The following is a 60,948-nucleotide window of genomic DNA, read 5'->3' on the forward strand; positions in this document are numbered from 1 at the left end:
TCGACTGCCCGATTTTCTTCAAACTTTCACTGATCTGCTGATGTGTTCTACTAATGTTACTGCTTTCACTCAATCCACATTACTCTTTGGGTTTGGGTTTCCTTCACTCCCAATGCCCAAACCAAGACTTGCTACATCATGTAGGACAGCATCAGCACACTACTCAGATGCAATGAAACATGCAATGTCTTGTGTCATCCATAATATATGCACACACACACAAAAAAAAAAATCATACTCTCTTATCAACAGAAGAGGTACACTGTACTTTCACTCGTCCACACTTGCGTGTGCGTCCCCCCTTTCTTTATTATCGTTTTCACAATTTTGGAGATGACTGAATTTAATCACCAGCAGCACTCTCTAGCTACTACGCTACTCATCACATTTAATCACTTCTTGTTATAATTTGGTGGTGTAAAGGAGCATAATTAGCAACAGATGCACACAATCTACTGCCATGCCACACTGCATATTGCAACCTGATATAGTGATGGATTCTATTAATGCTTCCTCTTTTATACACTGTGTTATCAACATTGAAATCATCATGAACTACCGAAAAGCATTCGGAGAGCGCAGAACTCCGTCCAAGCCAGCAACTCATATTTCCACCCATAGAAGCATGCGATTTCCTAATATAGAATCATATACAATTTTATCTGTTCCTTGTATTTTTGTCGATACTGCAAGTTTCATTCAAATTCGTTCCCAACTTTTTGAGTTATTTCGCAACAGACACACCAACACTGACAATCACTCCTTATTTGGTGAAGGTAAAACTTTTGCCGCGAATGCCGCCTCCTGCCTGATCCCTTAAAACAAAGTTATAGATCTAAGCCCCTAGTTCATCTTGAAATAAACAGAAGGAAAGGACATTTCGTAAAAATTCGATGCCGGATCGACACACGACAGCCAACTAATTTTCTTCGTTATCTCAACTGTAAATAGCGTTACAGCATGAAGGCCCACATTATTACCAGTTATACCATCCGCCCAGCCCAGCCCGCCCGAAGGGTGCGGCGATCGTACTGGTTGGTAGCACAAGCACAGTGCAGTGGTGGTGGCTCCATCCCGACACCACCACCCGGCACCAGACACCACACCACAGTCCACACCATCAGACGCAGACGGATAATTATTACATCACTTCTACCTTAGCCATTCATGATTTCGTGACTGAAATACACCATATGAGGGACCCACCTTGAATCCTCGCTGCAAAATGTCTAAAAAGATAATACTTACGCCAAACAGACCGATGTCTGCGCCGTGTTCACAGCGTTTAGCCACAGCGCCGCCCCGATATCATTCACGTATTATCTACACAGTACAATACGTGCCGCAATATACGTACTGTGATGTATGTCCTTTGTATTAGGTCATCCGGTGCACGCACACCCGGACCCGCGGTCGAATCGTAATCGCCGTATGATGTTGCGATTTTATTACAGTCTGCAAAATGATGATCGCGTTGACACTCGATACTTGTAGACAGGATTAAAGACGCGCAAGATCTGTCACATTCAAAGAGGTTAACCTCTTTGGTCACATTACGGATGCGGATAAGCGAGCATTTAGAGCTGCGATATCGGCATTGTTTTCTTATTTTTCGTGAGGTCGAATGGTATGTCGATCGACCTAGGACAATGTGACAATAATTATTGTCATTGTCACTGCCATACTAATATTATGCAAGGGAGTATTTCGCGTTACTTTTCATCCATTGCATTGACATTGGAAGAAATCATAATTTAACTTTGAAACATTTACTTGTGTGAAGATTTTCACTTGTTCTCATCTTCACTCCCCCCCCCCCCTCCTCCACTCTTATCTTGGCTTTATCTCCTTTTTCTTCTTCCTCTCTCCCCTTATTCATTGTTTGACCACCCCTATTCTTTCTCCCTTATGTTCTTTTTCTGTATGTCTCTGTCTGTTTCTTACAAATCATTTATTTTACAATCTGCTGTAGATAATTCAGATAAGAGCTACATTTCTCCGAGACCCGGCCATCACGGATCAATAATTTTGTATTATTATTACCGGTACCAACTTTTTATGTCAGTCTTAGGACACGGTGCTTTCCATGATACAGTGACATGAACTTGATAATTATGTGTCACGTGTCATCTGTGTATGCCCTATCAACACTCTCCACCTTTTAGTAGGTATCAGTCCTTTATTTGAGATCATTTTCATTTAAATGAGAATTAATCCCAATTACTGCATGTGGACTGAGTGAATGTGTATAGAGCACATCAGTGAAGCATATGTGAAGAAACTTGGACAATGAGTCCAAAATATATGAATATCTTTGGTTTCAGTACAACAATAGCTGGACAAGAAGACTACAATTTGTGCTGCACACATGGACAATGATATCGATGATAAAGAAAATATGAAGAAAGTTCAACATACAGCATGTCAACAACAAAGAATACAATCGGATTTTCGCCTATAGATAACACCCAATAATGATTGAACTGTCTTAATGCTACTTCAGGGTTTTAAAATATAACATCTTAGCTCTATTCTGAAAAAAAAATCCCATTCAATTTGGTTAAGCGATCACAGAGAAATGTGGATTGTTGTAAAGCATAACATGAGTCTGATTCTTCCATATTTAGCACTTTGATGCTCTTGGAACTGCATATTAATGTGTAAACACAATAGACAGAACTTGGAGGGAAGATATTCCAGCTGGCATGCTCTACAAAAGTCCTCATTTCTCTTTGACCACTGATCGGATGGGGTTTTCTGTAAGATGTGGGTAGTAAGTTGTAGTTTCATACCCTGAAAGTTTGTTTGTATTGATTCACTATTTCTAAAGTAATCATTGCAGAAGATCCCATTGTAACATTTTTGGGGGGACATAGTTTATTTGGTACTTTCATTTGTACAGCATATGAATAGGCACTGGCTTACCTCTTTCAGAAGGCAGAGGGAGTATTATTTTCTACCCTCAGGCTCTGTCAGCAACAAGCGGAAGAAATTAGTATACTTTTCATAAAGCATGGAATTCAATAGTTGAGTAATTTCTCTTTATTTCCCTTTTACTGCTGTCCTGCTGTGATATCAGGAGTTTTCTTCCAATCCAGCGACTGTCATACAGAAACTTAAAAAAAGAAAATTGACACAATTTTTGAACAGATTGTTCTCTTTGCCTCAAACTTCACTGATGTGGTGTTCTACTAATATCCATTACTACAATGTCTTACGTGTGTGTATATATTTGGGCTTCATTCCCCTTTATGTGTCATGCATAGAAGAGTTTTATCGCAAAACGAGACAACTCCATTCTTGTTAAGTTGAGATGTTTATGATTAAAACTGCTAGAAAACAAAGAAAATAAAAATAAAATTCAGGATATTTTTAATCCTAACTTCTAGAATATTCCTTATGTCACAAGAGAGGTATTACTGGCAAGGTTTTTTTATGCTGTATGTGATGATGGACTAACTTTGAATTGTTTGAAAATGGGGCTTAGCTCATTTTGCAATAAAACTTCATAATGATTATATTGAACATCTTTTCAGTTGAAATTCTGGTAGCACAAAATTTGATAGGAACTCTCTATAATCTGCTAGGAACAGCTGGTGACTTGCAAATAATTGTTCAGAATACAACAAGGGACTTGATATGAAATACCTACAAGAACATTTCAGATGTTACCAAAGACAATAATAGAGTGCTGCTTCTCTTATACATGTATCACAATTGCAATTGCATTATTCTTACAAAGATGGGGGCGCTGTGGCATATAGTGGATAAGACTCCCGTCTCCGGTTCGGAGGACCCGAGTTCGATTCTAGCCCAGTGCTTAGTCCTTGGACAAGACGTTTTTACTCATGTCCCTCTCGGCCCAGATGTATAAATGGGTACCTGTAATAATGGCAGGGTCCTCTCGTATAGAGCAGTGGAACACTGATTAGGCTACCCTGGATAAATAAGACATTATTATTATTATTATTATTATTATTATTATTATTATTATTATTATTATTATCATCATCATTGTTATTATCGTTTTTATTATCATTATTATTGTTATTATCATTATTATTATTATTATTATTATTATTATTATCATCATCATCAATCATTATTACTGTTATTATAATTATCATTGTTATTGTCTCTATCGTCACAAGATATCTTTTGGAGATCAATATCGCGTCAAGTTACATCCTGGAACCTTAGACTTCTTTATACTTTTCTGAGGATTCGCGCCGTCCCCAGCAGTGTTGCTTTTTGGAGCGTTTGCACTCGATCGGGCACACCCATATCGTCCAAGACACGTCGCAGCTGCTTCGGCGTTGTCCCCGAGTGCTTCAACGACAATAGGATCACCTTCGTTTTCATATTCCACAGGCGGTGAAGTTCTCTGGCAAGGTCCTTGTACTTTTTTTTTTATCTTTTCCGTCTCCTTCTTGGCTACTCTGCTGTCTCCCGGTGCCGCGACATTGACGATCGTGCACAATAATAATAATAATAATAATAATAATAATAACAATAATAATAATTGTTATTATTATCATTATTATTATTGTTATTATTATTATTGTTGATGTTGTGTTATCATTATCATTATCATCATCATTCTTACAAAGATGTCAAGGCTAGGGAGACATATCTTCCCCCCCCCCCCCCCCACCCCCACAGTAAGGAGCGCTAACATTTTTAGGCTGTAAATCGTGCAATCTGGTGCATACTTTAAAAATGTAATATTCTGGCTTATTCTGACAAATGTATATATATCAAATATATATTTATGCATTTATATATACATTTATGTGACTCTATTGGTGGTTGGAAATCTACATTTGTTTGCTATGTGTGTGCGTGCATGTGTGTGTGTGTGTGTGTATGTATGTTATATATATGATATGTATTTTTTTAAACTTATATTTTCAAAGGAAATGGAACTAATAAAAAGATCACTGAAAAAAAAAAGTGTGTGCATGTTTTCAGATGTGAGGATGTGGGATCCTATGTACTGCATGGGGGGGGGGGGGGGTGAGAGGGCAGGTAGGGAGGGTATATTTTTCAACTACGTGTGGGTCTCTGTGTTTCATGTAATTGTGTGTATTAAGGGTCACGCATCGATTAATCTTTTTTTTTTTAATCAAACATTGCTGATTGTATACTATGTTCATAGATTCAAGGTGAATTTTTGTTGTTGTGAAATTATAGAAATCAATTAAAAATTACTGAAGAAAGAAATGTTTGGGGGGTTTATTTTGTGAGCCATAAAGATGCTTGACAGGAGTGTCAGAATGAGATAGACCCACCAAGATAGGAGTCTGACACCTAAATTAACATGTATGGTAGAGCAATGTCATTTCATGCAGAATTTTTATTTTTATTTTTAATGATTTCATGCTATATATAGAAACATGTGAAGTTTTGTAAAATAGATACATCTCTGCCTCAACTAGTCTGTATAAGCGATTGCCAATACTATCACATAAATGTGACAGCTTACAAGTCTCCAAACTTTCTTGTCTGCATGTTAACTTTTCATGAATCTTGTTTTTTATCATTTGGAACAACTTTATTTGCTCCAAACCAGGGAGGTGAGACAAGGTTGTCACAACTCCCTATCCAAACTGAAGGATCAAGTGGAATTACTCTGTACATCTCCGACATGGTGTAAATAGTAAAGTGGAAATCCACCCCAAAAATAAATAAATTTCAAAAGAAAAAGAAAAATATTCCCTACGGAACGATGCCAACATGACAAAAATCGGATAATCAAAAATGAGGAAGATGTGACACTTTGAAATTTCACATTTTTTCACATTCTTGACCAGTACTTACGAATATTCAAATCAGCAAGTTGATGATGTCATGCTCTTGCAATTTCTTATTCATTTCACATACAGAAATAACAAATAATCTCATATTTCAGCCATATAAATATAAAACCTGCCTCAAAACTACCCCCCCCCCAAAAAAAAAAAAACAACAACAACACTGCTTACTATACGTCTTCAAATGAGAATGTGCTTTACTCGTATCAGCTCAAGGCAACAATTTTTCCAAATGTCGTACATAGCATTACGTGAAAAATAGTGAGGGTATGACATCATCAACTCGCTCATTTAAATATTCATAAGGACTGGGAAAGAAATGCTTTCCAAAAAATTCTGAAATTTCAAAATTTCATATCTTTATCATTTCTCATCCAATTTTTGTCATTTTTGTTCATTCTACAGGGAAAATTTTCTCCTTCCCTTAAAGTTTATTCATTTTTGGAGTGGATTTCCTCTTTAATACTTTTGAGGCATTGTTTTATATATATATATATACACACACACACACCACACCAGTTCATTAAAGGGAGCTTATACATGTAGTACTGGTCGAGATGGGGATTCAGGTTTAACTTTTTGCAAGAAACCACTTATATTAAATATGATAGAGGTTACAATTCTAAGAGGAATTCAACGTTTTATTTGATGAAATTTGTTTTTTATATGTCTGAGATAAACAAAGAGGTCCTAAAAAAGGTGGGTTCCACCTTATGGGCCCATATTAGAACCTCTTGTTTTACTCTGTTTTTGGATATCTCAGCCATTTCAAAACATATTTCATCAAATAAATGTGAATTCCTCTAAGTGTTCGCTCTTTAAAATTTCATATAGATGGTTTACAATTATTTTGCAAATACTTGAATCCAAATCTCAACCAAAACTATTCTAGTTCTAATAGTTCTTGTTAGGTCAAAAAGATAAAAACCCGTAATGTTTTTCAGATATCATTGTGAGAGTATCTGTTATCAATATGATAATGATCCCCTATGAAAACATGTAAATAATTATGTACATATATCAATTCTTCTGTCAATATTGTAAATACAAGTACGTTATATTATAATCTATATCATTGAAAAGACTGGCCTCGACTAGCCTGCACGCTATTGCCAGTTCTTTTTTTGCCAAACTATATCTTAACTATTAATTGTTGTGACTTTGTTGACCATGTTTCTTTATTTGGTACATAAATCTCATTTCATTTCATTTCATTTCACCAGTATTCTTCATCACATACAGCATACATGAAGTGTCTTTTTGTTTGTGTAGGAGTTGTCACTAACCCATTTGTTTGTATTACCTTCTGTTCATGGATTTTGCACAAAAGGCTGACGGATGGACGAACAGACAGACATGATCAGCATGTGTATGGACCGCCAGATTTGGATACACGTGGATACATGAATGGATGGATGGACTGATCTGTTTGTGGACAGACTGATGGATAGATGAACAAAGTGATCAATTGTACAAACATTTTGTAAAAGAAATTGTACATACACATATATGCTTAAAGTTCTGTTGGCCTTGAAATGTATCACCCACTACCAAGCATGCCTCCTTGTGAATGAATGAGGATGTTGCTAAGTTATGTCAGTTATGTATTGTCTAATGGTTCAGGAATGGTGAAACACCCGTGCTAAGTTTGAGCTTGATGTCATCGCTCTCTGGGGGGCGTTTCATCAACGAGTTCGTCGGAGGTTTTCACCGACGAATTTGCTATCAGCCAATCAGACGCAAGGATTTCAGTAGCTTTTCAAATTTGTCGGTGAAAACCTCCGACGAACTCGTTGATGAAACACCCCCCCATCAACGAGTTCGTCGGAGTGATTGAAATGCAGTGATTGAAATGCATGGAAGATGTGACCGTGCACCACAAAACAAACAAAAAGTCGCACACACTGATTTTGTGTGAGGACTGAAAAATGGTGAAACGAGTCAAAATAGCCGATCTTGACTTTTTCATATTTTCTGAAAGAGCAAGTCTTCTTCTACATGATGCTAAAATTGGGGATCATAAAACGGGCAGCAAAGTGTGTTTTTAGCAGTTTTATTTCAACATTTTTTTTTTTTCGGTAGAATAGTGTGATTAGGTGTGTCTTTAGAGTCTCCTTTTCATTTCTTAAAAACCTTGTCCACACTCTTCACTTTCAACTCTAATAACTTTTGGAAGGATGATGCTACTGCTTTGAAAGTAGGCATTGATTATGGACAGAATGTTTTAGCAACAAGGCATGCTCAATTTCAGTTTAATCTGATAATCCCTTCATTGTTGTTGCCCCGGGGGTTTACATCATGATTTTTGTCCCATTCATCACACAGCCAGCACGGCTTGGTAAAGATTATGCGCTTGAATAGACACTGTGCTTGAGAACCTCTTTTCTCAGTTCACGCTCCCCCCCCCCCCCCCCCCCCTCCCGAGTGTTTGCTTTCTTTCCAATATTTAGTTAGGTAAGGAAAGTCCATTTGATTTGAGTTATACATCATTTTAAAGCTTTAAGTCTGCTCTTTCAGCATATGCTCTTAACTAAAATTTCATGTCTGGCAACTTTCTGTTTGTTTTGTGATGTAGGGTCACATACATGTATATGAGTTATGTCAAGCACAACATAGTTCTGCACACACACAAATACACAAACACAAAGACACACACGCACGCACAAACCCACACACGCACACTTATACATTGTACATGTATGTACAATTATCGAGTCATTCTAGCCAAATACAAATCATACCTTATACTCTCGTTATGAATGCTCCTTCGGTTTACCACTGGTTATATTCCAATTCAATATTTCAATCATAAGCATAACGACAGTGGCATGAGTTGCCCCCTAAAAAGCATGTATGATTCTCCTACTGCCTTTCACATAGTAATGTATCTGTTCGAACATAAGGCTGATGTTTATTGATGTGATATAATGCACTCACTAGCAGCTCTGGGAAGTAAAGTGCAATCCCTTTATAACGAGCACGGTTAGAAAGGATATTCTCATTACAACAAAATCAAAGTTCAGGTCCCAAAATTGCCATATGTATATACATGTATTATACACTATACTCTTGGTTATAACAAAATTTGGATATAATGAAAGAAAACTTGTCAGTCCAGAGGACTTCGTCATAACAGGAGTACACTGTGGTCTGCTCTTGTCAGACATAAACCACCTTTAACACAGGTCTACTGTCTGAGTGTAAGCTCTTTTGCAGTCTTCTAGACCAATAAAACATGCAAAGGTCAGAAAAAACACACATACAATTCATCATCACAATTCATGTACAAGTGTACTGTAAAAGTGTAAAAGTTGTGGCACTTTTTTGCAAGACATGAAGCTGGGGTGAAAATAAAAGCAACACAGTTTGTTCGCTTTTGTTTTTGTTTTTTTATTTTTGTGCTTGTACTTCTTGTTCCAAAAGTTCCTCTTATCCAGCTGAACACAAAGGGGAAAAAAGCATTAACGCTAAAATTTCCACTTTTACAGGACTTCTCAAAATTACAGCTCAAATCTCACTTCAATAACAACACATGAAATACAACTCTGCACAAAATTAGTCACTGTGTGTACGATGGTTGTGCATAGCACTTTAATCAACTAGAATTTCCACAAAGTACAGCGTCACAAGCAATATTTTTTAAAAAGAGTGAGAAAGAGGGAGCTTTCTTTCCACTTATCCTGTGATTCATGACACCCGACAGCTACAGAATAGGCAGATGGAAAATACAACCTCAGAAGATTATGCATGTTTACACTAACTGAATAAATTATCCTATAAATATACCATACCATACTGCTGTACAGGGTGAAAACGTTCGCAATTTTCGACTCAAGTAAGTTTGTAAGGAATGCTATGCAAACTTGTTGTGAGATACCCACGACATTGTTACGAGAAAAGCTTAGTGCAAACACAACGTCCACATAAATTCATATCATTCACATTTTTGGGAGGCAGGACGCGATTAGGTGTATCTTAGTATTAGATGATTACAGTCTGTCTTGTCTTGAGTTCAATCAGACATTAACATGAATAATCAGAAAACCTGTAAAATAAAATGCAATTACATATATAATTTACCAAATATTACGGCATGGCACTTAAAATCAATGAAGCAGCTAAACTCACTTATACAGTCCTTGAACTAGGAGAGACATTTACCTGAAAGATGTTACAAGATAACTCATGGGGAAAAAGAGAAAACACATTTTACAGACATCTCTAATCATCCAAAAAAAAAAAAAGCATTTTAAACAAATAATCCTAGTTATCCAAATAATCACTGCTTATGTAATGATCAAGCCGATCAATTTAGCAAAGCACATTACACAACATAGCAAAATTGATATTGTTTTTATCTACCTTTTGGCCATGTCACAATCAATACATTGTACTGCACTTTGTCAATCCAGGAGATTGTCAAAATGTGTTGTTTCAAGCAAAGAGTTGATCTACACTCGCACTTGGCATGATTCTACTGACATCTGTTGGTGAGTTTATGCATCTGATTTACACATACAGACAGACTCCTCTGATGGTGTTAAATGTCCTGCTCCAACCGGTGAGTTTACAATTAAAAAACAATAAACAATGAAAATTGACTCAGAACTGACACAGTTGGGTCCAGGAATAGTTCTGCTTCACACACATGTTCTCTGATCCCTAGCGCCTAACGTATTTACAGACTACTAGTCATCAACCTCTGTGAAAATAATTGAGAACAGCACAGACCCATGTGGGGGATTGCATTTCAAGTAAAGATTTAAAAAAAAAAAAGACGTGGGGGAACAAATTGCAAGCTCGACAGAGTTCACAACTAAATGCCAATTCACGATATTTCAAAAGGCATAGATATTCAACAATTGAGACTCAGTTTGGGCTCGAGGTAAGTTGGATGGTGACTCCAGCTATGTGGCGAGACATGGCTCAAGTCATTCAGTGGCATTTTCTGTTTCTTTTGGATTCTTTACTTTCTTTTTTTTTTTTTTTTCTGTGCAGTCAGGCATGTCAGTTTCCTACAAGCCTGCATTTCCCCTTCATTTTCTTATTTTTGCTTCTTCTTTTTTTTTCATACATGTTACTAATGCTAAGACACAAAGTGCAACATACAAATACTGCGGAATGATTTGTTTGTTTTTCTTGTTGCTTTTTTTTTTCCACTTGTTTCTCGTCAGAACAAACACCAAACAAAAACGTTGAGACATAAATGAGATGACTAAACCTTGGACGATTTCCCGGGAGAAAATGGACTCTCAGTCCTGGTTCGGTCTACGCTTCACAGACTCTTCGGAAAGGGACATGCCTGACTTTCCCTATCACAGCGCCTTTTCTCAAAAACCACCGCGGGACCGCCATACATCTGAGGGCATAGGAAAAACAAGGACAATTTTGTCGGTGTTACTTTTAACCGCCACACTGGAGTTTGGCAGAGGAGATGTCAAGAGGTCACAAGAGGTCATGGACAAGACACGATTGACATCCTGGTGTGACATGCCCTGTTCTGTGAGCAGCCCAACATATCGCTCACAGCGAGTGCCAAAGTGATGCCAACGCAACACTCATCTTAAAATCACTGCCATTCTTGCTTAATCCTCATGCTTTACCACCCCTGTGTGGTTACTTTTTTTTTTCTGCTATTTTTTTTAATAACTGTCCAAAACAAAAAGTAAGACTTTAGCTTTCTAAAAAATAGAGGTGCACTTTGTTGGTAAAAAATATAGCATGCAAGGTCAACGACCAAACCCCAATTTTGAATATTTATATACATCATTACAATATGTAACACATTATCTATATACAGGTAATAACACAGGGAGATGTCAGGCTGAAAATAATACCACGCCTCCACAAACTTTCGGTCAAGAGGCACAAGTCAAAGAATTTTTAAGTTGCAGTCGGGGAAATCGCTGTTGGAATGATTTCCAAATGTCAGTCGTGTGTGCCTGCGGAGACCCAACATTTCTAACCAATTGGAAAAAAAAAGAAATAGAACAGCATGCACACATCAGCAGATCATAAGTCCACATTACTGCTACTCCCATTCATGTTTGACAGAATGGATTCAATGCGGACAGTCAAATCTCCCCATTAAGGTATAGCATATGATACATGTTATATTCACAATCTGAAAGTTATGGCATGGTTTTTGGACTCCTATTGACCGGCCGGAGGGGCAGGTCTACCCCCAGCCTGGTACTGCTGGTAATACTGCATGTACTGCTGGTAATATTGAACATACTGAGCATATGCAGCAGGGTCAGTTTGGGCCATCTGAGCCATTTGAGCCATCTGGGCTGGGTCCATTTGAGCCATGCCAGCCGGCGCAGCAGGGGGTGCTGCACTAGCGCTAGAAGCCGGGGGAGCGCGCGGGGGCTGCGGGGCGCGCTGGCTGTTTGGCGGGGGAATTGGGGGCTGCTGCGTGGGAGGTTTGCGCTGACTGTTTGGGGGCGGGATAGGGGGCTGGTCAGTGTGCTGTAGTGGACGCGGGGGCATCTTGCGCTGGCTATTTGGGGGAGGAATGGGGGGCTGTTCAGAGTGCTGCTGCTGCGGCTGCATTGGTTTGCGCTGGCTGTTAGGGGGAGGAATGGGTGGCTGCTGCATTGACTCTTGACCCATAAGTGGCGTTGGCCTGCCGGACAGCGGGGGCGGGCCTTGTCTTCCAGGCATGTTTGGCCTGCCCATACCACTCTGGGGACCATTGTGTGATTGTCCTGCTAGGCCCCCATGTGGCCCACTTCCCAGAAGGCTGGGTGGTGGACCCTGTTGCCCACCTGGGCGACCCCCATGAGGACCCCCTTGAAGTCCTCCCTGCGGCCCAGCCTGAGCCCCACCACGGAATCCACCCTGAGGTCCATTCTGGGGCCCGTTCTGAGACCCAGTCTGGGGCCCATTTTGAGACCCACTAGGTGGACCCCCTCGCATTCCGTGCTGCCCACTCATTCCAGGGCCCTTGTTCATGGGAGGTGACCCACCAAAGCTGTTTTGTTTTGGGCCCTGTCCATAGCTCCTACTACTACCACTACCAACCCCCTGCCCATCACTACCAGAAAGATTTCTACCTCCTCCATATCCTTGGCTGCCTCCACCGTAGCTGTTGCTGCCACCACCACGGTCACTGTTGTTGTAGCCACCTCGTCCACCAGATCCACTTCGGTTTCCGCCAGAGTTGCGATCCCCAAACCTACTTCCTCCGCCGCCACCCCCAAAGCGACTTCCGCCGCCAAAGCCATTGCTGCTACCGCCAAAGCCTCCCTTGCCGCCATCACGTCGGCCGAATCTGTCGCCTCCAGTCCTGTAACGATTTCGGCCTGTAGAAACCGACATTAAACTTTGTTTAAGGTATACGTTTACCTTATAGACGTTTAATGGATACATTTCTTGACTTCCCTTCAATGCAAAGTATCAACGAATATCACAAAACACAAGTTTCTTCATTCATTGTGAAAGACGTTTGATTACTGGTGTAATGTGTCAAGTCATATGCTTCCTCTCTTCAAAATGCAAAACTTGAGGAACTTGACTGTCATTACTTCAATCAATGTTATATACTGCAAAGGAAATCTGAATTGACCATGGAACCAAACCTGGTACGCTGTTTCATGCTTTTGAATTTGTAAACATTCTGCAGGTTGGACATTTCTTTCAGTTTCCCCGACTTTCAGTTCCCTACTTTACCTATGCATACTATCATATAACACTGACCATGAGACTAGCAGGACTCAGATTTCATCAAATTTGAGTTAAGGCCACTTTTTTGAGGGGGCACAGATCCACTAAAAGAGGCATAAGTAACAAAATGTTGTGGCCATGAACAAACCATGAAACGGGCATTCCTGCTAGTGGGAGGGGTATGGCAGCAAATAATCAATGGCCAGTGGGTACTTCCAAGCACTGGGCTTGATATGATAGAGAAAGGACAATATATCAACTATTCTGGGATGCCAGATACATGTCTGTGCAATTTTTGATAATCCTTCACACCTCTCAGATAATGTACATTCTTAAGGAGAGGGAACGGACGTTGCATGAGTACACCAAGTCCTCTGTAAGACTGATAGCTGTCTTTTGTCAGACCAAACCAGCTAGCAGAGGCGTTGTTCACATCATGAAAAGAAATAAATGAATATCACACAACACTAGTAAATGAACGCGAGACAAACCTTTGCCTCCATAACTGCGGGCCTGCTCAGCAAGGGAGATCAGCTTGGGGTTGATGACCTGGTTGGCTTCGCGGAGCACTTGGAGGAGGTCGGGGGCTTGCTTGACATTATTGGGGGTGAAGAAAGTGTACGCAGTGCCAGTCCTGCTACTGCGAGCGGTGCGCCCGATGCGGTGCACGTAGTCCTCAGACGAATTGGGGTAGTCATAGTTAATGACAAACTTGATGTCTGACACATCTGTAGCGTTACAGTGAATGGCATGCCAACCAAAGTGGGGGTGATGTTGGCAAAGGACACCGTAACGATGAAGGTGAAGGGGGGAAAAAGGACAGCGTCAGCATACAAAATGTCTAGAGGAAGAGGCCCCTTTTTTTTAACAGACAGCCACTGCCAAGCAGCGAGCCATCAGGGACCAATCCCTGTAAGAGGAAAGTTTGTCTTGAGGTACTTGGGAACACCACCACACTCTCACTCATCTGGCCTTCACATACATGTCATACTGTTACTGTGCAACAATGGATGCAAACTCCCGTATCATGAATAAGTACCAAATTTCGTAAGTTAAGAGACTCACCTTTTGATCTGCAAATGAAAAATGTTAGTACGACTGACAGGGAGCATGCATCATGAGAATAAGACATCATTGTTCAAACCAAGAAACGGGGAAACCCTTGGTCCTTGTCAATGAAGTTGCACACATATACAATAAAAATGTAGTGTCAGTAAGTTTCCTTGGAGTGTGATAACCCATGAAAACATCAAGATGTATTACGAATATCATCCATCTGATACAGCCACCGTGCACTTTCATCCCACAGTGGCTGCACACAAAGCAGTGGCAGGATGTAAAGAGGGCAAAACCCTTTGTAGGAAATAAAAAATATCTTTACAGGTCTGTACATATTAGCTCACAGGATAAATGAAATGCAAGGAATGCCACTAAACCCGTTGACAGGGAAACCATCAAGCTTTACCAGAAAAAGACATGTTAACGGTGAGGAGATGGTAAGGCAATTTCTTTTTCATTTATTTTTTCTTTGGGAATGGCTTATGAGTAGTCAACGGGTCGGTAGAACAGTACTCACTGATCCAATGTGCATTTCCATGGAAGGGGTGAGTGAGGCAGGAGGTCCCCGGACATGACAAGTGGCTTCCTCAGTGTGCGTGCGGGAGAGGCTTTGGGGTTCCACGGTGGAGTGAGATAGCGGCCGGTGTGAGCAGTCCTGCCCGGGATTCCACAGGCAGCCGCACACACGCAGAAAAAAAAACACACACACACAGAGCTACAGGCAGGCGGTCCCAGCCACCAGGCGGCGAGATCGCTCCCAACTCGCCAGTGGCAGCACCGCCCCGGAACTGTCTCTTTTGCTTCAACAGTCATAGATATGTGTATGCATTGAAAACTCACCCCCATCCCTCCCCTTCTGAACCTCTTTCAACTGTGTCATCTGTTTCACAGATCTTGTGCATTTTGCTGTAGATCACGCATGATGGCTGTACAACAAACTTCTCAGGACCATGATGCAGATATATTGGTGATGGTTGAGGGAATGATAAGAGACTGCACTCAACTAACATTGAGGATTGAAATACAAAGTAAAGATGTATCATGCACAACCTTCTTTTAGCATTTCTCCCAAATCTCTCCAAAAATATCCTCTTGACATGCCATTTAAACAGCATGAGCATGGTCGGTTCCATAATTGCGCCACCAACTGCTCAATATTCGAGGGTGCTCATAACGCTATTTTGGGGGACTACAGCTGGATATAGAAGAGGGCAAGCTCCAGAGGGAGCCACAGCCAGGGTTTCATCCCACTCTTTAGGAGAATAACAGTTGCCTCTCCCCGCTCAATACGGTGACGACGTGTCATGCCACGGGCCCTGCCGCATTTACTCAAATATCTACAGAGAAAAAAAAAGTATTGGAAACTGAAAAGGTAGAATTATCATGAGCCTATGACGTAAGCAAGTTGAGAAAAGCAAACACACACACATGTAAATCAGGCGTTATCTGCTTTTCATGGTCACAAGTATGTGAAATCATTTCAAAAGATATTTAGCCCGCCACTGCCATTTCAGATACTCTTCAACATCTCAATACTTAAAGGTCATCGTAAAACTACTTCTTAGTTGGTAAATCACTCACACTTTCACTGCAGAATTACTGAACAACGACCATAACTTGCAGCATATCACACTTTACAGATTTAGATGGTAAGTATCGTGACTTCCTGAAACAAGCATCCTCGATCAAATGGAGAATCTGTGTGTAAATTCATGGGGGATGCTGTATTTTGACTTGAACTGAAAGGGCGTAGCATACGAAATACAAACCTAGACCACGAGAAGCAACATCTGTAGCCACCAAGATTGGTGCCCGCCCAGCACGGAATTCTGCAAGAGTAAAAACAGAAATGAAAATAGTAAAACATCTGTTTTAACTAGCACTCATTACTAAGTTTTTGTGAGCAATACCTCAAAGCAGCTTCTCTGAAAAAATTCATATAAGAAGACGACCAATTTCACTAGGACTTTCTTACGTAAGCATTGTAAGGTTGCAACATCAATGCCTTCAACAAGAAATCCTGTTTCTGTTCCAAGGACACAAACATTCATTCATGCTGTGAGGACGGCGTATGATAGCTGCATGTTCACTTGAGCAAAGACCGGAACGAAGAAGACTAGAATACCGTAGGGAAACAGGAATACATCCCATCTACCCATGGTGCACTACGTTTCGGGCAAATGGGGCTACCATGGCTGCCGGGAACATGGGTGTACCTGTAGCATAACAGCAGCACCAAAGAGGCATAGCTGCTTGCAATGTCGTGTCTCACTCACATGTCAAGACTATCAATGCAGATGAAAACACTCGATCATAACGAGGGCTTGCTTAAGTTTGCACAAAGGAATACTGTATACGCCATATATTTCGTGATTTTTGCGAATCAGGAATTCCCGACGATTTCGCGAGTGGTTAAATTCGCGATACTGGAGTCCTGGACTGAATGGAGAAATGTACACGCGTACGTCACATTCACATCAGAATCAGAGTTAACATTTTCGCGCGTCTTGAATTTCGCGAATAGCACCCGACTCGCAAAAGTCGCAAAAAAAAAAAACCTCGCGAAATATTCGGCGTATACAGTATTCTGGTCAATTCTCACCTGACAGCACCCAATCTCTCTCCGGCTGTGACTTGTCCCCATGAAGGCACATTGCTGGCCACCTGTGCACAGACAGAATAGGCAGACATCCAATAAGCACTTGACTAACTTTGATATCACGGACCACTACCACCAGCAGAGCTGTCACACAAAAACACTCCTTTCCCTCACCATATGAAATTTGCTTCATCTCGTATATTGTGATCTATCATCTGGATCACTGCAACTGAATAAACAGAATGAATGGCAGGAAGCCATACCAGCACAGTGAAGGGTTCAAGAGAACTCGACGGCATCATTGTATTGATTTACTACAGGAACGGTTTGCAATGGGGAAGGGCTAGAAAAGTCACAAAACCTTCAAAATGACAACATACCCCCCCCCCCCCCAAAAAAAAAAGTTTTCTTTCAACTGCTCAATCGAGCATTATTCATCACAACATCACAGCATCGCTTGTGTAGAAATAGCGTTTTCTCAACTTGAATGTCATGTATTTAGTTCACATCAAGTTACATCAAAGCCATATCGCTAAGAAATAAAATTCACTGTAGCTACAGATACCACACCAGAGAAATTTTTGGACACTCTGACAATTCACTTCCCGAGATATTTACTACTTTGGAAGAACCGTATGCATTCATACTGTAATAGTTTCACAATATCTTACCCATCTCGCCTCATCCTGCGAACCAGGTCATCAGTTCTGCGCTTGGTTTCCACAAAAACGAGAGTTTTGTTCTCCTTCTCTTGCATGATCTCTTCGAGCAGAAGGATGAGCCTGTTCACGAAAATATACACATTTGTTTTTATTCAGCATACACACATCTGGCAACCAGATTTTGTTAATGTACTATGAATATTTCAAAGTGTTCATAAATAGCTGGTTTATTGAGACAAGTTTCCTTGAATTGAACAAAAAATTCTGCAGATTAACAGCACTTGCTTGAGCTGTCCTTTGTAAAGCACCATTTTATCAGCTATATTCATAGCACTCCATCAATAGGTGCAATAAAAAGCTACTGTTACTATCCTCAACCCCACCACCATCACAAGTTGCCCTGCTAACAAACCTTGGAAAGAGATGGGATCTATGTCTTTGCTACTGATATGCCCACTGTGAACAAAGAAAGCACAGGAACCAGCCAAATATATGCACACTCACTTTTTGTCCTTTTCGTCGTCATTGCACACATCGATGATCTGTAGGATGTTGTGATTGGCAGAGAGCGAGAGGGAGCCGATGTTCACCATGATGTAGTCCCTGATGAAGTCTTCGGCCAAGGCTTGGACCTCCTTGGGCCACGTGGCACTCCACATCAGAACTTGTCTGTCCGGCTGTGGCAGGAGACCAGGGTAATTGACGGTCAATCGTTAACAAGGGGAAACATCTCGTCCAGTCAAGCTATGCCCACAGCATAGCCGGAGAGTCATGCAAATCTTCTCACAAAGAAGCATAAGCATGATATAAGACCAATGTTGAAGAATGCTAAACAATGCCCATGAACTGAGAGATATATGCGGGATTTGTGCAAATAATATTAAGCAATAATGGAGTCACGTATCACATTCCTCTCAAACATAGCGTCTCCTGTGCATTATGCATGTGAAGGACTTGTAAAATGAGGTAAAAGTTTGTTTTGTGTGTGTGTGTGTGTGTGTGTGTGTGTGTGTTTAAATAACAGCATGAAATTTGATTGGGAAAGAACTTCCCATAGAGAGATAAGAGTAAGGTATGCTGAGATTTGCATAACAAAGGTACCACTTTTAATATATCCGCTTACCCTGATCTGTTCCATGATTTTCCTGATCTGTGGTTCAAATCCCATGTCCAGCATGCGATCGGCCTCATCGAGAACGACGTATGTACACCGCTTGAGGTTGGTCTTTCCAGCTTCGAGGAAATCTATAAGCCTGCCAGGAGTAGCAATGCAGACCTCCACACCTACAATATGGAATGCGTGAAATGCAACCGTTTTTGACCCACACCACAGCACTACAAATACTGTATACGCCATATAATATTTAGCAAGTCTAATTTTTCATGAATAGGTACTTCCCAACGATTTCTCGAGGGGTTAAATTTGCGATAGTAGAGTACGATACTGAACGGAGAAAAAGTATGCATGTCACATTTATTCAGCTGAAGTACATGTACTTCAAATGAAAGCAATGCATTTGAGCATAATAAATCAAGGGTTTTCACAAATTGGACAAATTGCTTCCTCCCAATACTTATGTAAGGGTGAAATGAAAAAGGAAAAAGAGGTTATCTGACATGGGGCAGATCATACCACTGCAGTATTTCACAGCACTCACAGCCCACTCAGAACTTTTCTATAAATTCTAAATTGACATGTCCAATGTACTGAAAGACAGCTAGCATTATCCAGGTGAAGAAAAAAAAAATGAAGTGGACAGTTAAAGATGGATTCCAGTCCAGTCATAAGTTAGTCTGGTATGAAAGAGTACAATCTTGAGTACAACAGCAAAAATTCAATCAGATAAAAATAAGGAAGTTCTAAAATGGTGAAGTCTCAGTCACTTGCATAGAACAATTTTCATATTGTTGATTTGAATATGCAATTGAGTTAGCAGATGTCATAACTTCACAATTAAGACAATTCAAAGTCTCAGATGTGCAAAACATGATATTCTTAGTTGAATAATTTCAGCATAATGATCAGTTGGATATATCAGTGTTTGAGACCGAGGCATTAACACATTTGAATGAAAAACTGAACAAAAAATTTCAAAATTTATGCACAAACAGTACAGCTAGTTGTGGGGGGATGCCAACTACATTATTCGCATAATATATACTGACTGTTCAAGAAGTGTCATATGTCTTCCTTATTCTTCATCCGAATTTGAGCAAATTTTCGATGCTGTGCTAACAAAATTTCCAACTCCTTTTTCTCAGACTAACGTTTACGTGCACTGGAAATTCCCTATAAGCACTCTCTAAAAGCTTGCACAGACTTATTTCACTCTTTTTGTGTCAAGTGTGTGCTAAATTACCTACCCCTCTCAAGATCCCTGAGTTGCTGACCCTTTGGGGCCCCACCATACACACAGGTGCTCTTGATCTTGGACGAGCGCCCGTACTGGAAGGCAACCTGCTGGACCTGCTGAGCCAGCTCTCTCGTTGGTGCTAGCACAAGAGCCTGCATGAGGGTCAAAGGCAAGATGACACTCAAAACAAGGTGCGGCAGCCAGCAGGCATACCATAGCAATGCTCGGCAGAGGAGCACTAAAACATTATGTGATCACTTGCGTACACTTGTACAGTATAACAAACTAAATTTCAGTTATTTCTTCAAATCTTTGACCTCCTGCCACACTCCTAGGCACCCAAGCAAACTAAGATATAATCAAAATGCCCAAAGAAAAGAGCCATTATAATCCCAATCCCCCCAAGAGCAGTGTGATATTTTTCTCACTTATCTGAATGGACACATCAACACTTCATCTAGATACAAAGCTATCTTTTTTTTCTTTTTTCTTTTTCTTTTTTTTAACCAATCTGCACATTCTCAACTATGCTGACATATCATTTGGGCAGAATGGCAGACACAATGCAAATAAGAACTATTTCCTATAAAGGATCATTCCTAAGGGACTGATCAAAATCATACCTTGGAAATCATACTTTAATCAAAGTGCATTAATCAATCAAAGGCACCGCAGGTCACGACCTTTCTACAAACATATTTATGCTGCATGACAATGAAGTGGCCTTTAGAAAAGTGACTAGGTGTTTAGACATTTTTAATTTAAGCCCTGGTAAAGAATATCTTGAGATTGCAAATGATTCTGGTATTGTAGGTTCATTGTGCCCAGACATGCATCACAAACACAACAGACAAGCATTTTACATATTTCATTGCTGTCACTTACGATTGGTCCGTCGCCTCGCTCGAGGAATGGTTGGTGGTTGATGTGGACAATTGCGGGCAGCAGATACTGCAAATAGACATGAGTAACATATACATATTATGATGCACACAAAAATAAACACCGAGACTGGCTGGCTACGTGTGGGGTGATAAACTGAAATCACGGCACTATTGCTAAAAGCAGTCAACAAGCATTTGATGTCTGGCTGTTACAACAGATTTCTGCCTCGTTAATTTTTTTTTTTGTCACATGGAGTGCTACTCAAATCAACAAATTAATTTTTTTTTTTTTATTGACACACACCGCATAGGCATCACTTCATACTGCAAAAATTAGCCAGGAATGCAAATGCATTCCCCCGCCCCCCCCCCCCCATGTTTTAGGCCACATAAAAAAATATAAATATTAGTTTCTTGTCCCAACTGTTTGAAAGAATGAGGAAAAGGCCACTTTTTTCTTTTTCTAAATCTACTGCACAATGCTATTCGAGCAGTCTAATTTCCAGTTGTTGTTAAATATGGTACAAAATGCAGGCCGCGCATGTGCGAGGCTTAACAGCTAGAAACAACTAAAATCATTCGAAATTTCATCTTTATATATATGGGCATTTCCACGGTAACTCACGTTACATTTTGAACTCAAAATTAGGTTGTTAAGATCAATATCCTTAAAACCTAATTAGTGATATGAGTTACTATATGTGAATGAGTATCATGCACCTCCATCCTACCTCACAGTAACATTACATCCACAGACTCTTATGAGAACTATGAGAAAAAACCCTACAAATGTCGGTAACTCACGTTACATAATTTGGACATGCGAAAATTTGGCATGTCTTATATTCAAAAGTTTCCTCAAACAAGAAACAGAGAGACTTTAAAGTCTATTGTGTCAAAGTCATGGACTAACAACATACATCACTGAGTATGGTAAAAATTCAAATTGTCTTACATTCTCCAGGTATCGTCATGTGAAGCGGTAACTCACGTTACGGTAACTCACGTTACAGTTTGTCCACATGATCACAAGACGATTTTTTGTCTTAATAATCCAAAGAAAACTTACCAAGACAACTTTTTTTCACAAACAAACTCCATGAATAAAGAATCTAAATTGATTTGAACATTGATCTGACAGCAATTAATCCCATTTTATCCTTGAGATTACCAAAAGGCAGGAAACTTTACATTTAGAATACCAACTTGAAGATAAATTTCATATTTAATTGAGTCGTTTTCAAAGCTTTCATTTGTACTGAGACAAAAATTATATTCAACAAAATGATATGAAACAGAGTCTATTTCATTAAATTACACTCTTTTCCAGTTAACAAATGCATCAGAAATTGAGGATTTAATTGAGAATTTGATTTGATTGTTTTTTTATTTTACTAGATTTAAATGGATTTCAGGCTATCTAGATAAAACAAGTCATCCATAAACTATTCCATTTAATACACTGAGTCACGAGACTAGAGACCTGTACCTGTAGTCTGTGGAGAGTTTAAAGGTTCAGAAATGAAATATTTCAATAAATCTTTTAACTTTTAAACAATGCAATTTATATTCCAATTATTTGATAATTGTTTGAATTACTCAATAATCAATTGTTTGTATGTTTGATTTGTTTACAAATTCTTATACGAAACTGGTACAGAAATTAGACTTGAATTACAGAAACTGCAGATAAATTTTAGTTATCTGCTACCAGTATTGATCAGTTTAATAAAACATGTTCATAAATGTTTTAGCCTTAAAAAACAATGGCTTTGGTCTATGAAATGTCAAGTAGCCATTATTTAAATTGTACATACAAGTACATGTAAAAAGTATATACCAGTATTTTCTAGAGTAATCAAGCAGACTGAAGCAGTAAATCCCAATGAAAAACATGAATAGTAAATATTTTGTGATCAGGAGGCCAACTATTAATATCACAAAATGTTGATAGTTTGCTTTAAGGTACATGACTGTCCAGCTCTTAAAAAATGTCTGATAATGAGGTTCACATTCAACAAGTTTTTGGTAATAGATCAGCATGTAAAGTAAATTATAGTAAACATGGTAAAGTTTCATCAGGATTTTGCAACAATACAGTATGTCCCAAAAAAAATTACAACGGGGCCCTCCGCAATGATATCTTTAAAAATAGTGAATCAATCTAAATACAAATTCAGGGTATGAAACTATAACTCATTGCCCACATCTTACAGAAAACCCCATTCGATTTGCTTCAGTGGTCAAAGAGAAATACGGAATTTTGTAGAGGATGTCGGGAATCTCTTCTGTCCAAGTTCTGTCTATTGTTCACACACAAGATCATCGAAATGCTAAACTCGGAAGAATCTGATTCATGACATGCTTTACAACAATCCACATTTCTCTGTGACCGCTTAACCAAATTGAATGGGGATTTCTGCAAAATAGAGCTAAAATGTTATATTTCAAGACTCTGAAGTAGCATTTGAAAAATTTAATCATATTGGGCATTATCAATGCGAAAATCTTATTGTAATTTTTTGGGGGACATACTGCAGTAAGTCGCCCCAAAAATTAAAATCAGATTTTCGAATTGATAACACCTATTATGATCAACCTGTGTACGTGCTACTTCAGACTCTTAAGGTATAACATCTTAGCTCTATTTTGCAGAAAACCCCATTCAATTTGGTTAAGCGGTCACAGAGAAATGTGGATTGTTGTAAAGCATGTCATGAATCGGATTCTTCCGAGTTTAGCATTGCGATGATCTTGTGTGTGAACAATAGACAGAACTTGGACAGAAGAGATTCCCGATATCCTCTACAAAATTCCATATTTCTCTTTGACCACTGAAGCAAATCGAATGGGGTTTTCTGTAAGATGTGGGCAATGAGTTATAGTCTCATACCCTGAATTTTTATTAAGATTCATTCACTATTTTTAAAGATATCATTGCGGAAGTCCGCGTTGTAATTTTTTTCGGGACATACTGTATAGCTAAAACCTCAGAGTAGAATAGTATAAAACACGTAAGCGTGTCAAATTCACAATGTTCAGTTCTCAAAAATCTCAGAAAAAACAGCAGGAAGCGAGCTCCAATCTTAAAATTCTGTTCATACATGTAAATGTTTCAGCCTCATAAACAATGGCTTTGGTCTATACAGGTAGGTATAAACTACGAAATGTCAAATAGTAATCACTTGAATTACAAAAACAAGAACTTTTCAAGAGTAATCATGCAGTGATTATCCCAATCAGGAGGCTATTAATAGTTATCACAAAATTTTGATAATTTGCTGGAACAAGGTCCATGCAGCTTTAGAAGAAATGTCTTTTAACAACTTTCGTAACAGATCAGTATACATGCACTGTAATATTTAATAGTACATAATTTCACGGAACAGTTTCTTTCAGAAGTTAACATGTGATGAACATGTGTAATTAATACATTGTGCATGTAGACCAGTTGGTTTGGTGATAGACAGACCAAGAGAATAACAATCTACTGGAAATAGAATCTTAATACAAGAGTTCAGTAATCATGTACTCATTGGTTACTTACAATCACAACCTTCATTATCATTTCTTGGTATTAAAGAAAAATCATGTCGGTAACTCACGTTACATTATGGTAACTCACGTTACATGGTAACTCACGTTACAATTTTAAGACCTCTGTTATGAGAATTTGAAGCAAAGACTATAAGTCCCATCACATTTCTTGGATGTGTGCTGCATAGTTATTTGATAATCCAAAATACCATGTCTCAGTTGGGCATAGTAAAATTGCTAGGTTAAAAAGTTCATGTTTCGGTAACTCACGTTACAGCAGCTTCTCGAGCTATGTAAGAGCATGCTGGTGTCCGAAGTACATATCTTATATCGAGGTCTCCACTTTATTTTCTGCTAGATTAATATATTTTTGGTTTGTAAAACCAAACAAAGTTTGATTTGAGCCTCAAATATAAAAAATAATCACAAAGAGCATCAAAAATGCATTTTTAGGAATTTTTAGGTCAAAAAATGCTTTCTGTCTTCAAAAGGTATAAAAATGCACAAAAGGGAACTTTTCTTTAAGGTAAAGTTGGTTTCACACACTTCAAACTATGGCTAACAAAGTAAGATTATCAGTTGTCCTGAAATATGCGGGTAAAATTTTGGTGGTCATGTCGCACAACTCACGGAAATGCCCATATATATATATATATATATATATATATATTTTTTTTTTTTTTTTTTTTTTTACTTTTATGATGCAGCGGCAAAAAACCATTGCAGACGTGGTACAAGAAACTATTCTTTTGTTTTCCTTGGCCTATTTGCATTTGCTAGTAAGCTCCAAACTCATACAGAGTACATAATTGCATATATTTAGTGGATGCTTATTTGCAGTAGTAAGAACTCCAACATTCTGAAGCAGAAATCCTCTAGGGGCATACCGATGCATATCAGGTCAATTACTCCCCAAGGGCAATTACCCCCGGCTTAACCCTAAAAAGACTGGGGGGGGGGGGGGGGGGGGGCCTAAAAGGCCCCCCCCTCGACATTTCGCACGATTACTCAGCAACACGCAATGCTCTCGCCGCGATGCTCTATGACTTTTTTCTTTCGAGTTTCCCACACATTTTGACACCAAATTTGTGACGCCCGGGGGTACGGTTCTGAAGTTACATAACTTTTTGTACATGCATGTGAGACCGAAAATGGCTCAAAAATGTGATTTTGTGTACAAAGTCAATACAAATTGAGTTTTATCACATGGTTCATATAAATATGCTTATTTTTACTCTCAATGGCTAAAATCAATTTGTTTTAGTAGTATTATGCTTCAAAAAGGGTCTGCCACAAATTTTGCTGAAAAAAACAACAAAAACAAAAGGTCGAAAAAACAAAGAAATACATAAGAAATTCATAAAACAATAAAATAAATAAGAAATTAATTTTGATACCGAATTTTTTTTCAAGTACATTTGCTAAGAATGCTACAAAGAATATCTAGACCAAAAATGAGCACTTTTGGAGCTTTATTTACTGATTTAGATAAAAAAGTCTGATTTATCGCATAAATTAGCATAATTAATCAAAATAAAATAAAAGAAGACTATTTTGGAAAATTTAAATATACGATCTTGTAGATTACATCACATACTACCATTGTGCAAATTTCCGCGGCGATCGCGCGATCCACGGCTGAGATCTTAAGGGGGGCCCTTTAGGCCCCCCCCCCCAGTCTTTCGAGCTACCAAAATAGCCCAGTCTTTTTAGGGTTAATACTGGTTAGTGATAAGGTTAGAGTAAAGATTAGGGTTAGGGTTAGGTTTAGGATATAGAGTTTGGGTTAGGGTTAGGATTAGGTTCAGGATTAGGGTTAGTGTCAGGGGGAGGGTCCAGGGTAAATGCCCAGGGGGTAATTACCCTAGACCCTACTGTTGAACCATCAACACAAACTTACTGAAAGGGTCTTCCCTGAGCCAGTTGCTGCAATGCCAACCATATCTCTGCCACTGAGTGCTATAGGAAACCCCTGTGCTTGGATTGGAGTTGGGTGCGTAAAACCACTGTTGCTCAGCTCCCCCATGACATAGTCTGCACAAGAAACCATACGAGACAAAACTGTAAATCATTTGTGCTAAAAGGATATTACCAAAGCAGGGAATACATTTCCTGGAATGACATGGCATGTCCAGTCTTTTCATCAACACAGCACTCACCACGTATGCACATTCACGAACTTCGACACTGCTTTTTAAAACAGAATTCTCACCCTCTTCCAATAAACATCATACAACATATTTTCTTTAAAATATGGCCCTGGTGATAAAAACAGGCTCCTTGCTTAGAGAATTTAAATCTGGATATTAGTACATTAAGTGACCTATACATTCAAGAAAATACACAGATATGCAGTTGAATCTAATCATGAAAGCAGACTTGAGATTTTGAGTTTGTTCCCATCTGTGAGCATGGACTTCCAGATAAATGCCTCACTACAGGTGTCTCCTTCATTCAGTCCAGAACAAGAGTGTGAATTTGGTTACATGTGTAAGCGTCTGTACTCACCTGGAAAATTTGCTTCGTGGAAATGAAAGACTGGTCTTAGAGGCTCTCTACCTCTGACCGTGATCTCCTTTTCTCCACAGTATGCCTGGATTTCTGTCTGCATTTGAGAAATGAAAAAAAACAACAACAAATAAATATGTCGTCGCTAGGGCGACAAGAGCCCGTACCTGAAATTTTGGTGAAAATGACTTTTTTGGATTAATGGACAGATAATCAGATAACTGATGTCCTGTCTAAATCCTAGCTGTTATACCCAAAAAATGAAGCCACAACGGCATGTCAAGGGAAAGACTCTCCCATTAGATACAGTGCTTTGACTGCCATGTTTTTTTGCTCTCCTGAACATTTGATATTTTGCAGATACGAGGTCTTGTCACCCCAGCGACGATATGAGAAATGAAGAACACAAATATATTGGCATCACCTTGTTCTTATCTTCGCCTTACCCAAGTTCTTAAGTCACAGCTACAACACAGACATACATCTAAGACAGTTTCTAGTTAGTGCCAACAAAATATAACACTCTTTAGTTCTTGTTCTTATAACTCAGCAGAAGTGGGGTTCAACTGTTCAGGGGTCAATATCAGCCACCAAGCTAATGGAGAGCCCATCACTCTTGAATTGATTTTAATACCTGTCACCCATATCAAATGCACAGTACCTTTTACGATTTGTGTTGTCAAGACAAAAAAAAAAAAAAAACCTTCAGCTGAACTGCTATATGTTGATGTAGACCCTGCTCAAGTACGATCTTCTTCTTCTAGCATTGGCAATGCAAACATTGCAAATGATGTGTCTCCAGAATTACTTCAAGTGACTTTTTCTATCTCGATGAGACAATTCATGTCTAAGAATGAATCAAAGCAGACACTTACCAGTTGTCTATTTGTCACTTCATGGTGTTCTCTGTAGAAGTTTTTCTTGAAGGGTGCCAGCTTCTCCATGTCCCATCTTGGCTTCCTGAGCCTCTCCCCTGGTTGTCCAAACTTCTCCTTTATACCACCTGGACCTCCCATCCCAGCTCCTCGGCTCCCAAACCGTGGTGGTCCACCAAAGCCACCCCCAGAACCTCCTCCACGACTGCAGATGGGGGGGGGGGGGGGGGAAATTGAAACAAATACACAAATCTTAAAAAAAAAAAGGCAAGATAATCAAAAGTGACAGAATAGAACGAAAGCACTAAGCACAAAATACCCTGTAGGTGCAAAATTGCATCATGGACGTTGCAGCACCCGTTGGCAAGTGGGCACTAAAGTTGTACATTGAGTCACTGCATTGGCACATATGGAGATTTTGGTTTTCATTTGCGGAAACCAACACACTCTGAGCTTGCTATCATCCATAGCAAAAAAAAAAAAAAAAACTCAAAAGAACTGCAGGATTCTCAATTTTTCGCACCTTTTTTTGTGACCCATACTCTTAAAACTGGGCTTAATTCGTGCGCATTTTGAAAAAGTTGCGCCGATTCTGCATTTTTGACAGCAAAATTTGGGATTTCGGATGGATTTCTGGAGAGGGATTAGGCCGTAGGGGACTTTCCTGTTGTGAATGACAGTGTCAGTAGAAGCCTATATATGTGATTTGCAAATTGCATGTGCTGTGACAGTAAAACTCACTGGCTTGTAATCAATATTAGTGATAAGTGAACAAATTCCGGTAGATGGCCGAATACTGGTACTTGTGGTAGGCTTACCCTATATTACAGCCTATCACTTATTTCCTATTTAAAGGACAAGTCCACCTTCATATATACATGTGGATTGAGTGAATGCAAGAATATCAGTAGAACACATAAGTGAAAGTTTGGGTGAAATCCGACAATCACTGAATCAGTTCAAAAGTTATGAATTTTTAAAGTATCTGCGCAGTCACTGCTGGATGAAAAGACTAATACAGTGTATGATGTCACATGCGTACGATATAAGGGAAAAAAAAGGAGAATTTCATAAAACTGTACTTTTTTAATACAGTGCACATTTCTTCGACTTGTTACTGACGTATCTTGAGGATATTATTCCCCCTGCCTTCTGAAAGAGAGAAGTAAAGTGTTCTTTTGTTACGTGAGAAAAGTGAAAATATGTTGAATTTTCTTTATTCTTTCTTTATATTGTTGTACACATGTGACATCACAAGTTGTTGTTTTGTTTTTATGGCTGTAACTAGTTAGTAGTCTTCTCATCCAGCTGTGACTGAGCAGAAACTTCAATAATTTGAACTTTTGAACGGATTGGCCGATTTTCCTCAAACTCTCACTGATGTGTTCTACTATATTGCTGCATTCACTCAACCCACATGTCTATGAAGGTGAACTTGTCCTTTAACGTTGGTCTGTACCAATAAGCTACCTTACACCTTCAGGCATCTCCAATAATAATATTGACCCCCTAATCATGCCAGAAACGTGTGTTGCTTGTGTGCTTCCATCACACCGATTCACGGAAGGCGGGGAAACATTCTCATTCTCATTGACATTCACCATTTCACTCTCAGTTTCAGCTCAGTTTTGTCAATAACATAAGGAAAAATAATGTCAAATTGTTAGTCCACAACTGTCACTAGTGTTTCAAGCTTGAGATCTACATCTTATTTTTCAGAATGAGCGTTTTTTACTCGAGTTTACGGCTCTATTTGGGGTGACTTTCAAAAATCATTCACACAATTCGGTGCACTGCTTGGTGCGCACACACCATCACTGCACACGGAGGCAATGCTCTGCCCCCACATTGTTCCAATGAATGGAAGATTACATACATGTCATGACGTCGCGTTACCGGCGTTTTTTTGACAAGAATTAGTGCTCGATTTTGCACACTTACCCTCCACTTCGTCGATCTGATCTATCGAAAGATCTTCCTCTGTCGCTAAATCTTGACATATTTGACTCTGTTGGCGGTAACAATGGCAAATGAAAGCTATTTTCTGAAATTTACAGTTACGCTATCCTCCTTCCTTCTTAGCTTTGTCAAAACGATGGTGCATGCGATGAGAAATTCCGGCGACTCACTGTAAGGTATATGAAAATATCTTTCCGCGAGTTAAACACCTCATTCCATCAAATTGAAATAATCAAGGAATATCATCAGTATTGGTAGTATATCACAAACTACCTTCAAAAACTATCATAAGTGTCTATGTTGTATCAAGAATAGTGCTATAAAGGAAGCATAATTTGGATCTATATTTTACAGGATTACCTATATCATGCCGCTCAGTGTAATCCGCCGGCGAGACGACATTCACATGCTTAGTGTGCATGCGTGTACGTGTGTGTGCATGTTCCCGTCCTATGATGACGAAGAACTATCGTACCATGCCTTTGTGTGCAGTTCCGGAAACTTCCTGTTACGTACCATGCGCCCTCGTGAATGCGCAGCGAGTTCAAACAGAGTTCATTCGTGACGTCAGACTTGTCCCTCTGAGCTGCTGCACTGCACTGACAAGTCGTGTTAAACAAAAAGAAAAAAGAAAGAACAGTACGAACATGCGAAACAAAAGACGAAGTTGGAAGCGTGTGTGGAAGCATTTCAACTTCCAATGGAAACAGCCAATCAGGAAGCTGGATTTTTGTCGTTTTCATGACAATTGCCATTCCAGCAAGAGTTGCTATCATATCAACTTTGTATGCCCAAGGAGGTGGGAAGAGAGTCCACCTCCCTGGTGGAAGAGGGGGGGGGGGGGGGGGGGGGGAGCGGCTGGGGGTGGGAAGAGGGCGTGTGGGGGACTCACAATTCAGTTCAGTTCAAGATAGTTCTGTGTGAGAGGAGAATTCAGTTTTGACTTTTTTACGAGATCATTACTTCTTATATATGTGATATTGAAGAGCATACAATTCTAAGAAAAATTCAAAATTATACCTATCTTGAGGGGAATGCATATAATAAAATCCCTGCTACCCCTCCATTTCAACATTTTCAGCATTATGTAGTAAATATTATGCATCAAGACTTTAAAAATTGTGTTTATATCATATTTGATAAATGTTTTCGATAAATTCGATATTTCGATAAATGTGTATTGCTCCTTTTAGCATGATGATTATATGTTTTCTACACAAATATTCCTTGCTGAAAATCAAAAACGAAAATGAAAATTACGATAAATAAATGAAATGAATGTAATGAACCCTCAACAGGCAGGAACGATTTGCTATAAGGCGTGATTGTCTAGTATACGATAATATTAACCAAATAAATATTGTGCTTACGGACCATCAAAGAAACATTTGCATGGATTTCTTGTCTATATTGCTGTGACTGAAAAGAAGGTGGAATATGAGGGAAATAATCAGATGCAATGTATAGGCTTCAGAGATGAGGGCGCTTTCCACATCACTGTGAAGGTCTTTGGTCTTTACCACACTTCTCTTCGAATTTCGCTCAGGCATACAAGTTGAAACAGATTTTTTTTTTGTTTAAAATTATAGAATACGATTTAAAGTTCTATGTCTTCGGTGTTCCATACCGAAGAAAGCCAACCTGCTTCATTTCCAACATTCTTCCAGTTTGCATGGAGAGTTTTCGTGCTCAAATTCCGCTCAGAGATTCCCTATAAAGAAAGACTTTGTTTTTATCATGTAGCTACTAAGTACACATGCCCCATTCATTGCACTTTATCTTTATTCCACACCTAAACAAAATGCAAAGTCCCTCTAACTCAAAACAAAGCATATCCAGAATCCCAAATGAGATACATTTTTGTATCTTACTATCAAGATATGGAAATGATTTCCTTTTTCTGATTCAGTAGTTTTCGGCATCACAAAGAAGTGAGGCTCGCGGGGAGGAGAATCGGACTTTTACAACAGAATGTTTGGCCAGAAAGACAATCATAAAACATCTAAACCACTGAAATAATGACGTCACTGAATGATGACGTAAATACAACACGCTTTGCATCTCGTGTATACTTTTCCAATGGAAGTTTGCCCGTGATTTAGAGCACATCAACATTAAAATAGATTGTAAATTCAATGAAGTAGAATCGTAGAGTTATAGAAATGGGGGAATTTATAAATTGAAACGTAACTATAAAGTCATGTTTAAGTTGATCTTGACAATATTAAAGTAACAAACAAAACAAATACCTGTAGCATGCATTTAAAAAAATGGTTGAATGAATATTGCCTGTGCCGCAATGTTGATATCTTTTATACCATTTGTATTTTCTTCTGCACTATATCTGAGTATAGATACCGTTGACATGATATTATGCTTTTATCAGAAAAGATAACTTTTTTTTGATGCTCAACGTAGATAGGTTTGGACAAATACTTATGTCATTCGCATAATGTGATCGGGTCATCCACGTCTAAAAGCTCTGGTTGTTCATTGGGTCACTCTTTTCCATCATTCTCATCATTTACTTCCTGATGTCATTCTTACAAGGTATGTATTGTTTCTCTTACACTATGCATTCATTCGTACATTTTTAACTATCTTCTCGTAACTTGATCTTCTTGACTTGCACTTTGTATTGTGTCTCGCCTATACTGTTAGATGGAAATAATGTACGGCCTACTTAAAAGTTAACTCCCACAAAATAAAAGTTTCATTAAATTTTGGCAATGAATAGTAGCTTACGATAATGTCAAGTTACACAAAACAAGACACTGATATCGGCTACATTAAAGCAATAAACCAGTTCGGAGTTAGCTCATGGGCACGTTGGTATGAATGACCTTTCTTTTTTCTCAGTCGGTCCGTATAGGGGCACTGTACTCGTTTTCAGCGCATTTAATAAGCTCTACGTAATAATTTATGGGATTCATCAATCCTGTTCAAACAAAGAATGTACTTGTGTAGACCAGATGGCCAGAATAATCCGTCAAATTAAACTTGGAAAGCATCCATTTTATCACTTTGCACTGAGTGTATTAACAATCTCTTTCTATTCAGTTCAGTTCAGTTCAGTTCAGTTTTTATTTCTGCATTTCAAAATCAATACAAATCAACAAATCAACAAAATACTTACATAGTCATTTACACAGCTAATATTCGTAACGTTTGGATCTTACATACATTTTTTTTTTCAAGAACGAATATCATATATGAAAGGAAGTAATAGGAAATGATAAAAATGAAATGCAGGGGACCATCATCATAAGCTAAGCTTGACGAGGAAGATGGCCCCAGGTAAAGAGATACATAAAGAAAATCTTGCCACTCACTGAGTGGGGGGTAATTGTGCAAAGGGCACAATAAAGAGATACATAAAGAAAATCTTGCCACTCACTGAGTGGGAAGTAATTGTGCGAAGGACGTGCGGTGCAGTGCGGTGTGCATTGTGTTGGGATGAATCTTGGTTTGTACGTTGAGTGTTATTTTGTGTATCAGTGTGATGAGGTGAATGTTACTTCAGTTATGGCCGTGAACTCATTGTTTAGGGTGTTTATTGACCAGGTGGTATGAATATTTATGTGTCAGAAGTATACTGGATTATGAGGGTGTTTTTTAGTTCTCGTTTGAAAATGTTCAACGACGTACATTGTTTTAAATTAGGGGGCATTCCAAATATCTGGTCCATTATGCTTTAATGATTTTTGAGCTAAAATGATTCTGGGGTTTTCGAGATGGTAATCGGACGACTGACGTGTTGGATATGAATGAACGGTGGAATTTGGAGTGAAGAAGCCATCAAAAATTTTTGGAAGACAATTAAATGTATATTTATACATAAAAACAGCAGTTTGAAAGGTGTGAAGATCCTCAATTTTCAATGTTTTTAGTTGACGAAATAGGGGATTAAATGGGGATAAGTAACGGGAATTGGTAATCAAACGTACAGCACGTTTTTGGAGGGTAAGAATTGGATTGATTTTAGTTGAGCCACAGTTTCCCCAAACTATATTGCAGTATGTGATATGTGGTAATATCAATGCATTGTATAGAATAGTCAGGGAATTTTGAGAAATGCAGTTTTTCAGTCGATATAAAATTCCCACAGTTCTCGAGACAGACGTGTGGATATTATGAATGTGATCGTTCCAAGTTAAACTCGAATCAATTGTGATTCCTAAAAATTTAGTAGATCTTACTTCAGTTAAGGATAATCCATCAATATTAATATCATAACTGCTGTTAATGTTCTGTGAAACAGTAGGTTTGAAACGTATAAAATTTGTTTTAGAGACATTGAGGGATAATTTATTACATATAAACCATTGAGAGACTTTGTCTATTTCCGTGTTCAGAGTATTAAACAGTGTTTCGAGGTTCTCATGGGAGTAAAAAATATTAGTATCATCCGCAAAAAAAATATAAATTTAAAAGTTTTTGCTGTATTTATCATATCATTGATATATACAAGGAACAGTAGGGGGCCAAGAATTGATCCTGGGGAACACCTTCTCACCTTCTCACCCGGATGCCTGTAGGCCAGTTGGCCTGTCAGTTGACAGCCTCCGTATGAGTCCTCGCCAAGTCTGTCTGTCTTGAGCCATGGTCTTAACTGTGTTAAAATCCATCTCCTCCCTTCGGGCAATCTCCTTGATTTGGTCTTCCCATCTCTTCCTTGGTCTCCCAATTGGCCGCTTCTTGTTTGGTTTCCATTTGTGGATCCTCTTGACATCTCTAGAGTCTGGCATCCTTTCCACATGTCCATACCATCGTAGTAGGTTCCTTTCTATGATGGTCAGAACTGACTCTACCTTGAGGGCTTGTCTGATGGTTTCATTGCGAACCCGATCTCTTCTGGTAACCCCATGGATGAGACGGAGAACCCTCATCTCGGTAGCCTGGATTCTACTCTTCAGTTTTGAAGTAAGTGTCCAAGTTTCACTGCCATACAGTAGCACTGGTCTCAGAATTGTTGTATATATACACACTTTGACATCTTTGGGTATTTCTTTCTCTTTCATGAGGGGATAGAGTGCAATTAGATTTCTGGTGAATTTGGTTATCCTGTTGTTAACTTCTTCCTCCATGAGATTGTTTGATGTTATCTTGCTGCCCAAATATGTGAAGTTGTCCGTCTTTTTAAGAACGTGTCCATTGATGGCCACATTCCCCTCTTCCAAGTCCCTTCCCACATGCATGTACTCAGTTTTGGTGTAGCTCATCTTGAGACCAGCTTTGGTTAGCTCCCTATCCCATTGGTTCATGATGTCTTGTAGTTTGTCCCTGCTGTCTGCAGTTTGTGCTACATCATCTGCATAGCCCAGGCATTCCGCATGGTAATCCTCTTGCTTGATGTTCACGAGTACGTGGTTGAGATAGGTGATAAAAAGCAACGGTGAGAGCACGCTGCCTTGGCGAACCCCTGTGTTGATGTTAAAATAGTTTGAATCTCCGATGATGGCACTCTTCTGATCATTGTAGGTGCTCTTGATGGCCATGAGTAGTCTGCTGCTTATTCCAGTCTCCTCAATCACCTTCCACATCTTTTCTCTTGGCACTCTATCAAAAGCCTTCTCCAGGTCCAGGAAGCAGATGTGCTGATCAATTGCATACTCCCAGCTTTTCTCCAAGTAGAGTCGTAGGGCAGCGATCTGGTCAATGGTCCCTCTTCCTGGTCGAAAACCACACTGGCTTTCCGATAGGAACTCTTCCACCTCCTTCCTCAGTCTTTTCTCAAGTATCCTTTCATACAGCTTTCCAACATGGCTCATCAGCGATATCCCCCTGTAATTTTTGCAGTCCAAAGGATCCCCCTTATTTTTGAATATTGGACAGATTAAAGATTGGTTCCATTCCTCTGGCACGGTGCCACTGACCCATGAGCGGTTGAAGAGTTCCAGTAGTATTTCCTTAAGTGGCTGACCACCTGCCTTGATTGTTTCAATCGGGATCATGTCTGGCCCTGGAGCCTTGTTGTTTTTTGTGAGCTTCAGTACAGCTTCTATTTCCTCCATGCATATTAGGTCTTCTTGGTCTGAAGCAGCAGGTGCAGGTGGGATGGATTCCCTACAGTTCCTTCCTTGCTGGTTCTCATCATCATTTACATTCAGTAGTTCTTGAAAATATTCAGCCCATCTATTCGCCACATTCTTTTGTCCAGTTATAACTGTACCTGATTTATCTTTCAACGTGGTATTCTTGGTCCTGCCATCACTCCTGGTCTTGTAAGCCTTTGACATGCTGTACAATAGCTTTTTGGTTCCCTTGACATCTTCGTGTAGGTCTTTTCCTATCCTTGTCCACATTCCCTTCCGAGCCCACTTTTTTACTTGGTTGACATGATTTCTCTGTTTTACATAAGCTTCTCTGTTCTCCGCTGTTCTGTTTTTTAGCCAGGTTTTGAAGAGTTTCTTTTTCTTGTCGACTTCTGCCTTCACATCCTCCGTCCACCAGCCCGTTTTCTTCTTCTTGCGATTGCCCAAAGTTGCTACTCCTACTATCTTCTCTTGGATCTCGAGCAAGCAGTGCTTGAGTTTCTCCCAGTGTTCTTCAATGTCCTCTCCTCTGACTGTATCTCTTACCTCCCTTAACTTGTGTTGAATTTCCGGTAGCGATGTCTTAATATTTTCAGTCTTTACCCTCTTTCTCACTTTGGACTTCTCCTTCTCTGGGAGGTGTATCTTCATTTTGCCTTTAATGAGCCTATGGTCTGAGTCAAGGGATACCGATGGAATGGTTTTAACATCCTTGATGACAGATTTTCTGGTGGACAAAATGAAATCTATTTGTGTCTTCAGGTCGTACTGCCCAATCCGAGAATTGTACCTGTACCATGTGTACTGGTGGCTCTCCTGGTGCTTAAAATAAGTGTTCATTACTGAGAGGTTGTTTCTTACACAGAAGTCTATTAGCATCTCCCCTTCCTCATTTCTCGTGCCTACGCCAAAGTTTCCAATGACGCCTTCTACTGGCCTGGAGCCAACGTGTCCATTCAAGTCGCCCATGACAATAATTTCACTGTCAATGGGTATATTGTCAAGCGTGTCTTGCAGTTGTTCATAGAACTCATCTTTTTCTTCCTGTGGTCGCCCTTGCTGTGGAGCATATGCTTGGATGAATGAGACCCTATGATTGTTAATGTTGAGGATTGATGCAATAATGCGGTTACTGACATAATGAACCTTCTCTATGTGCACAACGAAGTCTGGGTGGAAGAAGAGCCCAACTCCGTGCCTTGTGTCTCTTTCACTGCCTGAGTAGATAAGCTCATAGTTGTTATGGACTGTCTTTCTTCCCTGTCCCTGCAGTCTTGTCTCGGCTATGCCTAGCACCTTCAGTTGTCGTTCCTGCATGAGGTCAACTATTTCTTCCGTCTTCCCCCGTATGGTTCCAGCATTTATAGTACCGATGTTCGCGCATTCGTAAATCTTTGTCAATGTTCGTTCCGTGGTCATATTCCGTGTGGTCCGTCCGTTTTGAGGCTGTCTGCATACCATCTTGAGCTATCCACTACTAGCAAAACTGCTGACTCGCTAAGTCTATCACTGTTATATCACCAGTAGCTTCACCGTTTGTCGTTAGCGTCAACCAGGGAGTACCACGAGGAGGTGACAAATCGGACTTTACTCCCCCTGGGGAACACCACATACAATATTAGAATTCGGAGATTTAGATGACTTAAATAGTACATATTGCTTTCTGTTGGATAAATAATCAATAATCCAAGAAAGTGCTAAACCACGAATACCATATCTTTTTAATTTGTAAATTAATATATCATGATCTATGGTATCAAAAGCCTTTGATAAATCCATGAAAATTCCTATAAAATGTTTTTTATTTGCAAAAGATTCAGCAATCTTACCTAACAATTGAATTATAGCTAAATCTGTGGAATGGCCCTTTCTAAATCCAAACTGATTAGGTATAAGTAGGTCATTTACATGAAGAAAAATGTACAGGCGTTTATGAATAATTTTTTCCAGAATTTTAGAAATACTAGGTAATAACGATATTGGTCTATAATTTGTTAAAAGAGAAGGGTCGTCTTTTCTTTTGAAAAATTGGAACTACTTTCGCAATTTTTAATGAGTTTGGGCATATTCCAGAAGACAGTGAAAGATTGAAAATGTAAGATAAAGGTGTGGTTATTCGTTTGACGATTTTCTTCAGTATATAAACATTTATTTCATCATGGCCACTAGATCTACTTGGCTTTAATCTGTTAACAATCTCCAGTATTTCTTCCTCATCTGTTGGGGTAAAGAAAAGGGATTTGTCGCAGTTTGGTGGAAGAAATTCAGTAAAGTTTGAATGAACATATTTGTTTTTTATTTTTGAAGCTAATTGGGGGCCAATATTTACGAAGACAAGTATGAGTTAAAGGGATAGTACAGTATTGGTAGAGATGAGAATTGGGCTTTTAACTTTTTGCGAGATACCAAGAAAACACTTGCGAAATAGTACAGAGCATACCATTTTAAGAGGAATTCAAAGTTTATTTGATGAAAATGGGGTTTGGAATGACTGAAACATCCAAAAACAAAGTAAAACAAAGCGATCGTAATAAAGTGTGGGTCCCACACTTTACTAGAATCGCTCTGTTTTGGATATCTCATCCATTTCAAAACTAATTTTCATCAAATAAACGTTGAATTCCTCATGGAATTACATGGTCTTTCATATTTCATAAGAAGTTTCTCATTATCTCACCAAAAATGTTAGAAACCTGAAATTAGGTCTCAACCAAAACTATACGATCCCTTTAAAAGCATCAGATATTTCGTCAGGGTTTGTGAGTTCTTTGTTGTCATTATAAAAAACGGACGATGTTTCCTTATTATTTTTACCTGTTATTTCATATATAGTTTCCCATAAGCCATTTACGTTATCCTTTTGATTATCAAACTTATCGGAATAATACATTTTACGAGAAATACGAATCAAATTACTGAGTATATTTCTATACTTTCTGTAATCTGTAAAATGTTTTGTATTGTGGGTAGTAATCGCCAATTTATACAATTTATTACGGGTTTTTATTGAATTGATGATTCCCTTTGTAATCCAGGGATGTTTGTTCTTTCTACGTGTTTTTTTTTTCTTAACTAAAGGAATGTTTTTTCGATAATAATATAAAAGTTTATCTAGGAAAATATCATAAGCTTTATCGGCGTTATTTTGAAGATACACTTCTTGCCATTCTTCCTTCACTAAGTCAAGATTAAGTAATTCAATATTCTCGTCTGATTCTTTTCTGTACGTTATTGGCCTGGGTTTTGAAATACTTTTGACGTTTTCAGAATAACGAAGAATAATGAATATCGGTAAAGGATCAGATATATCATAATATAAGATACCATTAATGAATTTATCTACAGAACAGTTATTAGAAAAAATATTATCCAACAAGGTTTTAGATGTTTGGGATATTCTTGTTGGGTTATCAATATGGGAATGGAAAGCATATGAAAAAAGAATAGTTTTTAATTTTACCGCTAAAGTATCTATTTTCGTCATGTCAATATTATAGTCGCCCATAATATAAATTTCCTTATTTTCTTGTGTAATCGTGTTGAGGCATTCATCAAAATTTTCTAAAAACGTTTCGGTTTTATGATTTGGTGGTCTGTATATAACACCAATTATCTTATTTTCATTTTATCATTGATGATTTCCACAAACAGGCTTTCACAACCTTCAATATCAATATCAGTTCTTATTTTTACTCGCAATTCGTTATATATATATATATATATATATATATATATATATATATAGGGCTACCGCTCCCCCTCTACCTCTCTTACGATCAGAGCGAAATATTTTATATCTATCAAGGCTAAACAAATTTGGAGACGTGTGCCCTAGCCAAGTTTCAGTTATACCGATTGCGGAAAAGGGAAAATTTTGTAAAGAAAGAAGAAGTAGTTCAAATGAATCAAAATTTTTGTTTAAGCTTCTAGCATTCCAGTGGAATAAGCTAAAATCTTTAATGGGGTTATAATTAGTGTCATCATTCCTATTTGTGGAATTACTACGGGAATTATTAACATGACTTGCAGTGGAATCAAATGAAGATTTGAACATATTATTGAAATCCGAAATAGTATAGTATTTACTGTGATTACTTATGATACCCTGGTCAGGATGATCGTTGTTATGAGTCATTATGAGGATTTGAGTGGAAAGTTGAGAATGGTTGTTCTGGGGCCATGTATTTTTGTGTAGTACGTTGCAATGTCTGTGCGTGAATGTAAATGTGAGTGTGTGCATGTGTGGGGGTGTGCAGTGCATGTGAGTTGATAATAACAATAATGATACTGATACATTTTTACGTTATACAATAGAACAAATGTTACATCATGTAGTCTCGCTAAATTTATGTCTACAAAAGTAAATGGAATCCTCCTACACTTAACGTTGGTGAGGTAAATTCGTATGCGTAATATGAAATAACAATGATTATAAAAGAAGACAAGGCGCTTATATGGTAATAACAGAAATGTAATTACTCCAATAATAGCATACGAACGAGGTGTTCTAACAGTTAAGGTAAAAAAAATTAGATTGGTTGTTTTACAGAGTCATGCTGACAAGCCCCTTCGAACGTCTATGCATTTACGTAGAGATAGTTTGTGAAGGTGAGACATGAAGGAGGAATGTACATCTGGAGGAAAATTCTTGTGTCAAACTACAATGAAAGGGTTCACAAGTTTACAAGAGTGCAAACGGAACATTCTTGAGTGATTTATAACTGTGCACGGACACAGTCTTGACAAAAATAAAGAATTTTTATGTTATACAATAGAACAAATGTTACATCATGTAGTCTCGCTAAATTTATGTCTACAAAAGTAAATGGAATCCTCCTACACTTAACGTTGGTGAGGTAAATTCGTATGCGTAATATGAAATAACAATGATTATAAAAGAAGACAAGGCGCTTATGGTAATAACAGAAATATAATTACTCCAATAATAGCATACGAACGAGGCGTTCTAACAGTTAAGGTAAAAAAATTAGATTGGTTGTTTTACAGAGTCATGCTGACAAGCCCCTTCGAACGTCTATGCATTTACGTAGAGATAGTTTGTGAAGGTGAGACATGAAGGAGGAATGTACATCTGGAGGAAAATTCTTGTGTCAAACTACAATGAAAGGGTTCACAAGTTTACCAGAGTGCAAACGGGACATTCTTGAGTGATTTATAACTGTGCACGGACACAGTCGTGACAAAAATAAAGAATTCATTCTGTATACATTATCTACTGGTAGTTTAGGAAAATCCAGACCAATTGAATTTGTCCCGATCGTCAAAAACATCAGCCGTTTGTTTATCTTATACGAAATTTTTAGAATCTGATTTAAATGTAAGCTGGTATGTTGTTTAATTCGTCAGAAGCGGAAATAAATGATACTCTGCTGATCAATAGTGCTCTATGGGGAAGAAGTTCAGTTTAAAAAAAAAAAAACAGACAAAAAAAAAAACCCAAACAAACAAACAAAAAAACAAACCAAGATGCGGCCAACTGATGTCATTGTCAATATCAAGGTTGAAAGGTAAGTGCAGTTTAGGTATAATCAGATATGCACGTAAATAGAAGTCTTTCCGGTAATGCAGCGGCGCCGGCAGGGCCCGGCATTCGGACGAAAGGGTCATAACAAGATAAAAAAAAGAATATCTCAGTTGCTATTACTGAGTCATGCTGCTTAACCCCTGCCAACGACTGTGCACTAACGGAGAGAAACTTTGTACAAAGTTCATGCATTCTACGTAGTAATATGACAATAATAAAATTATATTTCATTAAATCCAAATGGAATGATGTGGTGGGCGTAAATCCACGAAGACCTCTTTAAGAAAGAGAAAGAGAAAAGAAATGGGTTAATTTTGGTTTTGCCCCTTTGACTTTGATTTGTTTCACGGGGGAGAGGGGAGACAAAGCAACGATAAAAGAAAGCTCTTCTACATAATAAAGACATGCGTCGTGGATTTGTGCTCAAACATGCGACAATGATATAAAACGTTGTTCGTTGTACATGATTTTCTGCGTATTTCGTTGGTATACTGTACTCCCTTTGGCTATGTCATTTTAATGGCATTCCAAGATATAAGTGCATAATGTATCTATATAAATATACACAATAAGATTTGTATTATATTGGTACATTGCGGGTGAACACAGTAAGATTTGTTTGTGTTTATATATTGCAGATGTATCAGCATGATTACAACGTCATACTGTGTTGCGGAGGTCAATAAATTAATGTATACGGCAATTTTAAGTGTATACCTCGCTTTTTAACAGTATTGAGTACAGGCATAATCATACAGTAATCTACAAGAGTTACAGGGAGTTCTGCCACAATAACAGAAAAAGCAGTATGCATGTTTTGACAAAATGGGTCCTATTGGGCAGGACAATGGTATCCTTTACAATAATATCATGGTCTATTAATTAATTATGGTCTATTGATATTGCCAAATACCTATTAATTAATTATGGTCTATTGATATTGCCAAATACCAATTTTGCTGTCAGGTGCATGGGTGTGCTTGCAAGCACCATTTATAAGGATTGCATGAATAATCACTCCATCACAAATGCTTATCTCAGTGAATTTAAAAACCAACGCGCCTGTTGGTACGAATGACCTTTTTTTTTTCTGCTCACGCGCAAAGTGGAACTGCGAACTGGCTTATACACGAAGTATCCCTACATTGCTTTAACGATAAGTGTCTTGTGTAATAATGACGCAATGATTTCTGCATTTCATCACCCTGCATACAAGTTTTCCGTTGACCTGCACACGATTCTGCACTTTTTTTCTCTAAAAGAAGAATGACAATACTATAAGAGGATGAGTCTTTGTAATATAATCGATTTCTCTCTCTCTCTCTCATCTCTCTCTCTCTTATTTCTCTCTCACTTTCTGATGAACAAACCCAGTGCGATGCATTAACGCTTCGTATTTGATATTATGAAGATTTTGGATGCAAAAAAAAACTATATATACAGTACATATAAAAGCTACTTGTTAAAGTCTTTAAAGTATAAGGTCACCATCATATCCTTAAAAAACATCTTCTCATTTACACTGGACATGCTACATAAGAATTATTTTCAAAATATTTTCAAAATCATCACATATATTTTGATTATTATTCTTTCTTCTTCCTTCTTCAGCAGATTCAATATCAAATAATTCATGTTTATAAAAATGATATATCTGTTTTTGCGTTTAAACTCCTCATATAACACGTAAATTAAAGAACTCCGTGATTTACATTCTTTAAATCAATTTTGACCAAACATTCGATTTCTTTCCATTTAATCATAATCATTTGATTATCAACTTGCACATCTCATATCCTATAACAGTGATCTTTATCATGATGATAACAAGATATTTTCTGTACCATGCAGTTTAATCATCTCATAAGCATTTATAGTAATGAAGTTAAATTCCTTTCCGAATCTATTCAAATCAAGGGATTTTTTTTTTATTCGGCCTGTGATAGACTCACAGAACATTTTGCAGTTGATGTCAAGTGGAAGAATTCATTTTTCCTTTAAAAAGGAATTAAGCGGACCTTATCCAGACCCCCTCCCCCCCTCCACCGCTCAATAATTTCAGGAACAGAGGCATGATAAAGAAGATGGTACCCGTCAGTAAGTGAATAGATACCAAATAAAACGATAAATCTATCTTCGAATTTATTTCATCTTATTCTTTGGTTCCATTCCATTTTAATTACACCACTCTTTGGGAAATTTTAACACTTTTGAGACCCGAAAATGTATTGTTTGTAATCGTACATAATCATAACGGACATTCATTCAAAAGTTGCAGCGAAATATTCAGAGCGCGAGTTCTCCTCATGCAATGTTTCAAATCGGTTTTTGCTTTGACTGCTGTTTTTTTGTCTGTGGACCTTGATAAATCGGTGTATAGTGTATATATGCGTTTTATACGTGCCAAAACTAAGGGGTATATTATGCAAAGCAAGCCGAAACCTGGTTTTTGTAGTTAATGAAGTTACCATTCCCTGCAAAAAAACAAACAAACAAACTTTAATTTGGCCCAAAATTGACATCTATTTTCTGATGTCCTGTTTGCCTCTGTTGTTCTAAAACGTTGCCGATGGATTTGCTGTGATTGCGTACATGATGTCTGATATAATAAACAGGCCTATAGAATTTATGGGGGGGGGACTTATAGGCTATACTAGGGTGACTAACCGGTATAATAGAGATGACAGGCAAAGAATACACACGTTGCAATATTGTCCTTGTCAAAGTCGTGTCATAAGTACGCTTGGGTGGATGGTGGTATAGGGCCATATTGAGTTTAGTTCGTAAACAACGCCCACAAGCAACGAGATGTTTGAATAGAGCGATGCTACCATAGTTTGGACGGATTCTGATCAACTGACGGTCCCTTTCCCTCCCCCCCCCCAAAAAAAAAAAAATAGCTGAGTCACGAATCTATATCATACGATCTAAATGCTTTTCAAAATACAGAAATACAATTAAGAATCCCCCCTCAAAAAAAGTCGAGGACAGTAATATTTCCAAAGAGCAAACTTTGTCAAAAAGAGATCCTTTCAGCGGGCTCCCTCCCCCTCTCTCTCTCTCTGTCCTCCCCAATATTGTATATATGTATAAGAAATTATATATATATATATATATATATATATATAAGAAATTATATATATATATATATGTATAAGAAATTATATATATATATATGTATATATATATATATACATATATATATAAGAAATTATATATATATATATATATATATATGAAGAGTTTGTTTGCAAAAACCCAAAAGTCCATATTTGCCAAATGGAGATATTTGCGATTAAAGTTCAAGAAAAATAAAGAGAATAATAAGAAAATTTTTGTTTCTTTTGACCATAACTTCCAAAATGTACCTTTATATGTAGTGACCAATATATCATTTAAAAGGTCTTATTTTGTACTTTATGACAGAGACCGTACTTCAAAATCTTCAAAAATGGACTTATCGGTTTTTGCAAACAAACTCTTCATATATATATATATATATATATATATATATACATATATAATTAAAATTATAATGCATGTGTTTGTGTGTGTGTGTGCTTCAATATTGCAGGCTTGTCTTGAGAGAAAAGAACGCGGGTGATGCAATTTTCAAAGGTGATTACGGAAAAAGAGCAATTGCTGGCATTAGATGAAAATTTTGATTTATTATTCCTCACTTCCTCACGGACGATCATGCTACTTTAATAAATATACCGTATGTCCCAAAATCAAATTACAATGGGACCCTCCGCAATGATATCTTTAAAGATATAGAATCAATCTAAATACAAATTCAAGGTATGAAACTATAACTCATTGCCCACATCTTACAGAAAATCCCATTTGCTTTGCTTCAGTGGTCAAAGAGAAATGAGGAATTTTGTAGAGGATGTCAGGAATCTCTTCCCTCCAAGTTCTGTCTATTGTATGCACACACAAGATCATCGAAGTGCTAAACTTGGAAGAATCAGACTCATGACTTGCTTTACAACAATCCACATTTCTCTGTGACCGCTTAACCAAATCGAATGGGGTTTTCTGCAAAATAGACCTAAAATGTTATATTTTAACACCCTGAAGTAGCATTTAGACAATTTAATCATATTGGGTGTTATCAATGGGAAAATCTGATTGTTATTTTTTGGGACATACTGTATAGCAGCAAAATTATATGTAGACATTATTATTAATATTGTTGTTGTTATTATTATTATTAATAATAATATAATTATTATTATTGTTATTATTATTATTATTATTATTATTATTATTATTATAAGAATGTTGAACAACAAATTATTACTATTATTATCATGGTCATCATCATAGTATCATTATCATTGGAAGCCTTCAATCAGTGATTGGGCATGATGGGACTGATGGCGTTATAGTTATAAAAAAGTAACGAATTATTCCAAGGTTCGTGATCCAAAAAATGAAAAAATGAGGTTCTTTACACCTTTCCTTTTTTCATTTTCGGATTAACAAACATTCGGAATGACGCAACAGTAATGTTCGGATTAATACACCCTAAATTATTTTCGGATTAGCGAACATCTATAGGCATAGGAAATTTGTGTGTTTCGGAATAACGGACCTTAAATTTTTCATTTTCGGATGAAGGAACCTTTGGAATAACGAACATCACACCATAATGACCCGATTATAGAGCTTGGAGAGCATAATTCTTGACCGGTAGAACATTACATAATGGACGATCTCACATGGGAAGACATTTTTGTCAATAAATGAACAAAGGACAGACGATACCCTAAGACAGAAGATTAGAATTGTCATTGTTATTTTCGTTATTATTTTCATTATTATTATTATCATTATTATTATTATTATTATTATTATTATTATTATTATCATTATTGTGATAATGACAATGATTATCATTATTATGTTTTGAAAAATAATGTTGAAGAACTCCAACGTATCGACTGATAGACTAATTTCACTGGAAATCACAAGGGAAGCCAAGTTCAAATTGCTTTCTGAACTTCACAAGTAGCGACATACTTGTGAAGGGCAGACTTTTGGTCGGGCTCAACCGACTTTTCGGTTTCAGGCGAGCGACAGTTTGTAGTTTCACACTGCTGTAATTACTGCCGCATTACTTAGAGAGAACAGGGGGTGTTTGAAATGTTATTTAAAACTCTTCGGACGGGATTGTGTTTCTTCCCCGCGCCAGTCATCACCCTCCAGACAATTCACCAAGAAAATTATATTGAGTTGCTGACTATTGAGTATGTATCAAAAATAAAATGACTGAAATCCTTCAAACACACGTTCCAGGAGAATCTATTATATTTAAGAAAATACACAAAGTGATTACAAAGAGCAGAGAATTTGTGCAAAGTTCAGTTGACCTAGTCCAGGAGACTGAAGGCAAAGTATTTGCAGTTTCACAATGTCACTCTTTCACGGTCATCCATGCATCCCCGTGACTTCGATTGGTTCATGAGCGAGCTGGGCAAGCCGGTGAAAATGCGAATGAGAAGCTTGGACTATAGACACGTATATATTTGGCATTCAGTTATCTACAGTGTCCAGTATTCTTCAATAATTGTTCGTTATTGAGCCAGAAAAAAGTTGTGAAACAGCGCTCGTCTAAAGGAACCGTCACGGTAAGTGCATATAGGTGACATTTCCACATTTACGCCTACATTCTCGACTATGTTACGCATTTTCATGCGATGTCCTGAAAGAGAGCCGGAGGATGTTTAATGATCTAAATTTTCTTCGTTTGTCCAAAATGCTGCTAGGATTTGGTGAATATACCTAATACCCATTGAAGTAGTTTATTCTACGTTAACCCCTACAAGAAGACATTTTGAAGGATTGGATCTGCCTTTTCGTATGTTCAATCAATCGCACATCACATGACTGTTTAAAACGGTAAAGAAATGTAGTATGGAGGTCATTTTCAATGGCTGAATTTAGTCATGACGATCAAAATACCCATTACCTTCTCCCATCCACATGCACCGTAAGAAAGATAGGTTCAACGTTCTACCTTTAAAGAGTGTCACACTGGGAGCACATTTAGGGGGTGCAACTTGCACCTTTCAGACCAGAGAGGTGCAAAGTTGCAGCTCCCATTGTGCCCGTGGTTTGAAATGTGCAAAGTTACACAAGCAAAGGTACGCCCTGTGTGACACCGATAAAGATGCAAAGTTTAATCGATATTTCTTAGAGTCTTAGAGTGTATATGGTAAAACATTTATAACGTGATTTCTTTCGTGTCTTTGGGAAGTAATAATATCATTGCTGAAAAAAATGCCTTTCTATAGTTATTATCATGCCAATGCACTGATACCATGCATCTTTTACACCGAATTCAAGATACATTTTTATCATCATATTTTTTTCTGGTGGCACTCCAAACAACCAGTAATCATCATTATACGACCATAGAATTCAACAAGTAATCACAGTACTCCCCCTGGATTTGATTACAGTAAGATTACCATTATCATATCTGACTAACTGATAAATGTTATATATCAAAATTGTGTACTATGGAAAAATTACAATGTTTATGTGTGATGTCAATTAATTTAATTCAATTCAAAGGTTTCGAATAACATACATGTATGTCAGTATGAAGTCATTACGAAGTGAGGCATTTTTCATACAAACATATTTTTATACATTCTGGGAAATATGAAGAAAGAAACAACCTCTGACTCTGTGAAAAAAAAACCCCGAGGTACCCACTCAAAAGACTGTGCTTGTACTATGTGGGCACCTCACAGGGAGGTGCTAATGTAATCATTAATGCATAACCATAATCATCAGTATAGGGCTACATGCGTTGTGAACGTGCGAAAAGTGTACAGGCATTGAGAGGTGAAAAAAAATCGTCTGTACTGTGTAACTCATAATGGGTGGTCGTATCATGTATAGCATAGGGCTATAACCGGAAGAAATTGGTATCGATTGATTCTCAGGAATCTCAGCCTTTGTCGAAAGATCCGAGTAAAGGACAGAATTGCAAATATGTATGCATGTTTATATGTATTATGTATGTGTGTATATATATACTATACTAGACAGCAATGGACTAAACCACATGGGGGGGGGGGGCAAGGACAGTTAGATATAATTGCTAGCAAAACTTGCAAGAGAGAGGATACTACTCAACATCACAGCCACGTGTCTTGTGCAAGTTTTGCTCTCAATAAAAATATATACAATTGAAACATGCATATAATGTATGTAGATATATCTATACACAAATATTATACAATTATATATACATATACATATAGAAACATGCACATGCATTTGTGTATGTGTGTCACTAGTAGTGAACGAACTTTCGTTATCGTCTCTAATCGTTCTTGTCTTTGTTTCTTTGTTGTTTTGTATTATTTTTCTACATGATAGATGGCAACCTTGATAATCACCGGTATAGTGATCCTCCTGGCCGCATGGCTAGTCAAGCAGTACATCGGCTCGCCCAAGAACCTCCCCCCTGGACCACCGGGTCACCCTCTCATTGGCGTGGGCTGGACGCTCTTCAGGTGAGTTGATGACCTAACTGTTCTGTAAACACGATTTGGTTCGGAATGGGCGTGAACGTGGACTCTCCATATTATTGAGGTCTCCTGTTTGAAGATCATTTCACCAGAGACAGCAAACCACTCGAACCAGTGGTCCTTTCACCCTAGCCTTTCTCTGGTTTCGTTGTGAAGACATATACTGAATTCAAAATCAACTATTTCATATGTTCTTTGTTATCTTCGAATGCTGTAACAGTACTTGATTTTTGTTGTTGTTCTTGAAAGGTTTATCTATTCATATGTTCGTTGTTATGCATCGTAGCCCGAGGGCTACATTGCATATAACTTTACAAAGTCAACACAATAAAATCCTACAACAATATTTAAACTGCAAATAATTAACATATGATAGTGCAAGAGATCTGCAGAGGCCTATGCTGTGACAAAAGTATAAGGAAACTTAAATACATACAAAAATAATCATTTATGAAAATATCATGGAATTACGAAATGACAACACAGGTGACATTAAAAACATAGAAAAAATCATATAAACTTAATTCTTACTTTTGAAATGAACAAACAGCATCAATCATTCATACGGTTACAAATCATTAAGCATATCACACGTATGATAACAATAAAAGTAATGAGAAGAACGACATTATTACAAAATCCATTAATCAATCAATAAATGAAGCAATATTCAATGTAAAATATATGCATATTGCACACCTTTAAAAACAGACAGAACCCTAAAGAATTGCTGTGGTGACTGATGTATCTCCGCCACGTCACATTACTCTCCCAATAAAACTACGAAACATCTTATGTAAAACGATTCCACATGATTACCAAAAGGAAAAATGAAATATGGCCTAAATAAAAAAAGAAATTCAGTGTACAACCCTAGTGTTTAAATATTCCTTGACCAATTCATTTATAAGGTACTAAATAGCAAATATTCGGGAATACTAGCATATTCACTTGACCTTTAACCCAAGCTCTCAGACCCAGGGATGAATGATCCACATTTTTTCTTCAAATGATCACTAACTGACAAAAGGCCCATGAAATTAACTCAACTTTTTCAAAATATAAGATAAATTATAAACCGTGAATGTCATCAATGAATCTTTAACGCAATTTGGTCGAGATTTTCAAATAATAATAATAATAATAATACCTTGTAATACAGATATACACCGAGTTACATAAAATTCCCTTCCAGCGTTAGAGATACTGGAAAAATAATGAGGTTTGCAAGAGCATAATGCATCAGTTCATGTTCATTTTTATTTTTCAATTCAACATAATCAATAGCATACGCACCATGTGAATGAAAGGAAAGAAATATCAACGTGTGTGTGTGTGTGTGCGGGTGTGCGTGTGTATGTGTGTGTGTGTGTGTGTGTGTACGTGTGTGTGAGTGTGTGTGTGGTATTATAGTGACGGAGACATTCATTGTTCTACTCTTAAAATTAGCTTCTCTTCTGACTCTGTGTCCAATACATGCCTATATTACTCTGCGACTGTGCATGTGTGTTCGTGCTTCGGTGATGCCTCTATAACCACGCAGAGCGAGGGATAACATTCTGCAGTTTCTTGGCGGCTGGGCCAAGGAGTATGGGGATATTGTCCATTTCAGATTCGGAGGGTCACACTTCTTCTTGCTGAACTCGTTGGAGATCATGAAAGAGGCCTTTCAGAACCCACTCCTCAACGGGCGTCAACCTGCCAAGTTTCTGCGGGAAGTCACTGGTCTTTTCAACAACGGTAGTAGAATCGATTATTCCGTGTTTCTATAATTATTTGTGCCTAAAGTCTGCTGTTGATGATCGCGATAGTTTTGTTTGTCTTTTTGTTTCGTTTTATTTTGTTTTGCTTTGTTTTATTATGTCGTTGTTTTAGCTGATTGCGTAAACGGCACGTTGCAAGTTTTGAAATTTGAAATTTCCGAGGCTCGCATTACTGGTAAGATCACTGGAAATAGTATAAATATGTAACACTAAGCAGTCCACTGATCATGCGCTCACGCTGTAATAACTTTCTAGGCCCCCAAATCATTGACTACAGGGCCGGCGGAGCGTTTTCAAAAGTGTGGGGGCCCACTTCCGGGTTTCATGAGCTAACAAGCAAAAAAAAAAAAAAAAAAAAAAAAAAAAGTAGATCCCCAGCTCATCTCTCCCCTTCCATTTCCGGGTTTCTTCACCTGACAAGCAAAAAAAAAAAAAAAAAGTCCTCAGAGGAAAAACATAACCTTACCGCTCTCGCACTTCAAGATTTCCATCTATTTCTATTAACCCTAACTAGGCCGGGGGGGGGGGGGGGGGGGGGGGGGGGGGGCTCCGAGCCCCCCCCCCCCCCCCTCGACGTTTCGCGCGATATGTCGCTATCGCGAGAAGTTATCGCCGCGACATTTCACGACTTTTTTCTTTCAAATCTCCCGCATCTTTTGACACCAAATTTGCGATGCCCGGGCGCGCGGTTCCGAAGTTATGCATAAATATGCACGTGCATGTCAGACCAAAAATTGCTCAAAAACGTGAATTCGTGTACAATTTCAATGCAAACTGTGTTTACAGGCAAATTTCATAAAAGCATGATTATTTTGGGGTTTTATTGATTAAAATCAATTAATAACATATTTTCTTGTTCGGAACAATGTCGCGGACAAATTTCATCGAAAAAACAATGAAAAACATAAAGTCGAAAAACAAAGAAATACCTAAGAAATATAAAAAACAATAAAATACTTAGGAAATTTTTTTCTGATTGCGCAATTTTTTTCTCTTACATTTGCTAAGGACACTAAAAAGAATATTTACACAAAAGATGTGCCTGTTTTGAGCTTTATTTAGTGATTTATACCAAATTGTGTGATTTCATGCATCATAATAATAATAATAATAATAGTGGCTACTTGTATAGCGCACAGGTCCACTTTTCATAGCTCATGGCGCTTCAAAAATGAAAAGATATCATATATTTACATGCATATTATATATATTCAAACATTTCAACAAAGAAGAAAACGGTAAACAAAAACAAATATATACCAAATAAAGAATACAACATACTATACCTATCAAAAATACAATATTGATCCAATATTAATGACATACAGCAATTGCAGACCGCAGTATGAAAGGAACAGATAAGTTTTAAGTTTGGATTTGAATGAATTAGCATAATTTAGTGTAAATGATAATTTTTGAAAAAATTAACTTCATGGAAGTTTAGATTACATCATAGGCAATGTGTATGCCAATTTTCGTCGCGATCGCGCGATCGACGGCCGAGATCTGGGGGGGGGGGGGGGGGGGGCCTGGGAGGCCTCTCCGGCTCTATCATCTACCTAAATAGCCCGGCCTAGTTAGGGTTAAGTGCCACTTACGTACTTCCGGGTTAAACAAAAGGGTGGGGACCCAAAGTGATGACACCTTATGTATTCCTTTGTATGGTGCACAAAAAGTGTGGGGGCCCGAACCCCCACAGCCCCTACGGTTCCGCCGGCCATGGACTACTATACAACGCTCAACGTCTTGCATTTTCAAAATGCGCATGCCCACCAGCTATTCGTTACACTAAAATGGCCATGACATAGTTTTCTGGCACAGTATGATTTAAGTATGCAAACCGTGACCCCTCTAAGCAAAGTACTGTGGTATAGATTGCATTCAGACTTATCAATCATGTCAATGGACTTATTACATCTGGCTAAATTCATGTGATACGCCCTTTGGTTATGTTTATCATGCACAAATCAGGCATTGAGAAAGTACCCTCATAGTGAGAACAAATTAAAATAAAAAACACAAGAAAACTATTCAGAGTTTTGAAAGTTTCAAATTATGAAGAAGATAAGTTCGAGTTATACATATCGATCAAGCTATAAGGCAGTACAGAAATACACAAACAAAACAATTAATCTATGTCCATGATTTTTAATGGATTTCACTTTTCGTTCCCATAAGGGGATGGGCATTAAATCACTGCAAGGGTTAATGGACCCGCTAAAACCAACTTTAAAGCCACTGTTTACCGTTGGGAGCAGCGATTAAAAAAAAAGATGTTCGAGTTATCGCATTTGATGCATATGTACAGTTCTGCTGTACGAAAGGAATAAAATCTGCTGTATAAAGATTTCACAATAAAGCCACAAATGTAAGGAGATATCACTAATTCCTCAATAAACTATAACTTGTATAAGACGGTTTATTCTAGAAACGATTATTAATGTAACTATTGTTCACATTTTGTATGTTTAAGGGCACTAAACACTGATTGGTTGTTTCATACGTACCCTTGTAACTCACATTTTAGAACTATTTTGAAGCACTAAAGCTCTTTTGTTTTGTGTTTCATCTACAAATATGGTAAACAACGCCTTTTAAGGGATGGTACAGTTTTGTCAGAAATGTGGATTCAGACTTGAACTTTTGGGGCATAATCAAAAAACATTTTTAAAACTGTTTTGAAGCACTATAACTCGTCGGGTGCCCGTGCATTGGCCGCTAACGCAATACAAATTGTATTGCGTTAGCGGCCAATGCACGGGCACCCGACGAACTGGAGGGTGGTTTTGTTTTCATCTGCAAATGGTAGACAGTGGTTTTCATTTTTCCGCGGCCTCTCTTGCATGCGGTTTTCTGTCCTCTTCAGGAGTGGTGGGGAGTTTCGGGGACACATGGCGGGAACAGCGCCAATTCGTGCACTCAGTGTTCCGCAGTCTGGGCGTCGGGAAGAAATCTTACGAGGACACCATCGCCAACGAGATTTCGCAACTGACTGGAGCCATTGAGGACTACAGAGGGCGTGCCTTCGATCCTCACGAACTCTTCACCAGCGCCATTTCCAATATCATCTGTACGGTGGTGTTCGGCACGCAGTACAGCTATTCCGATAGGGACTTCTGCAAAGTATGTCACCATACCGGTATATATCATGCTGTTGGTATTGAAGTACCAAATTAGATTCTTAAATTTTCTGTTAGGGACTACTTCAGTAATAGAATTTATAGGAAGTTCTCACTAAATTGATTATAATTCTACGATCTACCTGAGAGCAACTTCGAAATTATAGATTTACAAAAAAAGTTTTGCTCGTTTTGTCATCTCGATAACAGAACAATGTTTCTCAATTTGTATTTACTCTATTTTATATGGTATCATTGCATCTCAAACGATATTTTCAAAAGATGACAAAAAATGACGACTAAGACGACGATGACAACAACAACAACAACAACAACAACACTCGTTTAATTTTTTCCTCAGATTCTGGACGCCTTGACCAAAACTTTCAACCTGATAGGAACCGGAGGGAGTTTGGTTCAGCTGCCAATACCCAGGATTTCCCAGTTTCCTATTGGTCCTTTCCGAGAACTGGCGGAATGCACCCGAAACCTGAACCGGTTTGTCCTCGATATGATCGAATCGCACAAGCAAACTTTCGATCCTGCGGACACACGTGACTTCATCGATCTCTACCTCAAGAAGATGACTGGAACCAAGGTAAGAATGGGAAGTGGCTCTTTAACATGTCACCCGTGTTAATGCTGAATACCTTCATGCTCTGTTGAATGTTTGTTTGATGCTTTACACGGAAATAGGCACAAGACGAAGAACTGAACTATAAATTGGATAGACTAGTAAAGTAGTATGCAACTGCAAGGTTATTCTATAAGGCTGCAATTATCATCCAACGAACAAGACTCTGAAGGCCTATCACTGCAACTGTATTTGACTAATTTGATCTTTAGAGATCAATTTTCCATACCTTTGCACACTTATTAAATCGATATTTCCATTCGCCATCAAATTCATCATTACGTCAGACACCTCCAGTGCCTAAGCCGACAATGATCGTCAAAGTGGCCTATAATTTTCTAACTTTTGTGATGATTCCTGTTGTATAGGCAAAAATGAGATGAAGGACGGACTCATTGAGAGCTAAATTTTAGCTTCTTGTGAGAGCTAAATTTTCCATAAAGACGTCAATCCCTGCCGTCAGGCAATGCTTAGCCTATAGCTGACGGTTTCCTACGTCCTTGTTGAACCAAATACTTGTAATTTTACAATTCTACAGGTCTATAAGCATAATTATTGTGCATCCGAGCTGGATGTTTGGGGGTTGCGGGGGGGGGGGGGTAGGCATAGTGGTTATGACTCGTGACCCTCCCCCGCCCAATCGGAGAACCAATGCTAACGTCCTTGGATATGTTGTTTTACCCACCATGTCCCCCCACAGTCTCGACCCAGGTGTGGAAATGGGTACCTGGCAACGCTATAGGGTAATAATAATGGCAGGGCCCTCTGGTAGAGAGCAGTGGCAACACTGAAGAGGCTACCCTGGATACAGAAGATCTTATTATTATCATTATTTTTATCATCGTTATTTTATTTTGTTAAATATGATTTTTTTTTCACTGAAATGTGACATAAACAGAAATTTAAATTGAAATGAAATTATCTGCCTTTTCTGATTGATGCAACCACAAAATGTTGTACGTGGTGATATTACGAGAGGCTGTACTTTTGTTTTGATCCTCAGTAATCAAGTTATGCTTTGTGTTTAATTCTTTATAACAATATAATTGCAGTTTATTTTGACTTAAGAAGCATGCAGAAATGCAAACAAACAAAGAAATAACAATTTTTTCGATTTTTCTCTCTCTCTACAAATAATAATAATAATAATGAAATGAAATAAGACCGCAACTGCTGATCTGTGATTTTACAACCTTGGTGTGAAGAAATTCTCACCTCAACCTTCACCCCTTTGCGTAATATTCTCTTACAAAGAAACAATTAATTTTCTTGCATTCTGCTCGAGCAGGGCTCTGATTCATCCTTCGACGTGAACAATCTGACTGCATCCATCACTGACCTCTTTCTAGCTGGAACGGAGACTACGGCCACGTCACTCAAGTGGTCAGTGATGTTCATGATGGACAACCCCGACGTCCAGGAGAGAGTCCAGGCCGAGATCGACAAGGTCGTTGGCCGCAGTCGACTGCCGACCCTGGATGATCGTAAAGACTTGATCTACACCAACGCCGTGCTCCTTGAGGTCATTTCTGCTATACATATGAATGGTTTTTCGCAAAATGAGCTAACTCCATTCTTGTTAAGTTGAGATATTTGTGATTAAAGGTACTAAAAAGCAAAGAAAATAATAAGAAAATACAGGATATTTTTAATCATAACTTCTAGAATATTCCTTTTTATATTACAAGTGAGGTATTACTGGAAAGGTTTAATTTTGCCATCTTAAGGACTTACTTTGAAATCTTTAAAAATGGCGCTTAGCTCATTTTGCAATAAAACCTTTCATATATATATATATATATATATATGTAATATGACAACGTAATCAAATAAACAGGTGTTATACATGCGGGTGTGATTGTGTGTGTATTTTTTAGCAAGAAAGCGATCGCAGATGAAGCTATATCTTATTGACGAACAGCAATCCGTTAAAATCCTATTTCATGCTTGACAAACGGAAAACATTCATCGTCAGCATGAATCAAACTTGACGTAGATACGTACAGTATGTGACAACTATAGGTATTCATAGATGAATAGAAAGACAGATAAAAAGATAGATAGATAGATAGATAGATAGATAGATAGATATATTGATAGATAGAGATAGAGATGTACTTTTCTACAGGACATTAGTTAACCTGAACGTCAAGCGTCACACGGTTTTGACAACATTGCTGAAGAAGAATAAAATTGCCGCGACCTCAACACTGATCGAACAAAGCAATTTCCCGGAGATCCTCTTTTGAAAACATTATACATTCCTTTTTATATTAGCTGTTGACCAGAACTTGAGATTGTGAGCTGGATTTTAATTATCGGGAAGCACTTAGCTAAACGAGGATAAGAGCAAGAACTTTCAATCTTGTGTCCCCGGTTCGAATATCTGATAGATAACGCTTTGCAGCAGTTTACACGTATTCAAATGGTATTATCATAGCGAGAGACTATATCTCTTTATGCATTAATAGTCCACGGGAGGACTTGAAACATGGTTCAAACAGTGGTTGCTTGCGTATGGGTATAGTTTATTGCTTCGTTACTGGCCACAAATAGGAAAAATGACTACAAGACTGCCACAAATTTAATTACATTATGATATAAACAGGATTATTTTTCTTCCACATGATTTGTAACTCAGTGCATGCGACTTGGCACGGTGGCGCCACTGGGCGTGGCCCACACAGCTCTCGAAGACGCCACACTCGGCGGTTACTCCATCCCGAAAGGTGGCGTCTTATTCGCCAACATCTGGCAAATTCTCCGCGACAAGCGCTACTGGGATCAACCAGAAGAGTTCAAACCCGAGCGGTTCTTGTCTCGGGACGGGCAACTGCTCAAAGTGGACGAGTTCGTGCCATTCAGCACAGGTGGGTGAAAAATAGTGACCAAACATACCTAAACAAATGTACACACAGACACACACACACATACACACACACACACACATTCACTCACACACTCACATACTCACATACTCACACACACACAAACATGTTATAATCAAAAGAAATTCTGCTCACCTTTTGACCCTTTTCAGTATTTCGACAAGGACACATAGGAGCTTTTTAGAGCCTGTGTTCTTTGAAGAAACCTGCGATGATGTTCAAAAATTCTTTACAAATTAAAGACAAGAAAAACACAGAGCGGAAAAAAAGAATAAGGCTTGTCATTATAATTTTTGTCGCATGAAATCACAAGATGTATTCCCTTTTCATTCTTCTAATTTTCGGTTCTTTCCTTATTTTGGTCTCACCTTGTCAGGACGTCGAGTCTGTCTCGGGGAGCAGCTCGGGCGAATGGAGCTCTTCCTCTTCTTCTCCTCTCTCCTCCATCGCTTCACGTTTAAGAAGCCGGCCAACTCGCCGCCACTGTCGTTCAAAGGCGTGCTCGGCCTCTCCCTCAACACGGGACCGTTTACCACGTGCTTCGTCGAGAGAGACACCTCGTGAATAGCTTTACTTTGATGATACAAGGGCTAATAATCGACTCAAAAACCTTGTGCATGGTAGATTAGCAGGATAATAATCTGCTACATCTCTTGCGCTTAAAGACATGATTCACCATTTGTAGATGAGACAAAAACTCAGCATCAGTGCTTTAAAATAGTTCTAAAATGTGAGTTAGGGATAGAGCAACCATGCACTGTAAAAATTTGAATTTGTAAAGAAAAAAGTTAAGTATATTGTTAGATATACAAAAAGTAAACAATAGTTATAATGAAAATGCTTCCAGACTAAACCATCCAAAGTTATGGCTTATTGAGAAAAATGCAGATATTTCCTCATATTTTAGGCTTAATTTTTATAGCGAAAATTTTATATGGCAGGATGTTTTGTGGTACAACAGACCTACACATATACATTAGATTTCCTATCTTGGATTTTTTTATAAAAATCACTGTTCCCAAAGGTAAACAGGACCTTTAAATAGCTTACATTGCTTGTTGTCTTCATCAACACAAAAACAGCAATCATTTATGTAATTCTTGTGTCGGTAATTATCTAGAAATTGTACCCAAAATATATTTTCACTTATCTGTTTTGTCTGTGATAATGCTTTTGTGATTTCATAACTTTTAATTTGTGACGACATTTTGTATATTTAATCCATGTTCCATGCCGCCACTAGAAAATATTTGAAGCATGTGCCAAAGTGGACCTGCAGCGCAGATAGGAAAATAATTGACTTGTGTTTCATTGAATAATCTCCAGCCACTTTCTAAGGAAGATGATTATGTCTTTGTGATGGTAATTACTTTATGCCATCCCTACTTACATGCTTAAATAATAAGTGATGTAGAATGGTAAAAGCAAGGGGATGTACGACCAGAGATTGTTTTAAAAAATGATAAAATAAAATTGAAAATTACTCGACGGGGCATACCCGGGCACTAATTTTGTAATCTATTCATAAGCAATCATACTTGATATACTTATCAACCATCCTAATGAACTTATTTCGCAATTATACTTGAAGATTATTTCCTATCAGTTTTCTTTGTCGGAAAACTGCCCTTTCAGGAGGGTACAGTTTTAAACACTTTCACTATGATACATCAGCTCTGATTTACACCATTTGACATATTTCTAGACGGGATTGACTTGTTTTATAATAATGCTTTGAAATGAATATTCGTTTCATGAAATAAATCAGCAAGCAAATTATAGCTAACTTAATTATGTTCATGTTCAAATTGAATCTTCATATTGTTCAGCAAGACGGCGGCATCGAACTCCAATCATCAAAGGCACATGACACACTTGTAGAATTATTTTGTACAACTTACATCTGTTTGAATAGATGGAACTCCACCTCTTAAGCCTCCTTGGTCTTTTACACCTCTTGTGTATTGTACGACGCATGTTTACTTGGTAAATAGAGTATGTAAAAAGCATATCTGTGTTCATTAAGTGCCACGAGCACAGTTACAAACCATATTCGATGATTCGATACTTACTTGGCGTATTGGCAGAAGAACAATGTTTTCAATGTTTCTCATTGTGCCCTATACGAAGAGCAGGGAGAATCGAAAGTGTTTCAGTAAAAATTAGAGGTTTCATCCTAAGAAACAAAATGTTGGAACTGTCAGGTTTCAGTAGCTTTTCATTCTTTCTTTTACTATAGGCATAAATTCAATGATATCACTTAAAATGTATCTTTTGGCAGATCCGCATGCTTTGATACGTCATCTCCATTATGTGTGAGTGTGTATTAATTTTGTCTGTCATTTTATTGAATACTGGGTACTTTGATTTTGTAGCGTAAATGCCAACATTATCGTTAATGTAAACGTACACATACGCACACACACATTACACACACACACACACACACGCACACATACATACGCACAGATTTTGATGGTGATGTTATAAAACCGTCTTGGACAGAGGCCATCAATGGGGGGGGGGGGGGCAAGGAGCAGTTACCACCCCCCCCCCCCGAAAATATGGGGGCAAACATATCACGCCCTTACCCTCAATTCAGTTCACTTCAATTAGATGCGATTGAATTCAATTCAGTTCAATTCAATTCATATAAGATTCAACAAAAGTGTAACAACAGATAAGGATAGTGTATGTGCTATAAAATATGTTACATAATCTACTGCGCTAAAATCCACTTTGTAGAATACTCAAGACGCATACATTTTATACTGCAGATTTTGTCACACATATATACGAGCTTCCTAAGTAGACTTCGTGCACATTGGGGATTGATAGTTTTCGAACAGTTCACAAAAAGTGTGCATCAGATCGTGTTATTCAAATTCTAAAAATACAAAAGCTCCGTCGTGCCAGTGGGGGTACCATCCCCCTCCCACACCGTTTCCCGGCCTCTCCCTAGTCTTAGTTATAGGAATTGACGAATAATTGAACTAGAGCTGAAATACCGCGATTTAAGCATTCACATCTTCCTGAAATTTATTTTTGTGATTTTTTTTTCATATAAAAGACACAACAATTTCACAAAGAGTGTGCACCAAATCGCAGAATTTCAGGTCTGATTATGCAAAAATCTGTGGAAGGGGGATATAGATTTTCCAAAGCGTCAAATGTGACTTGTTCACATCATGGCGTTAAGTAATTTTAGTGTCAACTAAAAACCATGGGGTAGCACATCAGGTAGTAAGTATCTACGCAGTTGATGTGACTGTCAGTGATAAAACTGTGTGTCTGTCGAGTTGGATGGTGATTAGTTTGATTTCCACTGAAATGACCCAAAATAGATCTCTGTACGCCTTTGCGTTAGTTTAGTGACGTTCAGTACTCGCGCTCGGTCTCATGGAATAGAATAACGCCCTCAATAGTCAATGCAGTGATTGGCCATGCAACATCGAAACGACCTCAAACGACTCACCCATTTACCTCCTTTTAC

General features: G+C 38.2%; 3 protein-coding genes across 4 annotated transcripts; 1 reads left to right on the plus strand and 2 right to left on the minus strand.

The window, feature by feature from the left end:
* Window positions 1-9,372: 9,372 nt before the first annotated feature.
* LOC139740916 (probable ATP-dependent RNA helicase DDX5) lies at window positions 9,373-30,068 on the minus strand. Of its 2 annotated transcripts, XM_071651505.1 has the most exons (14): window positions 29,901-30,068; window positions 27,960-28,164; window positions 27,085-27,181; window positions 26,477-26,610; window positions 21,041-21,106; window positions 20,166-20,307; window positions 18,925-19,085; window positions 18,306-18,478; window positions 17,811-17,921; window positions 17,143-17,204; window positions 16,310-16,369; window positions 13,973-14,209; window positions 12,872-13,120; window positions 9,373-11,172 (listed from the first exon to the last, which is right to left on the minus strand). In XM_071651505.1, the coding sequence occupies exons 1-14, from the start codon at window positions 29,957-29,959 to the stop codon at window positions 11,144-11,146; spliced, it is 1,785 nt and encodes a 594-aa protein (XP_071507606.1). In that variant the 5' UTR covers window positions 29,960-30,068; the 3' UTR covers window positions 9,373-11,143. The 2 variants fall into 2 exon arrangements, with proteins under 2 accessions (XP_071507606.1, XP_071507605.1); XM_071651504.1 differs by having other exon boundaries at window positions 9,373-13,120.
* A 4,370-nt stretch (window positions 30,069-34,438) lies between these two features.
* LOC139740950 (uncharacterized) lies at window positions 34,439-37,372 on the minus strand. The gene has a single exon (XM_071651536.1). The coding sequence runs from the start codon at window positions 37,370-37,372 to the stop codon at window positions 34,439-34,441; it is 2,934 nt and encodes a 977-aa protein (XP_071507637.1).
* An 11,527-nt stretch (window positions 37,373-48,899) lies between these two features.
* On the plus strand, window positions 48,900-58,019 carry LOC139740951 (cytochrome P450 2J2-like). The gene is made up of 8 exons (XM_071651537.1): window positions 48,900-49,015; window positions 50,236-50,265; window positions 50,595-50,791; window positions 53,681-53,937; window positions 54,295-54,531; window positions 55,856-56,089; window positions 57,209-57,437; window positions 57,832-58,019. Exons 1-8 carry the CDS (start codon window positions 48,900-48,902, stop codon window positions 58,017-58,019), a joined length of 1,488 nt encoding a protein of 495 aa, XP_071507638.1.
* Window positions 58,020-60,948: the final 2,929 nt, after the last annotated feature.

The sequence above is a fragment of the Diadema antillarum genome, unplaced genomic scaffold (genome assembly GCF_040938485.1).
Source record: "Diadema antillarum isolate AM-2024a unplaced genomic scaffold, OU_Dant_1.0 seq00000891_RagTag, whole genome shotgun sequence".
In the NCBI taxonomy this organism is placed as follows: Eukaryota; Metazoa; Echinodermata; class Echinoidea; order Diadematoida; family Diadematidae; genus Diadema; species Diadema antillarum.

What these genes read in the sequence shown, in the direction of transcription:
- LOC139740950 (XM_071651536.1), bottom strand. Translation starts at nt 37,372, where the DNA reads ATGACCACGGAACGAACATTGACAAAGATTTACGAATGCGCGAACATC.
- LOC139740951 (XM_071651537.1), top strand. Translation starts at nt 48,900, where the DNA reads ATGGCAACCTTGATAATCACCGGTATAGTGATCCTCCTGGCCGCATGG. An exon ending in CACTGGTCTTTTCAACAACG is followed by an intron (nt 50,792 to 53,680) that starts GTAGTAGAATCG and finishes TGTCCTCTTCAG; the next exon opens with GAGTGGTGGGGAGTTTCGGG. An exon ending in GTTCGTGCCATTCAGCACAG is followed by an intron (nt 57,438 to 57,831) that starts GTGGGTGAAAAA and finishes TCACCTTGTCAG; the next exon opens with GACGTCGAGTCTGTCTCGGG.
- LOC139740916 (XM_071651504.1), bottom strand. Translation starts at nt 29,959, where the DNA reads ATGTCAAGATTTAGCGACAGAGGAAGATCTTTCGATAGATCAGATCGA. An exon ending in AAGTGACAAATAGACAACTG is followed by an intron (nt 27,182 to 27,959) that starts GTAAGTGTCTGC and finishes TCTCAAATGCAG; the next exon opens with ACAGAAATCCAGGCATACTG. An exon ending in GCTCAGGGAAGACCCTTTCA is followed by an intron (nt 21,107 to 26,476) that starts GTAAGTTTGTGT and finishes GTCTATTTGCAG; the next exon opens with TATCTGCTGCCCGCAATTGT.